The sequence below is a fragment of the Jatropha curcas genome, chromosome 10 (assembly GCF_041381405.1).
Source record: "Jatropha curcas cultivar XTBG-Jc1 chromosome 10, XTBG_Jcur_1.0, whole genome shotgun sequence".
Classification (NCBI taxonomy): Eukaryota; Viridiplantae; Streptophyta; class Magnoliopsida; order Malpighiales; family Euphorbiaceae; genus Jatropha; species Jatropha curcas.
This window is the reverse complement of record NC_143160.1, coordinates 26,092,771-26,164,859: the sequence shown is the minus strand read 5'-3', so window position 1 is coordinate 26,164,859 and position 72,089 is coordinate 26,092,771. Positions and strand designations below refer to the sequence as shown.

General features: G+C 38.1%; 2 protein-coding genes across 3 annotated transcripts; one reads left to right on the top strand and one right to left on the bottom strand.

Moving 5' to 3' along the window:
- Nucleotides 1-19,434: 19,434 nt before the first annotated feature.
- Nucleotides 19,435-37,551, bottom strand: LOC105646463 (Cation efflux family protein). 2 transcript variants are annotated; one of them, XM_012232320.4, is made up of 13 exons: nucleotides 36,995-37,551; nucleotides 36,854-36,908; nucleotides 35,974-36,106; nucleotides 35,799-35,854; nucleotides 35,456-35,570; nucleotides 35,253-35,310; nucleotides 35,038-35,156; nucleotides 32,813-32,932; nucleotides 29,432-29,533; nucleotides 29,280-29,352; nucleotides 28,832-28,899; nucleotides 20,010-20,070; nucleotides 19,435-19,933 (listed from the first exon to the last, which is right to left on the bottom strand). In XM_012232320.4, exons 1-13 carry the CDS (start codon nucleotides 37,320-37,322, stop codon nucleotides 19,809-19,811), a joined length of 1,413 nt encoding a protein of 470 aa, XP_012087710.1. In that variant the 5' UTR covers nucleotides 37,323-37,551; the 3' UTR covers nucleotides 19,435-19,808. The 2 variants fall into 2 exon arrangements, 1 of the variants encoding a protein (XP_012087710.1); XR_016322943.1 differs by lacking the exon at nucleotides 28,832-28,899 and having other exon boundaries at nucleotides 19,844-19,933.
- A 2,013-nt stretch (nucleotides 37,552-39,564) lies between these two features.
- LOC119371047 (uncharacterized) lies at nucleotides 39,565-65,686 on the top strand. The gene is made up of 7 exons (XM_089715472.1): nucleotides 39,565-39,822; nucleotides 39,925-40,116; nucleotides 52,927-53,100; nucleotides 54,197-54,370; nucleotides 54,441-54,533; nucleotides 64,210-65,176; nucleotides 65,464-65,686. The coding sequence occupies exons 1-7, from the start codon at nucleotides 39,565-39,567 to the stop codon at nucleotides 65,499-65,501; spliced, it is 1,896 nt and encodes a 631-aa protein (XP_089571598.1). The 3' UTR covers nucleotides 65,502-65,686.
- Nucleotides 65,687-72,089: the final 6,403 nt, after the last annotated feature.

Genomic DNA, 72,089 nt, shown 5'->3' with positions numbered 1-72,089 from the left:
TTATTTGCATGGAAAGTTTAGGACTTGTTTGCCTCCAAACATATAGCTTGGGTAGTAAGTTGTAGCCTTTGTATACTTGAGGTACCAATTAGAGAGTTTACACAGCCAAATCACTTCTTCTAGAGTCTACCCGTTCCTATCATTTTCACTTTCCTATTTTCACGTTTTTCATTTTCTTCTTACGTTTCCCTTCCATTTCCTTGCACTTTTCATGCAAGTTACGCAGTAAGTCCACTCCAAGTAAGTAGAATTCCTTGAAGTTATATGTTATTCACTCTTTAATTGAGTTATATTGGAGATGAGTTATGAGAATTCTTGTGTATAGGAGAAGAAAGTTCAAAGGTAGCAGAAAAGAGAAGCTAAAACAGAGCCCCAGCTTTGTGGCAAGACAGGTTTGATATCTCTTGTTATTTCCCATGTTCTTTGCATGAAACATTGTGTGGAGTGTTGCTCATGAGATCATATGTTGCTTATTGTGGAGTGAGAGGATTGAAAATGATGTGAAAACAGGGGATGGAATGAGTTTATGAACCAGAGTTTGCTGGAAATTTTACCAGCAACTTCATCTTGATTTTGACCCCAGTAAATGATGGAACTAGGAATTGTCATAGAAGAGTTATTTGTTCCTCTATGTGTTATCTTTACGTGGGCTTTTGAATCACTCAATTTGAAGTTGTATATTGAGAGTTATGGCCAAAAGAACACAGACTGCACAATCTGGAAACACGTCGCGGGCCCGCGCGGTCTGGAAAGCAAGTCGCGCTCGCGACTTTCACATGCGCGGTCGCGACTTTGGCCAAAAACTCTCTGACTCTCAAATGGCACATCTCGCGCTCGCGACTTTCACATGCGCGGTCGCGACTTCGGCCAGAAGCTCTCTGACTCTCAGTTTGCGCATTTCGCGCTCGCGACTTGTGCTGCGCGGTCGCGACTTGAGCCAGAAACCTCTCTGACTCTCGATTGCACTTCTCGCGCTCATGAGGTTTGAAGACGCGCTCGCGACTTCTCCCTGGGAAGCATCTCGCGCTCGCGACTTTTCCCTGCGCGCTCGCGACTTGTGTTTTCATGCATTTTGGACTTCATTTTCTATACAATTACATTCCTTTGCTCAACATGCATGCATCCAATCATTGTAAAACAAAAATATAATATAAGAACATGGATTAAAACAACATGTAAGCATTTATATGGTGTGAAATCAAATCAATATGATGAACTATGACGTTGTGAAACCATTTATGTGCTATTGTGTTACATTGTTGACATGCTAATCTTAAGCTCCATTGAGGTTAGGTAGAAACCATGTAGATAAGGCTATGTCGCGACATAGAATAGCAGATCTGCGCCCCATACAGTTTGGAACTCCGGCTACAGGCCGTTGAGTGGATATGATTAAACCGTGCGGTGCAAATCCGGTTAGGGGCACCAAAACGGACAATATTGGCATAGGCGAATCCGGTTCGGGGCCTATAGCATACAGTTTCATCCAGTTTCATACAGTTTATCTTATCACTTCGGTTTCACTATAACCTTATGGAGCCATACAGATATTTTAACTTGCTATTGCATGAATCAGACAGTAAAATAAACAGTAAGAAAGATCATCAAGGTGAAATGAAAGTCGTATGTTATGTGTGATTATATGTACTTACATAATTCTTTCTGCATATATGTGTGCTTAATTATGTCTTTCTATATTGAGATATCCACTGAGCTGTAATAGCTCAGTGAGTTACCTGTTTAACTCGCAGGTTTTGAGACTGGTCTATAGAGCGACAGCGTATAACTGCAGCAGTTCATCTATAGAAGACACGGTCTTCAGGGTAGCTCCCTATTTTGATATGTATCTTTTATTATTCTTTCATGGCATGTACAGGGCACACAGTTGGGCCCATCTCATTTTGAACACTTGTATAATGTATATAAATATTCAGTACACTAGTAATGTAAACGACATCGGTATATATATATAAATATTCAGTATTATGATATCAGCATGTCTAATCATACAGTCAACCAGTGTTGTAGCATCTCGACTCGGTTCATTCGGGTTAACGGGTGGACCGGGAAGGGGTGTTACAAATTTTGGTATCAGAGCCCTCGGTTTAATTTCCCCGGGCTTGAATGCATAAGTCAGTATATGTACATGCCATGACTACCCTGATGAACTAAGCAGTTGTTATTATTTTAGGAGGATGTCTCAGGAAGGTGAAAGTGAGTCACACGCCTCCAGAACAGTGGAGGGTGAGGCTCCAGCAGCACCAGGTCAAGCTAGAACAGTGGAGGGTGAGGCTTCAAGAGCACTAGGTCAAGAGGTGCTGTTAAAACAACTTGCAGATACTTTTCGACAGATTGCAGGGGTGATGCCTCAAGCACCAGTAGTGGTGGAGAGAGAGAGAAAACCCCCATTGGAGAAGCTTAGAAAATATGGTGCAAAGGAATTCAAAGCGAGCAAAGATGATAGTCCCGAAGTAGCTGAGTATTGGCTAGATGGGACATCGAGAGTCCTAGAACAATTGCAGTGTACAGCCGAAGACAAGTTGATTTGTGCCACTTCATTGCTGATAGAGGAGGCATATACATGGTGGACCACTGTGCAACAGAGAGTAACAGCAGATCAGCGTACTTGGCAATTCTTCTTGGATGAATTCAAGAAGAAGTTCATTACCGAGGCTTACCTAGATGCGAGAAGGAAAGAATTCTTATACCTGCGACAGAACAGAATGTCTGTAGCTGAATACGAAAGAGAATTTACTAGACTCAGCAGGTATGGTAAGCAGATAGTGGCTACAGAAGCCGAAAGGTGTAAGAAGTTTCAAGAAGGCTTGAATGATGAGATTCAGATGGGAGTGGTAGCTTCCAGATTCAGAGAATTCTCAGCCTTGGTAGAGGCAGCTCAAGAGATAGAGCGAATACAGGCCAATCAGCGTTCTAGACGCCAGCGGTCTCAGCAGAGAAGAGACCAGACTCAGAGTGCACCCAGTACACATCAGCCGGAGAGCAAGAAATTCAGAGGTGCAAGTAGTTCATCTGGTTCTAGGCCTCCTTTTAGTCAAGGCTTAGTCAGGGGCACTAATATGCCAGCAGCATCAGTGGTGGCTAGTTCTACCAGTGGGAGTCGAGGTTCAGGCAGAGGTTCTGGTAGAGGCACTGGTACAGGTGCAGAGTCAGCCGGTTATACTTCGTCACCTTGTGAGCATTGTGGCAGACGACATGGTGGAGATTGTTGGTTGGTGACTGGTAAATGTTGGACATGCGGAGCCTCAGACCATCAGAAGAAGGATTGTCCTAAAAGGGCAAGAGTTCCTACACCGTTCATAGCAGGCCGAGGTCGAGGCGAAACCTCCGAAGTGCAGAGACAGCAGTCAGAGACTATGGACAGGCCTGAGACCAGGGGTCCAGCCAGGGTTTATGCCATGCGAGCCAGAGAAGATGAGGAAGCTCCAGATGTCATAGTTGGTGAGTTTTCTTTATGTGATCATGGAGTTTATGCTTTAATTGATCCTGGCTCATCTCATTCATACATTAGTGTGCCTACACCCTGGGTTAAAGGGTTAGCGGTTGCACATGTGGGTCAGGGTATGTTGGTTACCAATCCATTAGGAGATGTAGTAACAACTCATACAGTGATCAAAGACTGTCCAATTGTTATTCATGGAAAGGAATTTCCAGGAGATCTTATGGAGTTGCCATTTAGAGAATTTGATGTTATTTTGGGTATGGATTGGCTATCTAGACATAATGCTCTAGTTGATTGTGCAAAGAAAAGGGTGACATTATATACACCAGCAGGGGAAGAGATTACAGTAGTTGGGAAGCGGCGAGATTTTTTGAGTAATGTGATATCAACCATAACAGCAAAGAGATTAATTCAGAAGGGTTGTGAAGCATACTTGGTATGTGCATTACACGCAGAGAAAGAAAAGTCGAAAGTGGAAGACATACCAACAGTGTGTGATTATCCAGATATATTTCCAGATGAGTTACCAGGGTTACCACCAAGGAGGGAAGTGGAGTTTACCATAGATGTCTATCCTGGAGCAGCACCAGTATCTATTGCACCTTACAGAATGGCACCAGCAGAGTTAAAAGAGTTAAAGATTCAGCTGCAGGAGTTATTGGATAAAGGCTTTATCAGACCCAGTGTAGCACCTTGGGGAGCACCAGTGTTATTCGTCAAGAAGAAAGATGGATCACTCAGACTGTGCATTGATTATAGACAGCTGAATAAACTGACAATCAAGAATAAGTATCCATTGCCTCGAATCGACGATTTGTTTGATCAGTTAAAAGGTGCAGGTATGTTTTCTAAGATCGACCTCAGGTCGGGATATCATCAGTTGCGTATAAAGGAAGAAGATATCGCTAAGACTGCATTCAGGACCCGATATGGTCACTTTGAATTTTTAGTAATGTCATTCGGTCTCACAAATGCACCGGCGGTTTTCATGGATCTCATGAACCGCGTATGTCATTCATACCTGGATCAGTTTGTGGTGGTGTTTATAGATGACATTTTGGTCTACTCCAGAGACAGGGCAGAACATGATAAGCATTTACGGATTGTACTTCAGACATTGAGAGATAAACAGCTGTATGCTAAGCTCAGTAAGTGTGAGTTTTGGCTAGAAGAAGTTTCTTTCTTAGGACATGTGGTGTCATCGGAGGGTATCAGAGTGGATCCTAAGAAGATTGAAGCTATTGTTGATTGGAGACCACCCAGAAATGTCACAGAAGTTCGAAGTTTTCTGGGTTTAGCCGGTTATTACAGAAGGTTTGTAAAAGGATTCTCCATCATTGCATCACCTTTAACAAGACTATTGAAAAAAGAGGTTGTATTTCAATGGGATGCTAGATGTCAGCAGAGTTTTGACACTTTGAAGAGAAAGTTGACTGAAGCACTAGTGTTAACTCAGCCAGTGTCAGGTAAAGACTTTGAGATTTACAGTGATGCCTCTCATACTGGGTTGGGATGTGTACTCATGCAAGATAAGAAAGTGGTCGCCTATGTCTCCAGACAATTGAAACCACATGAGTTGAATTATCCAACCCATGATTTAGAACTGGCAGCCATTGTTCTAGCATTCAAAGTATGGCGGCATTATCTGTATGGTGAAAAGTGTTACATTTACACAGATCATCAGAGTTTAAAGTACTTACCAACACAGAAGGACTTGAATTCAAGACAACGGAAGTGGATGCAGATTCTGGCTAATTATGATTATGTCATTAATTATCATCCGGGCAAGGCTAATGTGGTAGCAGATGCCCTTAGCCGGAAATCCTTGTATGCTTTGAGCTTAATGAGAATTAGTATGGAGTTACAACAGCAAGGAGCTATTCTCGCACAGATGCAAGTACAACCATCTTGGCTTCAGGAAGTTGCAGAAGCACAGAAGAAAGATGCACAAATAGCCCTATGGGTTAAACAAGTCCAGGCAGATCATGGTGGAAAATTTAGATTGGATAGCAATGGAGTTTTGTTTTATGCAGATAGAATTGTTGTACCACAGACAGGGGAGGTCAGACAAAAGATTCTGCATGAAGCTCATAACAGTCCATATACAATGCATCCAGGTAGCACCAAGATGTATCAAGATTTGAAGAAAGGCTACTGGTGGCCAGGCATGAAGAGAGACATCGGAGATGTTGTAACAAGATGTTTAACATGTCAACAAGTAAAAGCAGAACATCAACTGCCATCCGGGTTACTTCATCCCATAATAGTGCCAACATGGAAATGGGATCAGATCACGATGGACTTTGTTACTGGCTTACCTCAGACACAGCGGAAGCATGATGCAGTATGGGTAATTGTGGACAGATTAACCAAGTCTGCTCATTTCCTACCAGTTAAGACGGACTATTCTCTGGACAAGTTAGCAGAAATTTATGTTAGTGAGATAGTTCGACTACATGGAGTTCCATCATCCATTATCTCTGATCGTGATCCAAGGTTTACATCGAAGTTCTGGGGTAAACTTCAAGAGGCATTAGGAACGAAACTGCATTTCAGCACTGCATTTCATCTGCAGACAGATGGGCAATCAGAGAGAGTGATTCAAATCCTGGAAGACATGTTGAGATCATGTGTTATTGAATTTGAAGGCAGTTGGGACAAATATGTATCTCTCATGGAGTTTGCCTACAACAACAGCTATCAAGCGAGCATCAAGATGGCACCCTATGAAGCATTGTATGGTAGAAGATGCAGAACACCTGTATGTTGGACAGAACTTAGTGAGAAGAAGATTTTGGGTCCAGATTTGGTGAGAGACACAGAAGAGAAAGTAGAAATCATCAGAAGACGGCTGAAGGAAGCAAGTGATCGACAAAAATCCTATGCGGATTTAAAGAGAAAAGACATTGAGTATTCAGTTGGGGATAAAGTATTTTTGAAGGTTTCACCATGGAAGAAGATCCTAAGGTTTGGACAAAAGGGTAAGCTAAGTCCTAGGTTCATTGGTCCATACGAGATTGTTGAACGCGTAGGACCATTAGCCTATCGCCTAGCATTACCTCCAACCTTAGATCGAATCCATAATGTATTTCATGTATCCATGTTGAGAAGATACAGATCAGACCCCTCACATGTGTTATCAGCAGACGAGATTGAAATTCAGCCGGATCTCACGTATGAAGAAGAACCAGTTCAGATCCTAGCCAAAGAAACTAAAGAATTGCGGAACAAGAAAATAGCATTGGTGAAAGTTCTTTGGAGGAATCATAAGACAGAAGAAGCAACTTGGGAATCAGAAGAAACCATGCGACAACAATATCCGCATTTGTTTACAACAGGTAAACTTCGGGACGAAGTTTTTATTTAGAAGGGGAGAACTGTAACATCCTCTTGAGTTGAGTCGGGTTGAACCAAACCTGGTTGGGGTAGAATGGATGATAAGTGGACTTATTTGCATGGAAAGTTTAGGACTTGTTTGCCTCCAAACATATAGCTTGGGTAGTAAGTTGTAGCCTTTGTATACTTGAGGTACCAATTAGAGAGTTTACACAGCCAAATCACTTCTTCTAGAGTCTACCCGTTCCTATCATTTTCACTTTCCTATTTTCACGTTTTTCATTTTCTTCTTACGTTTCCCTTCCATTTCCTTGCACTTTTCATGCAAGTTACGCAGTAAGTCCACTCCAAGTAAGTAGAATTCCTTGAAGTTATATGTTATTCACTCTTTAATTGAGTTATATTGGAGATGAGTTATGAGAATTCTTGTGTATAGGAGAAGAAAGTTCAAAGGTAGCAGAAAAGAGAAGCTAAAACAGAGCCCCAGCTTTGTGGCAAGACAGGTTTGATATCTCTTGTTATTTCCCATGTTCTTTGCATGAAACATTGTGTGGAGTGTTGCTCATGAGATCATATGTTGCTTATTGTGGAGTGAGAGGATTGAAAATGATGTGAAAACAGGGGATGGAATGAGTTTATGAACCAGAGTTTGCTGGAAATTTTACCAGCAACTTCATCTTGATTTTGACCCCAGTAAATGATGGAACTAGGAATTGTCATAGAAGAGTTATTTGTTCCTCTATGTGTTATCTTTACGTGGGCTTTTGAATCACTCAATTTGAAGTTGTATATTGAGAGTTATGGCCAAAAGAACACAGACTGCACAATCTGGAAACACGTCGCGCGCCCGCGCGGTCTGGAAAGCAAGTCGCGCTCGTGACTTTCACATGCGCGGTCGCGACTTTGGCCAAAAACTCTCTGACTCTCAAATGGCACATCTCGTGCTCGCGACTTTCACATGCGCGGTCGCGACTTCGGCCAGAAGCTCTCTGACTCTCAGTTTGCGCATTTCGTGCTCGCGAACTCCACAAGCGCGCTCGCGACTTGTGCTGCGCGGTCGCGACTTGAGCCAGAAACCTCTCTGACTCTCGATTGCACTTCTCGCGCTCGCGAGGTTTGAAGACACGCTCGCGACTTCTCCCTGGGAAGCATCTCACGCTCGCGACTTTTCCCTGCGCGCTCGCGACTTGTGTTTTCATGCATTTTGGACTTCATTTTCTATACAATTACATTCCTTTGCTCAACATGCATGCATCCAATCATTGTAAAACAAAAATATAATATAAGAACATGGATTAAAACAACATGTAAGCATTTATATGGTGTGAAATCAAATCAATATGATGAACTATGACGTTGTGAAACCATTTATGTGCTATTGTGTTACATTGTTGACATGCTAATCTTAAGCTCCATTGAGGTTAGGTAGAAACCATGTAGATAAGGCTATGTCGCGACATAGAATAGCAGATCTGCGCCCCATACAGTTTGGAACTCCGGCTACAGGCCGTTGAGTGGATATGATTAAACCGTGCGGTGCAAATCCGGTTAGGGGCACCAAAACGGACAATATTGGCATAGGCGAATCCGGTTCGGGGCCTATAGCATACAGTTTCATCCAGTTTCATACAGTTTATCTTATCACTTCGGTTTCACTATAACCTTATGGAGCCATACAGATATTTTAACTTGCTATTGCATGAATCAGACAGTAAAATAAACAGTAAGAAAGATCATCAAGGTAAAATGAAAGTCGTATGTTATGTGTGATTATATGTACTTACATAATTCTTTCTGCATATATGTGTGCTTAATTATGTCTTTCTATATTGAGATATCCACTGAGCTGTAATAGCTCAGCGAGTTACCTGTTTAACTCGCAGGTTTTGAGACTGGTCTATAGAGCGACAGCGTACAACTGCAGCAGTTCATCTGTAGAAGACACGGTCTTCAGGGTAGCTCCCTATTTTGATATGTATCTTTTATTATTCTTTCATGGCATGTACAGGGCACACAGTTGGGCCCATCTCATTTTGAACACTTGTATAATGTATATAAATATTCAGTACACTAGTAATGTAAACGGCATCAGTATATATATATAAATATTCAGTATTATGATATCAGCATGTCTAATCATACAGTCAACCAGTGTTGTAGCATCTCGACTCGGTTCATTCGGGTTAACGGGTGGACTGGGAAGGGGTGTTACAACTTCCAGAGTGCATCTCTGAGTATAGACATGGGGCCCGCTATTTTCAACATCATGAAGAAAATGAACTTTTAAGAAGCAAAAGGACTGGGAAAGAACCAAGAATGTATCACAGAATTACCAAAAATTCACACCCAGAGGAACCACCTAAGCCTGGGTTTTGAACATGGAAGCACATCGAAGAAAACACTTTGCTGGTTAGACATGGATGGACGTTTCGCCCGTTCGAGTGAGCATTCCTCTCCATGTCCAATGATAGAGCCTTTTGAGCATAATGGGAAGATATACACAGGCCTACAGATTTTTTCAGATGTTATTGAAGTCCTTGCAATTGAGCCTAGAGGACGAGATCTTGAGAAGAAGGAAGAAGAGAAAGAACAAGAAGAAGAGGGGGTTGAAGGGTCGAAGGCAGCCGAGGAAGAGAATAAGAAGGAGGAGCAAGTTGTTAAACAAGGAGAAGAAGAAGGGAATAAAAGGGCAAGTACCGAAGAAGAAGTTGAGAACCCTGTGGATCAAGTGCTCAAAGCGATCTGAGCCTGCATTGAGGAAAGCTTTGAAGAAGCTGAAACCCCTTCTGATGTTGTGATTTTTATTAATGATGAATCTAAGTGTAATGAACTTTCCATGCTTTTTAACGAAATGAACTTCAATTTTTCTTACTTGTTTGATGTCTTTCTTGATGGTTCCATTCATCAAATAGATAAGCTCATACGCATATTTGACATTAACTCATCATGTATGCTTGAGTTTAATATTGACACAAAAGATAACCCACTGAATTTGTTAATTGTATCAAACCTAACGCCAAAATTAAACATAAAATTTCAAAGTCTACTCATGGACAAGAAAGAGGCCTTCGCATGGAGCTATAAGGACATGCCTAGAATAGATAGGTCTATAACTAAGCACACAATTCCACTGTATCCTAGGGCCAAGCCAATGAAATAGAAGAGGAGAAGATTAAGACTAGAATGGGTTGAGAAAATCAAAGAAGAAGTGACCAAGCAGATAGACGCATGATTTTTAAAAGTGGTTCACTATCCAGAGTGGCTAGAAAATATAGTCACAGTTCCTAAGAAGGAGGGGCGGGTCAGAATGTTTGTGGATTATAGAGATTTGAATAAAGCATCATCGAAAGATGATTTTATCCTTCCTCACTTCGATATCCTGATAGACAGTGAAGTAATGATGGGATGCTACTCCATTATGGATGGGCTTTCAGGATATAATCAGATTCTCATAGCACTACTAGACAAGGCCAAGACAACTTTTGTGATAAAGTTCGAAACTTTCTGCTATCGGGTGATGTTGTTTGGTTTAAGGAACGCAGGGGCCACATACCAAAGGATGGCTACTACATAATTTCATGACATGATCCATAAAGAGTTAGAGGTTCATATCGATGATATGATTGTCATGACTAAGACATTAGAGGAGCATCCATCGGCTCTAGAGCAGTTCATGGACAAATGATCAAATACAAGCTACGGCTAAACCCAAAGAAGTTTGTATTTAGGGTAACTTCAGGAAAGATGCTAGAATTCATAGTGAGTCCGAAAGGAATAGAGATTGATTCAGACAAAATCAAGGCAATCCAAGAGATGGAGCCACCTAAGATAGAGAAGCAAGTGAGAAGCTTTCTGGGAAAGATTCAATATATCAACTGGTTTATATGAAAGTTGTCTATTATATGTAATCCAATTTTCAGGCTGTTAAGAATAGATTAACCAATAAAGTGGAATGATCACTGCCAAATAACTTTCGATAAGATCAAGGAATATTTATCAAGTCCCCCAATTTTATTCCCACCAAAGCTAGGGAAATCACTAATTCTGTACTTGACAGTGGATGATACTGGGATTGGAGTCATGTTAGCACAAGCTGATGAAGCGGGTGTTGAAAAAGCAGCGTACTACTTGAGCAAAAAGCTTATTCCATTGAACAAAAGTATAACTTGATCGGAAAAAAACTTGTTTAGCAATGGTATGGGCAAACAGGAAACTTCGACACTACTTTTGGTCTTATAAGGTTATAGCAGTTTCAAGAATGGATCCGGTTAAGTATCTGTATGGAACACTAGCACTGGTGGGAAAACTGGCAAGATGGTTAATCATATTATCAAAATTTGATATTGAGTATGCCATGAAGAAAACCGTCAAAGGGCGAGAGTTGCAGATTTTCCAGCACCAAATCAGTTGAAGATAATGAGCAATTGGAGATTGATTCCCCGATGAACATTTGAACTTAATAGAGAAGAAAGGATGGAAGCTCTACTTTGATGGTTCAGCTCATAGCAAAGGAGTCGGAGTAGGCGTCTTGTGAGAATCTCCACAAGAAGAAGTTATCCCAATGTTGACAAGATTACGATTTGCAGTTATGAATAACATGGCAGAATATGAGGCCTGTTTATTTGGGTTAGAAGCTCTAATTGCCGTTGAAATTGAAAAAGTTAAAGTCATTAGTGATTCAAAAATGGTAAATGAGCACGCAAACGGAAATTGGGGAGTCAAAGAAAACAGGTTGAAGCCCTATATTGACTAGCTGCACATTGTTACTCAAAACTTTAAGAGCGTAACCTTCATGCACATAAGCAGAATGAACAATCGAGTTTCAGATGCTTTAGCAAATTTAGCATCAACTTGGGAAGAGATATCAGCCATGCCTAAGAAGCCGTTTGTGATGTCTTCGGGTAGTATCCTATGCTATGAAGGAGAAAGGATTCTGGATATAGAGGAAAAGGATCGGTCATGGTTTTATGATGTCCTGCAGTGGATGATTAAGAGGGTTTATCCTGATTCAGCTACTAAAGATGACAGAAGAGCTCTACAACATTTGCATTATAGTTTGCAGTCTTGGACGGTTAGTTGTGCAAAAGAATATCAGGTGGGGTATTATTGAGATGTGTATCGAAGAAAGAAGCTGAACAGATTATGGAACAGATCCATGTAGGGGTTTGCGACACCCATATGAACGGAAAAGCACTACCTAAGAAGATTCTCAGACAAGGATTCTTTTGGTCGATAATGGAAAAGGATTGTATTTCTTTTGTGAAAGATGCTGCGAATGCCAAATTCACGAAGACTTAAGTCACATTCCACCTTCAGAACCACATCCTTCTATTTTGACATGGCCATTTGTAGCTTGTGGAATAGATATCATTGGTAAAATTTCACCACCTGCTTCTAATGGATATGAATTCATAATGGTGGCAGTGGACTATTTCTCAAGATGGGTCAAGGCAGAATCCTTGAAGGACAGTAGCGCCAAGCAAATGACTAAATTCATTGAAAAGAACATGATCTGTAGATATGGGATCCGCCGTCATATAGTGACAAATAATGGAGTTCAGTTCCAAGCAGAAGTGAGGGCACTATTGGAGAAGTATGGAATTAAGCATCATAAAATCTTCACCATATCGTCGACAAGCAAATGGGGCAATGAAAGCCGCAAACAAGAGCATCAAGAAAATACTGAGAAAAATGGCAGAAAATCCTCGAGATTGGGCAAGTAAGCTACAACATGATTTATGGGGCTATAGAACCATTGCCAAATCTGCAAATGGGGTAACTCCTTATTCCCTAGTCTACGAAATGGAAGTCGTGCCACCAACAGAAATAGAAGTGCAATCCTTGTGGATAATGATGGAATCTAAGATTCCAGAATGTCAATGGGCCGAGAATCACTATAAAAAATTATCACTCCTGGATGAAAAGAGACTTGATGCCTGATTCACGGATCAATTGTATAAAAGGAGAATAGCTAAGCACTTCAATAGAAGAGTTCATCCGGAACTACTTAGAGTAAGAGATTTGGTCCTAAAACAGATGCGGCCAAACATTCATGACCCAAGGGGGAAATTCAAGCCTAACTGGGAAGGTGCGTTTATGATCAAGAAAATATTTTCAAAAGGTGCAATGGAGCTATTAGACATAGAAGGCAATGAATTCACAGATCTGATCAATGTGGATAGACTGAAGAAATTTTATATATAAATCAAAACATTCATGCAAAGCCCAATCAATAAAATTCACCTTTTGTGTTCCTATTAACTTCAAAGCTCAAAGGTTGCTATGTTAAGTTTTTGTTAATGTGCAAATGATGTGAATCTACACTGGTGACATAGAATAGCGGGAAATATATCAAGCATTTTCAAGCAAAAGACATTTCATTCATAATAAGTGCATACATTCATATAATTGCACTGTCAATAATTGTCTAGTACATGTCATTATAAAGAAAGATATGAGCATCTAGATGCCAGGTCCTAATAGAAATCTAGTAGTCAATAAATCAGCCTACTCCGAATCAGCACTGACTTCATAATAGGCCTACAGCCATGAGCGGTACAACTCTAAAGAAGAGGTATCGGCCACATCAGAATTGGTTACAGTTGTACGACTATGCCAAGTGGAAGTAAAGCGAGACAAAAATCGCTGAGTAATAAGTCCACCCTCGAACCAAGTGTAATCAGGGACAGCCTGATGGTGACCATACAGCCTAACTACACAGCTGGGGAAATAAGCCACCGCCATAGTTAGTTCGCACAGGGGCACACAGAGCATGTAAGAAGAAACTGTGACTCACTCAATGTACCACCAGGGGCAAGTCCATCTGACGCCCTCAGCAGTGAGATCTTGAAAGATAGTAGTCCATTCATTGACGGTATCCCTGGTCAAGCGACAATGGCTCCGAAAATAGACTCTTGGTCTGTAATCAAACATTAGATGGTCCGATGGTGGGTCAATCACTTGAAGCTTCTCAAAAGCCCATAACTGCAAATGCATTCAAAAAAAAAAGAAAAAAAAAAAAGAGAAAAAGCTCATTAAATAAAAAACCCACAAGGGCGACTTAAGCAAAAGTTAGAGCAATATATAAAAAAGTAGCTCGTTAAGTCGAAAACCCGCAAAGGGCGGCTTAAGTAAAAGTTAGAGCAAATAAAAATAATAATAATATGAAGATGGATGAAAATGCATTTACGAGCGGTAGAAGCAGGCTCCACATTGGACCCAATACTGAGCTAGAGTCCCAAGCGTGATCCCCCAGCCAAATGAATGTCTCAGCTAGAATGAATGAAAACAACGTGCGTCACCAAGCCATTTGCTCAACTATAGACACCAACCGAAGGCTGCCATAGCCGTAATGCCTCTAAGTAATAAGTATTGGCTTAGAATGCAGAAGCAGACAAGTGGATCCCAGTACGGGCTAGTGCGGTCCATACTTAGTGCACGGTCTACAAGCGATCGTAGGGGCACGACATTAGCTTCGAAGTCATAAGTTGGAATCTCATAAGCCAAAAAACCAAATACAGGCAGAATCATCAAACCAAGGTCAATATCCAGCCGGGGCACCGCAAGAATCTCTTTAGTCATGTGTATCCTCTAAGAAATGATGTTGAACTCCTCAAATAATGGACAAATCTCAAAGTTGTTATGACAAAATAGGTTGTCCGAAGGATCGAAATGGTTAATCAACCATTGCAACAGTCCAGTTGGACCCAAATGTTCCGAGAGTAGCTCAGCCCGTTGAGTTCAAAAGGTAAAAGCAAATCCCAGTCTTCCTGGTTGAAACTGCAGAACAATGCTTCAAATGCAAGTGTGAAGGACCGATCTATGAAGAATGTTGAAGAAATAAAGAGTTTGGGGAAGTTGTTGAGTTGAAACTTTGTATGGAAAGGGAGAAATATGCTTCTAAAGCGTGTGGGAGTGTTATGGGCTTTTATAGCAATAATAAAAGGACAAGCTTGACAGCTGGCTGCCACTGCAGCACTAGTGGCACACACCACTACGTGTGACGCAGGGCACAGATGAAGTGGCGCATGTCATTAGGTAGCAGACAGTTGGAATATTCATTGTTTTGTTGCACTTTTGACTTTCAGATTTGACAAGCAGTGTAAACATCAGTTATAAAGCAAAAACGCACCCTAACCACTCAGAAACATGTAAAGAAGTTGGCATTTGCCTTCATATAAATGAAAATATCTGTTTCTTTATAAAAGACTATTCTCCAAACTAGGTCCTGAATACAAAAAAGGGAAAAGAGAAAGAAAATGGGCTAGGGCAGCCAGCTTAAGACTCATAGGAAGCCATCTCCTTCGAATCATTACTGTCGGACTCCTCGGTCTCTTCAACGATAACCAGCCTACGACCAGCTCGCTTGCCTCGCTACAACTCTGGGCCTCAGCCGCTGGAGGCGCATGCTAGTTCTCTGCATACGTTTATAAACATTAGTAATTGCATTTCATGCATACATGGCATATGCATTGTATAGTTTTCTCTGTTTTGCTCTTTTTAACACATACAGATACATGCTCGCCTGAGAGCCTCGCCACCGTTAACTTGAGGAGCGCTGCTTCGTACTGCTTGCACACTTCATTATAATCAGCAACATACATCTATAACATCAGCCAGAGGCAGCCAAAAAGCACACAAAATAATACAAAAATGTTGTCAAGAAAAGAGAAAATAAAGCTTATGTGGGTGTAGTCTGGAATTGTCCGATAAGGGCTCACAAGATGGGTCTCCACCATGCCCTATGTTGGTAGAGGTGGAGGTGGTGATGGTAGGCTGAATTAATGATAGGTAAGGGTTTTAAGCATTAAATGAGGTTAGGATAGTCATGTTCAAGCATTTGCCACTTTGGCATGATGAGGTGAATTAAATGTTAGGTCAAAAAAGTTTTTAGCTAGGCAAAAGTGGGTTACATAGAGTTCTAATATATTTCGATTGTCCACGTTATTAGGAGACACCGAATTAAATCGAGACACTCAATTAATAGTACTTTTCATTCAAACACCAAAAATAACATTATCACATCATTAATCATCAACTTTATCGTCATCATCATCACATAATATGAACACATTGGAGGAGACTCAACCATCCTCATAATATATATATATATATATATATATATATATATATATATATATATATATATATATATATATATATATATATATAGTAGAATACATAAATTCACCCTTGAACTCTCTTATTTTAATCTTGTGACACCGCCAACGTTTACTTTGATCCATTAAATATTTCAACTTATAAAACTGCATTTATTAAATACTTTAATTTTTTCAAAATTATTTAATTGAATATTTTAACTTGCAAATATAGATCAATTAATAACTTATTAAAAATTTAAAATTTATGAAAATTTATTGTTCCAAAAGTCATGATAACTATATATCAAGTTGACATTTTACAGATAAAAGCCAAAAATCCTAAAAATTATTAATATTAGTGTCGAAAAGTGTATTATATTATCAAAATTTATAAGTTCAAGTACATAATATGTCATCTGCATAATTAGGAGTGCCACAAGATTAAAATTGTAAAGTTTAGAGGTGAATTTATGTATTCAGCCAATATTTATTACATATCAATTAAGTTCTAGGTGATTACAAAACTGCTAAATTGTTTAACAGATATCAAAGAGAAATCGTATACGTAAAATAAAGAAGCCGCAGTTGAGGGAAACAAATGTTGGACTTCCAGTTGACATCCTCTTTCTGGAATATGAAAAAATTTAGTAAGGGTGTGCGCCATCTTCACTTCATCTTTTTTTTTTTTTTTTTTTCCCTCTTTTTTATTGATTAAAGTATTTGACGCGGTTGATGATTTTGGTATGCTATGCTTCATCGAGCAGTTAAAAAAGGCATGTGAGCCTGGAGGACCTAAAATCAATTTGGAATGTTAAGCCCATTTCTGAATCAAAATACTAACTAAAAATTCATTGAGTAGTGGAATATATAAATAATAAAAATCAAGTGGCTAAGCAAAGAGAATATATTTAAAGAATATTCTTTCGTCCTTAAAAAGATATTTCATCTTTCCTTTTAATTTGATTCAAAATATAGTCTACTTTTTTTTTTTTTTTTGCATTATAATTAATCATTAAATTGTTTATTATATCTTTGTTAAATTTTATCTTGTTTTTTATAACCTTCATTAATTTTTATTTATTATTCTAATATAATAATTGCTCATGTGTTATTTAAGATAGGCATAATAGAAAAATTATATAAATAAAATTATTCTTTAACCATAACAATTGCTATTTTTTTAATCTATATGAAAATAAAAAGTGAATTATCTTTTTGAGACGTAGGGAATAAATAAAAAGTGAAGAAAAGCTTACAAAATCTATCATCTCTAAGTTTATACTTCTCTTCATATTTAAAAAAAAAAAAAAAAAAGAATAAAAGGAAAATTATGAGTTAAAAATTAAGAGAAAACAAAAGTTTATCTTGAAGTTCTATCAAGCATCATAAAATTAGAGAGAAATTACGGATTTGATTTATTGAGATTTATCCAAAATAAATAAGAGGAATTTGAAATTTTTTTTTTTTTTGGGAGAGTTCAAAATAAGGAATCAAAATGGATGAAGAATCAAGAACAAGAGAGAAAAAGAGAGGAAATTGATATGAAGAGATAGAAAGAAGAGGAAAAAGAGCACGTCCTTTAGATAAAGTCATATTGGCATCAAAAAACAACTCCTCCACTCTCATTGAAGAGATTGAAATCACTCTTCATTTTTCAGCGTGACGAGGTGGAAGATTATTATTAGAAATTTTAAATTCAATGGAATAATAGTGCCCCGCAAACTTAGGGGTACAACAGAGTTAATTCTGTAAACTTGGTGAACAAATTTATGAATTAGGCTAAATCCATGTACCTTATGCAACATTCCCATAATTCTATCATATTGCCTTTTTGTCAGTTAAGTCCTTGGTCAATTACAGTTCAGTTATTTATTTTATTTATAGCATCAACTAAGATGACTTTGGAAACTATTAAATTCATTAGAAGAACTAAACTTGAGAAACTATTTAATTCAATTTAAAAAAAAAAAAAAAAAGATAGACTCGTGCAATTTTTTTTTTCTTTTGGAGGAAGATAGACTTGTATAATTGAATTTAATTTGGTATATTCTATTCCAGATGGAAGTTTCAATTTAAAATATGAAATTCAAAATAAAATGTATTTTTTAAAAATTTATATATGACTTATAACTTGTAAAATAAATGCCATCTTTCAATCCATTTTCTTAACTTTTTATTTCTAATTTTAATTATACTAGTATTTCTTTTAATGTGTGTTGCACATTATTTATACTCGTTGATAAATTAATATAAATAATTTTTAAGAAAACAACAATCCTACTTAATTTAAATATTAATATTTTTTTGAAATTTTTTATTTATTAAGAAACAAAGTTCTAGAATTTTAAAAAACAGAATTTTAACATAATAAGAATGGAATAAAAATTTTCGTTCCACATAATAGAATGGGAATGCATTGTTAGTCTTAAGATATTTTAAAACAGGATTAAAATAATGTCATTCCAATCCAATCTAACTGAATTATATCTCTAGATCAGGTATGGAAGCGATGTGGATAGTAATTAAAAATAATGTCATTCCAATCATGTCTTTCTTACCCACTCCACTCCGTTTAAAGATGATATAAATAATTATAAGTGAGTTTGTAACGGACACAGATAGTGAAATTGCTACCTGTTATGGATATAGATAGCGTATGAGTATAAGTCTTTAGATACCTATTACCCACTATATTAAATGGGTTTGACAGTGAGTACCCATAAATATCTTATCCATTATTAGTAAAAACTGTATTTTAAATAAATTCGAATTTAAGAGTTGCGGATATCCTACCAATATAAAAGTACTTTAAACGAATTTTGAACAGATACGAGTAATAAAAAAATTTAAACGGGTTTGAATATAGATACTTAAATGGATATTTAAATAAATTTAGAATGTTTAAATTTTGAACAGATACGAGTAATAAAAAAATTTAAACGGGTTTGAATATAGATACTTAAATGGATATTTAAATAAATTTAGAATGAATACGGATAGTAAAATTTTAAATGAATATGGATACGAATAGCTTAAAATTCGCGAGTATCTGCCTCGCTATCCCTACTCTAGATAAACTTATAAATTTTATCAAACTTGAAGGAATAATTTTCAGTTTTCCCTTGAAACTTTTCTATATTTTCAATCTCATCTAAAAATGAAATTAATCTCAAACCTAAAAAAGGGCGTAAGACTACTCATCAAAACAACCAAAATTAAAGGAAAAAAAAAAAAAAAAAAGAATTCTAATTATCTAAGTGCATGCAACTAGTAGAAGCTCCCAGACACATTTATTCATCATAAGCTCTTGTAAACCGAGGACACAATTAAAACTCTCGGGCAGGGGGAAAAATTCCTGCTTGAAATCAATTAGACTTAACAACCCTAGATGAGACCCCCAAATAAAGGAAAAATTTGCTTATGGTATACACAAATACCCCCTAACCAAAATGCTTGAGCTTCTAAACAGTGATCAGTTGGCAGAATCATATGGATTGCACCTCAAAAGAACAAAAATTAGAACTTTAAGTGACCTCATTGCAACAAATTAATTTTTAGTGATTGCAATAGAACTGAGGTCTAAGTTTAGTGACCACTGGTACAATTTATTTGTGCAATTTCTTACAAACAATTAGACCCATGAAAACTGAAGGCAGACAAACTTAGACCAATAAATTCCAATCCATTTGTTCGAAAGCATTGCACTTCCTTTCATAATCCTAATGTATCAAAGGTGGCAAATTCATAAAATATACCTTTTCAAGGATAGCTATCCATACTAGAGCAGATTTGGAATCTCATTATCAATATTTGCAGAGTAGGTTAACTCCGAGAATATATGCAAAAAGCCTGCCATCCGCCATTTCTTGTAGCACGCAAGACAGGTAAATGCTAATTCGTAAATAATGTAATCATGGTGTTGGTCCTGTTGGATTGTGAGCTTCTATATCAACATGCCGAATACCGGGAACAAGCTCTTGTATCTCCTTTTCAAGCCTATCGACTTCACTTCCTAAAGCAGTAACTACTTCCTCACCTGCAAGGGGAGCCCACTTATTTGAACAGATGCAACAGCTGAACGAAAAAATTAAATTTGCAAGAGTGAAATGTACCATAGTTTGACATCATCTTGAGCAATGCAGTGTCATCCTTCTCCTTGGCAGCTTCACGAAACTGCATAGAACCAATTCTAGTTACATATGCATAACGACATCCACCGGATTAGAAATTCATGTGGTTTTGCCTTTCATTTCAGACCTTCAACGAGCAGCCAATACCACACACATGTAAAAGCAAAGAACAACCTCGGAATATTATAGATGAAATATCTAGAAGGATAAAACATAAAAGAAAAACCTACTCACAAACTATAACTTGTTTTTGGATTGATTAAGAGATGGATGTTATATTAGCAGATGGTGACTTTTGGCGCTTTTACCCATTATAGTATGTATAATTTTTTGGATCTAGTTAATGGGGGAGCTATTTTCATTGAATGCTTCTAGGGTTCAAATATACAAATCTTATCTCATAAAAAACTATGAAAATAATAATTAAAATTGCCTATTAAAAATTATAAAATTTTTGTTCATATGGTTTTTTGAATTAATATTTAACTTACATGTCTAATACTAAATAATGTTAACTGCCAGCAAGGAAAAAATTATCATCTCCACATGATAAGAACTTATTATGTAAAAGTTGACAGATAGGCACTCACTGTTGATTAAAGCCATCAGAATCAAACAAACCCTAGAGCCCTTAGTTGTTAATTGGTTAATTAGCTAGAAGATATCGTCACTCTAAGAGCCCTATAATAATAAAGAGGAAAAAAAAAAAAAAAAACAGAAGCAATTAGATGTAATCAAATTCAGTCCTGAATAAACAGATCATTTTTCTCTATCTTTGTCTCATAGCACATGGTGAACATGTTTCCTCACCGCACAACACTCACTACAATACATCATAGCTTGTCAAATTGCATGCTATAAAATTCTCCCCTTGACGTAGTATGGGATTCGTCTCACACTTATATGCTTCATGCATCTTGCTTTAATCTAAAAATAGACATCCTCACTACTCATATTTTAGTAATAGAGTCCACATAATTTAAGTGTGCCTTGTTAGACTTAAATGGCTTCTAGGCTATACACACTTCAATTAGCATATATCCTCTTGGATGCAGTTTTTCAACACACATGACCGAAACAAAAAGATAAATGCATGAGACCAACCCTTTATGTTATCCAACAATCGTAGAGAACATTCTTATCATGCCAGATGTTTAAATACTAGAGACTATCCTTTAATACATATCATTTTCATTCAAAAATTTCCCATTTAATACCTCTTGAGACTCCATCACGTGCCTTCTCTAAATCTATACATACCATAAGGAAGAACTTTTCTTCTCTTAAAACTTCTCTATCGACCCTCTTATAAAAGATATTGCCTCGACAACCATCTTCTTGGCAGAAAACCTAAATAGGCTTCTGGAGGTATGTTGAAATCCTTGTAATTAATATTGATTTACTATCCTAGTTAGCTAGACTTTCCTAGTTAATTATTTTCCTATTCTAGAGAAATCCTTGTATATAAATTACCTAGTGTAGGGATTGTAGAAAACACACAATAGAAAGGAATACAAAATTTTGTCCTTCAATTTCTTCATGGTATCGAGTGATTGCCGTGAATTTTTCAGCAATGATTCTCGTTTGAGATTGGTTTGAGATACACACAGCACCGGCAGGAGTAAGAGTTGGTCATCACCGCCCACCTCAGAAGGAAGAGCGACCACCAATCGGCTCTCCGTCCAGACAACGTCACCGTCTGACCACGCACGTGTGCACACGCGCCGCCAGAAGTTTCTGGCTATTCTTCACGCGCCGGCATATGCAACTGTTTCCAGCAAGCTCCGTTGAGGTTTTTTGTTTCGGCAGCCTCGATTTGGTGTTGCGACTTTGACCTACTGGTCCTTGCTCCAATTTTGCCTTTTTGGAATTTTTCCCCTTTTTGGGCTTATTTCCACTACTACCGTCCATTTGTGTTTTTTTAATCTGCCAATACCAGCTATCAATATTTTTTATTCTGGTAGTATGGGTAACAGAAAGAAGATAGATATGGGTTTTCACTCAGAACGTCCTTCATTCAGAAAGTCCTTCACTTCAGATTAGTCCGGTGAAGTTAGATGGAACAAATTACCTAGCTTGGTCTCGATTCTATTTATTATTCATCGAAGCTAGAGGTTCGCAGTGATACCTTGATGGTGGAGCGACAAAACCAAATTCGAAAGATCCGGGCTTTAACAAGTGGAAACCTGAGAATTCCCTTATTATGTCTTGGCAAATAAATTCCATGCAGTCAACTATTTCCCAAGGATATTTGCTCCTTGATACAGCTAAGAAGATATGGGATGCCACTTCACAAACTTATTCACAAACTGGAAACTATGCTCAGAGATATGAATTGCGACAGAAAGTTCATGAGACAAAGCAGGGAGATCTGACTATCGCTCAGTATTTTGTTGAACTTAGTGGGTTGTGGCAGGAACTGGATTATTACCAGGATTTTCAAGCAAATTGTCCTACTGATGTAACTCAAGTTCAGAAGTTGATTGAAGTAGAACGTGTATATGATTTTCTGGCTGGCCTAAATAACGAGTATGATCAGATTCATGTTCAAGTTCTTGGACGAACCCTTGCCTATCTTTTGCAACAAGCATACTACTTTGTACAACGAGGAGACTAGGAGTGTCATGGTTCACAGGCCTATGGTTGATAAAGCAGGATTGATTGCTAATTCTACAAGAGAACAAATACAGCCTACGCAACTAAGGGGCATGGAGGGAAACGTGTTAATTCTTCTAGACCACAAACACATATATCTGATGGTGAAGCTTTATCTGAGGAACCGTCTACTGTTGGTAGCTTTTCTCATAAGGAAATTCAATCCTTAAAATGATTCTTGTCACAACTTGATTCTTCCTCAACTCAAACTATGGCTTCTGATTTTGTCAATTCAGGTAATGCTTTTCTTACTTTCCTTGCTAAAATTGCAAAACCCTCTTGGGTTATAGATTCAGGAGCAAACAAACATACAATGGGCTCTATAAAACATTTCCTCACATATTCTAAATATCAAGGCACTGACAAAATCAGTATTGCGGATGGCTCCTTAGTACCTATTGTTGGCACAGGTTCTATTGATTGTACTCTCAATATTAATCTCTCCTCTATTCTTCATGTTTCTAGATTTCCTGTTAATCTCTTATCTGTTAGCTTAATCACAAAAGCACTTAATTGCAAAGTAACCTTTTATCCTACTCATTCTATATTTCATGAGTTGAACATAGGGAGACCGATTGGTAAGGGTAGCTTGCGTGATGGACTGTATCTGTTGGATGACGTGTGTCGTTTTTTAAATTCGGGTACTGTTAAGGATTAGTTGTAAATAGAGTTCTATTAGGAGTTAGATTCCTAATTAGTTTATGATTTGTATTCCTAAATAGCTAGGTAGCATAGAAATTCCTTATATATAGACCTATGTAATTGATTGATGAGATACAAGAAATATAATTACAATATATTCTCTCAACATAGTATCAGAGCCTTCCATTCGAAAAAAAAAAAAAGAGAAATTTCCCGAAACTTCCCTTCCGAGAAGTCATTGCCACCTAGGAAGCCTTTCTAGGGTTAGTATTTTGTCCCACCACCGACCTCAGGATATTCTCCAGCCGCTGATCAGCGCCTCCCCAGAATCCGGTTGCCGGATTCCAAGTGAATGGCCCCCACGCGTCACCTCTTTCTTTTTGTTCTGGCTCATGCGTTGGCGCATGTCCAGTGGTCTTTTTCACTCTGGTTCCTCTCTTCGGCGTTGACTTGAAGCTGTGTTGCGAATCTGTTGCATCTGTGTTGGGCAGTCTTCTGCTACTGTTGTTGCTTTAATTTGCTGAGGAAACCTATCTTTTCCCTTGTTGTGACAATTGTTTTAGGTATTTTTCGGTCATTTTCTAGTGATTCCTTATTGCATTAGGGTTTGGTACTGCACCTTTGCTCTGCAGTTATGGGTATTCTGCTTTTGAACCTTCTCCTTTGTCGAGAGCAGTACAACCCCAGTGAGTTGCATTGTGTTCTTGGCCTTCAGTGGTGCGCTCCGTTTGCCAGATTTTCCTTTGCTGCATTTCTAAATATCTGCGCTACTGGGCTTCCTCTTTGAGACATTGATTATGGAAGCTTGAAACAGCCCTGTGAGTTGTTTTCTGGTTCAATGAGATTTGTTTCGACAACCTAAGTGTGTTGTCTTAATTCTGCTACTACTATTTGGTTTGGGATTCTATATTGCTATAATGAAGCGGGTACAGTTGCTGAATATGGTATTGTGCTTTGCTGAAAGTAGTAGTTTGTAACAAGTTGAGCATGATTAACATCTACGCTCCAACTTGAGGGGGAGTGTTAAGGATTAGTTGTAAATAGAGTTCTATTAAGAGTTAGATTCCTAATTAGTTTATGATTTGTATTCCTAAATAGCTAGGTAGCATAGAAATTCTTTATATATAGACCTATGTAATCGATTGATGAGATACAAAAAATACAATTACAATATATTCTCTCAACAGGTACCAATCAAGCTTTGTTAGGAACTTCTAGAAATCCTTCCGGTGAGGTTATTCAATGGCATTAGAGATTAGGACATCCTTCTTTATCTGTTTTAGGACGTTTATTTCCCACTTTGTTTACTAAGTGTGATTTTGATTTATTAGTATGTGATGCTTGTGAACTTGCCAAACACACTAGGCATTCTTATTCTCCAATTAATAATAAAAGTTTGGTACATTTTTCTACTATTCATTCTGATGTATGGGTGCTACTAAAACTATCTCCCTTTCTGGTCATAGATGGTCTGTGACCTTTATTGATTGTTGCACTAGATTGACTTGGGTTTATTTGATGAAAGCAAAAGATGAAGTTTTTTTGTGTTTTTAGAACTTCCATAAAATTATTTGTACTTAGTTTGATGTGCATGTTAAAATCCTAATTGATAATGGTACTGAATACATAAATGCAAATTTCGTACCTATTTAGATTCTAACGGTATCATACATCAAACTAGTCGTGTCAATACTAGTGCTCAAAATGAATAGCTGAAAGGAAAAATAGGCATTTACTGGAAGTAGCTAGGTGGTCTCTTATATTTTCTATGAATCTTCCTAAACCATATTGGGAGGATGCTATTTTGACTGCTGCTTACATTATTAATCATATGCCTCTTCGTACTTTAAACTTTAAAACTCCATTAGAGATTCTTGAAGGGAAAAACTCTTATCTTGTACCTCCTAAAGTTTTTGGCTATGTTTATTTTGTTCATCAGAACAATCTAGGCAAATTAGATCCTCGAGCTTTGAAGTGTGTGTTTGTTGGCCACTCTAATACTCAAAAGGGATACAAATGTTATTATCCTCCTTCGAGAAAATACTTTGTGAGCATGAATGTTACCTTTAGGGAATTTGAATCTTATTTTCCTTCCCAGTCACCTCTTCAAGGGGAGAAATGTCAGATGGAAGAGGTGATGGATAATTCTGTGGAGATTCCTTTCAAATGGGAGATTCCTACAGACATAGATAATAAGAAAGACCAACCAACAGAAACTCTAGGAAGATTGGATAGACTTGATTTGAAAACCTACACACAGCAGGGTAATACAAATACAACCATAGAGCATGAAACCTCTGCTCAACCGTCCTCTCCAAATTTAGGTCCTGAAAATACAGAAGAACAACAATCTGGTGAGTCTTCTTTAATCCCTGTTGATTCTGATCCTAATCCTGATTCTAATCCCTCTGATAATGACCTTGATATTCCTATTGCTCTTAGAAAATGAGTTAGAACATGCACTAAACACCCAATGTCCCATTTTATCTCCTATAATGCTCTGTCCTCCTCCTATAGAGCCTTTGTTTTGTCTGTTTCTATAAAATAGGATTGGCAAGAGGCATCACAAGACTCGAGATGGAGGGCTGCAATAGTTGAGGAGATGAAAGCTTTGGCAAAAAATGAGACATGCGATCTTGTAATTCTTCCACTAGGAAAAAAAGCCAGTTGGATGTAAATAGGTGTTCACAGTTAAACATAGGGCAAATGGTTCAATTGAGAGGTACAAGGTTAGATTGATAGCCAAAGGGTTCAGTCAGACCTATGGGGTTAATTACCAGAAGACGTTTGCCCCTGTAGCTAAAATGAACACTATCAGAATTTTATTGTCTTGTGCAGACTGGGAGTTACATCAATTTGATGTTAAAAATGCCTTTCTATATGGCGATTTAAAAGAAGAGGTGTATATGGATCTTCCTTCTAGATTTGCTGATGACAAGACTAGAGGGAAAGTTTGCAAGCTCAATAAGTCATTATTATGGGCTGAAGCAGTCACCAAGAGCATGGTTTGAAAGATTTAGCAAAGCCATGTTTTCTTTTGGGTACATTCAAAGCGATGTGGATCATACCTTGTTCATTAAACACCATACAGGTAAGACCACATTACTTATTGTTTATGTTGATGATATAGTGGTGACATGGAATAATGAAGAAGAAATGACTCACTTGAGAAATTTATTAGCTAGGGAGTTTAGGATTAAGGATTTGCGAAAGTTGAGATATTTTCTTGGAATAGAAGTTGCTAGATCTGAAAAAAGAATTTTTATCTCCCAAAGGAAGTACATTGTTGATCTCCTTAAGGAAACTGGTATGTTGGGATGTAAGCCTGCAGAATCACCTATTGAAGCTAATCATAAGCTTCAAGCTAGAGTGGGAAGTCCGGTTGATGTAGGCAGGTATCAGAGATTGATTGGGAAACTGATTTATTTTTCCCATACTAGACTAGATATTGCCTATATTATTAGTCTAGTGAGTCAGTACATACATGACCCTTGGGAGTCTCACTTAGAAAATGTGCATCAAATTTTGAGATATTTAAAATCAGCCCCAGGTAGAGGATTGTTATTTTCTAAACATGGCCATTTGAAAATAAAAGGCTACACAGATGCAAACTGGGTTGGTTCCCTTGATGACAGAAGATCAACCTCAGTATATTGTGTTTTTCTCGGTGGAAACTTGATCATATGGAGAAGCAAGAAACAAACTGTTGTTGCTAGGTCCAGTGCAGAAGCTGAGTATAGAGCTATGACACAAGGAATCTGTGAACTCCTATGGTTGCATAGAGTGATGAGAGAATTAAAGTTGTTCGAAGCAACAGATATATCCTTGTTTTGTGATAGTAAAGCAGCCATAAGTATAGTGAATAATCCAATCCAGCATGATTGAACTAAACACGTAGAGATTGATCGTCACTTTATAAAAGAGTAGATAGTTGAAGGTTCCATAAATTTCCTATGTGGCTTCAAAAGAACAACTGGCTGATGTTTTCACAAAGGGTTTGAGTAGCAAGTTGTTTCATCCTTTGGTTTGCAAGTTGGGCATGTGTAATATCTTTGCACCAACTTGAGGGGAAGTGTTGAAATCCTTGTAATTAATATTGATTTACTTTTCCAGTTAGCTAAACTTTCCCGGTTAATTATTTTCCTATTCTAGAGAAATTCTTGTATACAAATTACCTAGTGTAGGGATTGTAGATAACACACAATAGAAAGGAATACAAAACTCTATCCTTTAATTTCTTCAAGGTAATTGCCACATCTTTAGATATATTCAAAGCTTCGTTATGTGGCCTCATGAGCTTCAAAGTTCTAAAATTTGAGGAACATTGCACATATCCCTTACTTGTATTTATCTTTTTTTATTTTTGGTTTGTAGGATGGTATTCAAGTAAGACCTTTTCAACAATGGCGATTTCAAGTTTCAAACCATTGACCTTGCATGTAAAATTCGCTCAAGGAAGCAACCGCTTGGTATATCTCTTACCTTTAAAGATATGAATATAGGACTCCTCTAACTCATTGAGAATTTTCTTCAATATCGAAATCTTATTAAATAGAGTCAAAAAACACCATTCCTATCTCAATTGCAACTAAAATGAGAATCCCATCCAACCCACAAGTTGTGCCCTTTTTCATCTTCTTCAAAGCATCTTAAAATTCCTCCAACACAACAATGACATGCAACTCAATTCGACTGTGCAACATAATAATTACACTAGAATGTAGACTTGAAATGAGAAAAGTATTTTTGTAGCCTATTACTAGAGCAACAGAGGTTTTTAAAATTTTAGGACACAGACGATCTCACTACAACCATGTTATTAGGCTAGGGATTTGCTTTCATGTGAAAATTTACAAGGTATAATGATTAATGAGGTAAGGTTTTCACCTCAAAACTAAGCTTAAAAAGGAAAATTATTAACACATAAATTTTGGGGGAAAAAGATCAGACTGGAAATAATCTTTAATCCCTAGAAAAAATTAATAGAGAAATCAACAAGTAAACATGTAAGCGTCAAGTTTCAAGAAACTTACACAGGAACAACTCAATATGGGGCTATGTTACTCAGACTCAAGTACATGCTGGAAACGGATAGTGTTAGACTTGTAAACTTCCTCAATAGAAAATGTGGGAGATATGGCTCCAAATTACAAATTTAAATACGGCGTGCTTAAATACATTATGTAAACAAACTAAAAATAAAAGATAATAACTGTTGCGAAAGATAATTCTCTCTAAAAGATAAATGTCTCCAAAGATATTTTATGTTAGATAGTTGTATTGATTTAGAAGATAATATGTTAATAATTATGTTGGCTAAGCAGTCTCTTCTTGTCATGGTATCAGGTATGGCATGTCAAATTGGTGAGTCCAAGTAACATAGATAGGGGAAGGGTGGATTGCAAGATACTTCCTAATTTAGATGCAAAACAAGTCCATAAATTATATAATTAATAAAAAATTCACAAAAAGGTCATTTATAATGAAATGTTAGACTACAAATTAACCTGTCTCGCCCACTCTGCACGTCCTGTCCTATTCAGATAATTCTGCACGACCACCACTCCATTAAAATCTGTAGCATAAAAACAGCCACATAATATTGATTGATATTCCTACAATTCCCCATTTCTTATAAAAGAATATCTCGATGATGCTAAAAATTGAGCATTCATTACATGGTATTTCATATCATTCTCAAGCTATGACGGGGGCAGAATTTTCATTATAGTCGGTCATATACCTCCAACTTAGAAAAAACATAAAAATAGATTCATCATCACTGTAACATATAAAAACTCCTTCAACAGTCATTGTCTATATTGATAGCATATCTTATACTTCATTTAGCAACCCACAACTTTCAGTTTACATAGGAAAAATTGGTAAGTATGTACTGAAATATAGATCGACATGCAGAAGCAGGCAAAGGTTAGATAAGCTTGGGGAAATTACCTATTTCTGCTTTAAATCTAAAAAATCCAGGACCTATCACCTCACTTTTGCAATCATATAAAGCATCTACCACCTACAATCAAAGAGAAACATGCATCAAACATCCAAAAGAATCAGGAAAACAACAAAAAATGAGGCTAAAACTATTATACCGGGTCATTTTTTAAGAATTGAAGAACCTTCTCCACATCATGGTCATCCATTGCTCTACCAATCAAAGCATGCCGATTCCTCTGGATAAGAAATATAGCCACCTGCAGATAGTTCAATAACTACATGTTCACCTCAAAGTAATACAAAGAAAAATAGTCTTCAATTCTCATATTAATAACAAGTCATACTCTCCAACCATAAACTCAATTTTTTCCTCGGTTCTCAAATTACAAACAAAACCATCTGCCTCCCCCAAAACCAACCAGCATTTAAACAAATTGTCCCCTATTACAATTGACAAATATAAATAATGAACATCATCATTAAAATAAAACAAAACAAACCCACATCATATCCATCCTATTCCTCATGTTTTGCAACAATAGAACTCTGAATCTAGTATCTCAACAAGAATTATTTGAAGTAGAACAATGGCAGTTTGATGGAAGATGTAACTACATCAATGCTTACAATCGAGCTCGTTCTTCATTTAGATATCCATATAAAGGTCCATTTGGATAGTTAGTTATTTAAAATGATTGAGCATTTGTAATTCGACTCTAGCCTATATTTTATGATTTTACACTTGAAACTCAAATCAGAATTCTCATTAATTTCAAATGATTATATATCCAAACAGACCCTGTAGTAATTTCTTTTAACAGCCAATTTATAGAGTGAAGTGCTCTGAAGGAGCAATCATCCTTATTTAATTTTCAGCTTCACATTCTTGTTAGAATATCAAATTCAAGAAGAATTAAAAACTAAAACTAGATGGGGATATCCCACTGAAAGACCATACACAAAACTGAAGCAAAATGAAAATTGATCATCGAAATCCTCCAATACCTAATTATCAGTATGGTCAGTGTTTCCAACCCCACCAACCCCCCCCCCCCCCCCCAAAACCAAAAAAAATAAAATAAAATTCAATCATCTTTTTCCCCTTTCTTTGCCACCCTCTCCTCTATCTACACAACCCTCCTTTTCCTCTCTCCTTTCTCATCCTCTCGTGCCCAACCATTAGGGTTGGTGCAACCCTTACTTTACTGTAAGAAGTGGTCATTACAATCAATACAAATCTGTTTCTGTGTGATTTCCAATTCCTGTATGTAAAGGGGAAATATCATATTGGAAGGGCAAAAATCTGACATATTACATATTAGCCAATATTTGTACCCATGGTTTACAAAGCATGATCAAGAGGATAAAACCAAATTTGGTGTATGATGTTTGCAGATGAAATGTTTTAATAACAAACCAGAACTGATTGGAGCAATGGAGTAACATCCCAAAGTCTTAAGGGTTTCAAATTAAGTAGCATTAAAGCATAGTATATGCATTGTGATTTCAGCAATGAGAAGGGGAAATGATCGAAGTGGGATTAGGCCACAAAGCACACACTTCAACTACCTAAAGTAAAATAACATGTATTATACAAAGAGATGGGTGAAGGGAGAATGTCAACCATCAGATCAAAGGAAGATAAATGATGAGGGATACTGAGACAATATGTGACTATAAAATACAAGATAAGATGAAGGAAAAGTTTTTTAGGATAATCATCTAATCAACTATGCTGAATGACAATGATTATTGGATGTGGAAATAAACAAAATATTCACAAAATTAGCATGGCAAATCGGATGTTCTAACTGATGTTCAAAAAACAAAGATAGAAGGAATAAAGAATGAACTCATTCCAAGTGTTTCCTTCCCCAAAAGCAATCACACCAAAATCACCCCAATTTTCTGCCCAAGGGTTAGCCCAAGCCGGCGGGCCAAGTGGGGAAATCAGCTAGCCCAATAGGATGGCCAGCCAGCAAGGGAAGGTTGTTTGGTCGTGCTAGAAGCTTCTGCCAAAGTGGGGAGAGAATTGGCCAATAGAAGCCAGCAACATAGGTTAAGAGTTGCCATTTACTACTTGATTATTCTAGAACTCTCCACATTCAATTAGCTAGACTGTACATCTAGGATTATTCCAGAAGGCCATTTTTCACCATACATTTAGCATTATAATGGGTGGGTCTGTCTATAAATAGTGGGAAAACATCCCAGCACACATGTTAACTGAAGCCCATCACTTGTAAACACTTGAGCATACTTGTATATTCTCTTTTACTTTTCGACCCGCTTTTAATCAATACTCAATTCTTTGGCCACTGTTGCCCACTCATGTACCCATTTCTACGTAGTTTCTTCATTGTGTTTGTTACCCATCTAAGCCACTCAAGCAAGCTGCACAAAGAGATAGGTTGACCAGCCAACTCAATGGGGAGAGTTTGTTTGTGTCACATGGGAATCTGCCTACAAATTTAACAAGCCTGGGACACTAGGGAGGTGGAAGTGGCATATAGTGAGGAAAAATTGAGAGAAGGGGAATCGAAATAATTTAGAACTATTTATCAGAGACCAACAAATTATGGCCATCACATATTAGACTTTTAGCCTTTCAACACGATATTCCCTATCACAATACTAGAAATCAGAAATGACACTGAAATGGATTTCCATTTGTCATCAGTTGTAATAGTCATTTTCACACTACGACACAAGATTTGTAATGACTGTAATAACTTCGCAAAAACGTAATTACCCTGACAGAGGAGTAGGGTGGCTCAGATTTCCTGAATGAATTATCTCCTTTGAATATATTCGCTCACTATAAATTATTGAATTTATGAGATTACAATGATAGCTAAATTATTTAATATCATTCTAATCATTTTGCTCATTTAAAAAAAATAAAATAAAAATGGCAATTAGGGCTGAGCACATTTCAGTTAAACCAACTGAACCGAACCGAATCAATTCAGTTCAGTTTTTAACATGTTCGTCCAGTTTTTACTGAACCCAAAAGAAAAAAGTTAATAAATAAGCCAAATCCCCAGCAAAAGCAGTTAAAAACCAAACCAAACTGGTTTGGTGGGTTTGATTTAATTCTGTACACTATTGAGTTCACTTCAATTTTCATTTAAAAATATTATGGTTTATTCCTGGATGCTCACCCCTAAATAGCAATGGCCCATTCAATCCAATTCAGTGATTTTATTATAGGCATTTTATTTCACAACAATTTAAAGCCCCTAGCAAATGCACTGATGCAGAAGGTTGAACATATCAAAGTTGTTGGATATAAGAAATGGTATGTGAGGACAACTAATCAGAAAAGATTTAACAGCTCTATAGTTCCAGAAAGAGAAATTTCTAAAAAAGCAACCCTGAACCAATTGGAATGGAGAACACAAATCCACATAACTGACCTTAACTATTTTGAGATTAAGGTTAATTGAACTTTTCTTTTTTCAGAAAAATAATACAATAGTCTTTTACGATAAATTTCAAAGTGAAATTAATGACAAGTAAAATAGATCGCTTACCATCCCAAGTAAGTTACCAACAATAATTGAACCTATAGGATCATAAATTGCATTCCCTGTGGTATTCACTGCAACCAAAGATGCAGCAGCAATAGCAAGTCCAGTTACTGCAGCGCCATCCTGTAAATTTGAGATCATTTACAAAGAGATAATTGAAGACCATATACATGGCATTATTAACAAACAGATGTCCACAGCTAGACATAATTGCAGTGATCATCATGAAGAAGAAAAATCGATAATTCCAACTGAGGACATAAATGTGCATATAAGCATGGAAACTTAAACAACAAATGTCTTCCTTTCCCATGTCAACAGTCCTAATGTTTCCAAAATAAAATATTGTATAATATACAAGTTTAAGGAGAGAAATTCATTAGGCCAAAAAAAATCTCATTTATGTCATCAATTTATCCAGAGTCCAAAATGCTGCCAGTGATCCATATCCTTAAGGTGAAAAATATTGAAAAAATAAAATAAAAATTCTACATAAGAAAATATTTTTCAACTGCTGCCATCACACTGAACTACAGAGCTACAGTTTTAGAAAATCAAGCTAATAGCGAAAACAATACATATATTTAGTTATAAAAAATTCAACTGTCTTTATCTCAATCTAGTTGGGGAACCATATAGATTATTTCCTTCGTTCTAATTGGTTTAGGGCTTCATTTGTAGAAAAGCCCTATAATGATATACTCTTTCCAATCACTTACCCTATGTCATCATAGGTTCATCTCTCATCTCTTTAACTTCTATTACTTGGACTGGAAATGGTCCACCTATCACTTGGACTAGTGCATCTGCAGGTCTACAATAATAAAGCATTTTAAATGGGTTCCAGTGCCATATTCACACGTTCCATAATATCCATACATCCATATCAATGACATGTTTATTCTTATGCATGTTTATTCACCGCCTGACCATAAAAACTTCATCTAGTTCACTTATTACAGCCACTTTTTATATATTTGTACCATAAAAACTGAAAAAAAAAATCTCATGGGCCTTTGAAAAAAAAATCCAATCTCAAACACAGTAACATACTCGAACAGAATAAAAGGACATAAATAAACTTAACTTAAAACGAATGCTAACATAACTAACAGCACTATATTACAGTAACAAGAATCGTAACTTTCATTTAGGTTTATTTTTAAACTCTAGCTCCTGCATCAATGTTGCAGTATATGAACCATAAAATACATAGCATACACTGCAAAAACTATTATAACTGCATCATCTTCAAAAGAATCTGACATTCAAATGAGAAAATCAAGAATAGAGCAAGGTACGGACAAGATGATCAACTCAAGTGAGAAAGAATTAACGAAAATGGTCCAGAATTCCTGACAAAGCTGAGCATTTCTTATTCACAGAAGTTCTAAAGCTTGGAAAATCTTGCCTCGTAAAACAAATGATCACACAGGTACTAGTTTACAGTATCATGTTATAACTAACATGTTAAAGAACCCTGACCGTACAATCCAATGACCAGAAAAATTGAAGCTAACATTTCTATTTGGGGACTGAAATAAACTAGACATATAGCAATTAGTTGGAGATGAAAGCCCAAGGCTCATAAACAATTCGCTTTCTATAAAACCAAGGTCACCGGCAAGGTAATAAATTTGTTTTGCCTAGAAGTTTGTAAATCATGATGAATCGAGCAAAACAAATAATCTTATAAGGAGACACCTCAACCATGTTGACTTTGATATGATATAGTGATTAGTCAAACAACTAAGGGTATCATGTGACAAATGCTTGGAAAATCCACAGTGAATTGAAAAATTTGAAGGCAATTGTCAATTTTTAGCCTTTGCAATCATAAAAGCAAAACAACCAAATAGATGATTCTAATGTTCTGAAGATTATCTTTAGTAGCCACTCAGAAGTTTAAAACATTTGCTAATACAAGACTTACAAGTAACCAAAAAATGAGTGTAGAATGGAAACATATGATATCATTTCAAGAAAATATCTTGCACTGCAATCCCTTTCAGCTTTTCATTTTTTTTTTTTTTTTCTCTTATAAAGGAAAGTTAAATGCAATGTTTGTCTTAGTCAAGAGTTAACTTTTAGATGAAGTTGATATTTCAGTCTCTTTCCTAATATAGATCAAGCTGCATCCCTTGATCATTAATCAGCCATATTAAGATTACTGAATAACAATTATCATTAGATTCACAAACTAAGGAGAAAGGGGCTCAACGAATTACCTCAGTCATGACTGCAACAGATGTCGGATCATGACCACGCCAAACATAATCTCTCACCTTCATACCCTCTGCTGCTGCACCTTTCTTCACAGCTTGTATAGCAACAACAAGAGAAGCACCTGCAATAAGAGCAAAAGAAAAGTTGACATGAAATTACATCACAAGCTTCAGAGCACTTCAAAAGACTTAATGAACAAGAGATGTATGAGTTGTACCTTCAATGATAAATGAACCACCAATCACCAAAGCTGCATATTGAATGTTTGCAGGAGGCTGAAAAAAACATGCTAGTCAATAAACCTTGATCCATTTAACAAGGCAACAGATAAGAACCATGAAAAGGAAAGGAATAAAAAGTGGGCATGGCATTAGGAATTCTATAACAAAACTTTCCCTTGAATTGACTAGGTTAACTTACATGTGAGGTCCACAAGTTCTGAACTCCATGAACAATTGTAGCTCCAGAACCAAGACAAAATATACCAACAGCAGAAATCAAGGACCATACAAACCTTTCTTTGGAATAGCCATAGCTGTGTGATATAAACAAAATGATTTCCACATATCAACAAATTGTAAACAGTAATAATGTAGAAGTATGTTGCTATTCCAATTTCTATATGTGAATAAATGACTGAAAGTATGTTAATATCTCTTGTTTTTATCCTTACACCTCATTCCTTTAAAGAAACAAATCAGGAGAGAAGAAAAATGGGAATGCAATGAAGATATCATAATAATGGAAAATGTAGGTAACTCACGGATGAAGAGCATCTGGTGCACGCCTGGAACTACTCAAACCATAAGCAAGGAGAGCCTACAATGTCAACATAAATTAGTTTATCTGCATTCAATAATCAGTAGATCAAGTTACAACTTATATTATGAACAAGAGATTAATTCAAACATGGTGACCAATAGCATTAGCGTAGGTACCTGGTTTGCAAAATCTGCAGCTGAATGCACAACTTCAGCCAACATTACATGACTGGAGCTCGCTAACCAGACCCCAAACTTAAGAGAGAAGACAAGGAAGTTACACCACAATGCAGTTCTGACAGCTCTTTGACTGCAAAAATAACTAAGAATTAATTGGTGAAAAAAATTGCAGTAGGCATAAGCATCAAAGAGAAACAATTTCCAACATAAAGCCCAGTACAAGAAGAAGAACAAAGTTTGTATAATGCTCAACTTAAAAGAGCAGAAGCATGTGTATGCTGACAAGTAAACTTATGCCTCCCAAAATTTATGATGGCTTTTCAAGCTTTTGTTTGAACACACGGACAAATCAAAGTTGCAAGTATATTAATACCCACAGTAGCTTTGTGATCCAGCATAAGCCTACAAATATATTCACTACATCTACATCACAATTTTTCTTAAACATCAAAGCTGCAGATCATAAGTATGCATGTAGAGGTCTCTTCCACAACCTTCCCATACTCGAGCACTTAAAATAAAATCAGGAACTATTGCATTGGAATTGGAAACATCATAACCAAGCTCTCTTTCACCAGTCTAGAAACTGAATTACATCAAGAAAGCATCGTATCTCATTATTTTTATAGAGTTTCTTCCATTTTCTTTCTCATATTTAAAAGACAAGCTATCTTTGGTTAAAAAAAAAAAACACATGTTTTACAATTTTGCAAAAATATACCTGAATATAGATTTATAATTCTTAATCCTAGAAAAAATTACTTCACAATATGAAAATGACTTGAAATGTAACAACCCCTTTTTTCTCAAACAGCCCAGGAATAACTAGGTGCAGAAAAAGAAGAAAGAAAATTAAAAATAGAGTAAAATATGGAACCTGTGTTGATCATTGATTTCAATCTTCTGTACTTGTTTAGCTCTTCTGAAAAAACCTGCATTAATATCAGAGTGAAAGACCCGCACTTAATATAAAGAAAGAAACAAACAAACAAACCCATTTCAGTTCCAAGAAACTTACTACGACGAGTTATGTAGTGATGATGACCCTGATGATCCAAAGCAACCAAACCCAATAGTAGAAATCGTTTAGAAGAATTAGAAGTTAAAAACCCCCGAGATTGAGTAAAGGAACCAAAGAGATATTTAGAGCTCAAATTTTGTTTAATAAAATTGGGGTCTAAGCTAGTGTTAGTGTTGTTAGTATTGGAAATGGAATTGGTTTGGGTTATTAAAAAGATCAAATCCTTGTTCCATAAAATTGGAGAAGATGAAGAAGGTTTCAAAATGGAGGAAGTTTGATTCTGGGAATGGTAGAGGCGAGACAGAAAACGATATGACGTTTGCATTAAATTAAGGTAAGGATCTCCAATGGCTCTATTTTCCCTTCAAAACTTGTCAGTTGCAGTTGCTTTATTTTGCTGTAGCGATTTCAGGGTTTCCATTTTAGAGAGGGAGAAAGAGAAAGAGAGTACATAGTAGTACATACTAAACAGTTGCTGTGGGTGGGAGGAGGGTATATGCCGTTCCTTTCATTTTCCACTCTCTGTAACCTGGAGATGGTGTGTATATTACTTCAATTTGAAAATAAGAATATTTTTTGAAATCTTAAAATTTCATTCTTAACTATTCAATTGAAAATCCAATTTAAAATTCTATAATTTCTCAACTACAAATATAACTCTAACCTCTTTCATTATATTTTTTTAAATATGTAAATTTTTAAATTTTTTTTAAAAATATGTAAATCTTTAAATTTAATCAAAAATAGTCCTTTTTTTTTTTGGAAACTATAGTTACCATATTATAAATAATAAAATAACATAATTAAATTACAATCAATCAACTAATAAATTAATATGTCTTTAAGCTAAAATTTTAAATTCAATTGGTGAAAATAACTTCACTTGACTATATATATTAATGTGCGTTGCATATTATTATTACTTATTTAATATTCGATATTTATCTTCATCTATTTTTATATAAAATTAAGTATTTATTATAATTTTTCTCCTATACTGCGTGCATTTTAAGAGTATTGATTTCATTTTAAGATTTAAATAAATATAATGATTGATTTATTTTGCACTTTATAAATAGATAGTTACTTGTAATTTGTGACACCTAACATCTAATTTAAAAAAAAAAAAACAATGTGTTCATTTCTCCTTTTAAAATAATACTTTAAATACGTGTTTGTTCATATAGTTATACTCACCTTCATATTCATAATTTTTTTAGATACAATTTTCTATTAATTTAATTTATTTGATATAATATTAAATGTAATGAGTTAATTGCAATTTTGGTGTATGAATTATTTAAAATTTTTCTATTTTGGTATATGAATAGAACAAATTTATTATTTAATATTTAAATCTTAATAATTTTACACTTAAGTGAAGTCAGCTACATGGATAGTCTCAAATCGTTGTTCGACGGTTAGGCCCACTTTTTCATTTTTTAATAATTTTGCTTAAAAAATATATGCTTACACACATATCTAAGTAAATAACTCATTTTAAAAATAAATTTGACATCAAGTTCATTTATATGAATTATGTATTCCAAGTACAATGAGTAAAAAAAAAAAGTGAAGAATTTCACATAATTAATTAATGCTTGCCACAAAAATAACAAAAATAGTTTATTTGAATTTATATTAATTTTCTTTAGGACTCCAATATTTTGGAGAGAATCTGTAGCGAAGATTTAAAAAAAAAAAAAAAAAATCAGTCGTTGTTTTCTTTCACATTGTGTGAGCATCATAATAAAGTTTGTAATATTTATATTTAGTTTTTTAATATAATGTTTCTAATTGAGTTAAAATATTTATTCTCCTTTTTTTAATATTAAAATTCCTAATTAATTTCAAATATTTATCATTGCGTTAATATTTTGCCTTTCTTATTTTACAAAATATTTGTATGTGAAATTTTTGTTCAAGTTAAAATTTATTTTTTTAGTGTTTAATTCTATTATAATAAAAGAAATTATTGCTTAATTCAATTGATAACAAATAACGATGCATTTAAAATAATAAAATCTTATATAAAATTAACCTTAAGCAATTTTAGTTTTTCTTATAAAGTCTTTCCTTTTTCATAGTTTCTAGGTTCCTTTAATGTCCAATGGATCATAGCTAAAGATAATAATTGCAATTCTTTAATATTTTGGTTGGTTGACAATTAATGCAAGTTATTTGATTTTCAGATGGTTGATAATGGACATTCATGCAGATAAACTAATATATATTTGAATATACATTGAAAAATATGGTTAGAAAATATATAAAAAGAAAAAAAAAAGTATTATTAACATCTGTTTTATGTTTATTGTAACTGTTGTAGTTCTTGTCGCATTGATGTATATTGATTTCACCCTCAATGGGAAGTCGATGAAGGTTGATATTGGAGCAACGTATAACTTCTTGAGTTGTCCAACGGTGCCAAAATTCAAGCTGCAGGTGAAGAAGGATGCAGGGAAGTTGAAGGTTGTGAATTATGAGGCAGTGAAGACGGGAGTTGCTACTAATGTCCCAGGCCGAGTAGGGTCTTGTGAAGGAAAATAAATGTTACTGTGGCTCCAATGGACAACTTCAACATTGTTTCGAGGTTGGATTTCTTGAATGTTATGAAAAACATGCCAATTCCTACTGCAAATTGTCTCCTATTGATGGGGGAGCAACCGTGTGTTGTTCTAGCAATGGTTAGTCCCATTAATGAAAAGTGGCTATCGGCGCTCCAGTTCAAGAAGTGGATAAAGAGGGATGAACCCTCCTATGTAGTAGTTCTTATCCAAAAAGAGGAAGCAGAGCCCTTTGACTACCTAGAGTTCATCAAAGAGGTAATGTTAGAATATTGGGATATTATGTCGGAGTAGCTGCCAAAAGTCTTACCTCCACGTTGGGATGTAGATCACCAAATTGAATTTTTACTTGGGGCAAAGCTTCCTGCTCGAATTTCCTATACGATGGTGCCACCGGAATTGGCAGAATTGAGGAAACAATTGGATGAGCTCTTAGAGGCAGGATTTATCAAACCCTCTAAAGTTCCTTTTAGGGCCCCAATATTGTTCCGGAAAAAGATAGATGGTAGCCTGAGACTCTACACTGATTATCGAGCTTTGAATAAAGTCACGGTAATAAGTATTGCATTTCACTTGTAGTAGATTTATTTTATCCGTTGGGACAAGCTCGGTACTTCACCAAGTTAGATCTTTGGTCTGGGTATCACCAAGTTCGTATTGTACCACGTGTGACTCGGTATTTTATAAGTATTTACATTAATTTGTGGTGGTGTACTTGGATGACGTTGTGGTATACAATAATAGCCTAGAAGAGGACAAAGCCCATTTGCAACTGGTCTTTAACAAGCTCAGAGAAAATAAACTGTTCCTAAAAAAAGTATGCCTTCAGTCAACAACACATTAAGTTCTTGGGCATGCATTGAATAGGGTCACGTTCGAATGGATGAAGCAAAATTTGAGGCTATCAAAGAGTGGTAAATGTCATCTTGTGTGATAGAATTGCGATTTTTCTTAGGATTGATCAATTATTACATGCGTTTTGTATAGGGATACTCCAACAAGACTTGTTGTTGATGGAGTTATTGAAGAAAGGACAGACTTGGGTATTGTAACGTCCCATATTTCTATGTCTTAAATAGTAAGTTGTGACATCCTTCTGAATCGAGTCGTTGCTTAGGGTCGAGTCGGGCTGACCCAAAACCCGGTTCGAGCCATTAGAGTCTAGAGTGGGGTAGAATGGGATGTAACTGAAATAATGAAAAGAAATGGACTTACCTGAAGGAAGCAAAAAGATCAAAGTATAAGGATTAGGACTTACTTGCACTAAAAGATAAAGCTTAGGTATTAAGTTGTAACCGATTGACAATTGAGGTACCATTTGGTAATTTTCACATAAAAATCATTGATATTTTGGAGATGTACCCGAGACTTCCATTTCATTTTCTCTTCTTCATCTTTATCTTCATCTTCTTCCTCTACTTTCCTCTTCCACCTTCCTTTCTCCAACACTTTTAATGGTAGTGAAGATTTTAATGGTAGTTAAGCCTTAACTTCAACTTCTATTCTATCCAAGTAAGTAAACCTTCTTGAATTTCATAATTGAATCCTTTGATGATATTTTTAGATGATTCATAAGAATTATTATGTATAGGAGAGGTGAGCCAAAGGTAGAAGGAAGCTAAAAAGAAGAGCTCAAGCTTTTTGGAGTGAAGGTGTGCTATCTCTTTTAGTTTAATTAATTTCCTTGCATGAGAATTTGTGTGGTGTGTTGATAATGAGAAGATATGTTGCTTAATGTTGAGTGAGAGGACTGGAAATGGTGAGAAAGCATGGAATGAAATGAATAAATGAAGTAGATATTGAGTTCATGCGGAAACAGGTTTTGCTGGAAAAGTAACCAGTAAATTCACCATGATTTTGACCCTAGTTAATGATGGAATTAGGAAGTGGCATAGAAGAGTTATTTTTTCCTCTATGTGTTAACTTTCAATGGGTTTTTGAATCACTCAAATCGGAGTTATAGATTGAGAGATATGACCAAAAGAGTACAGACTTTGCAGGCTGAAAAACATGACGCGCGCTCGGGAATTTCATGTCGAGCTCGCGAATTGTGCATGAAAACTCTCTGACTCTCATTTTGTGCTTCTCGCAGTCGAGAATTTCATTGCACGCTCACGAATTTGGCCTGTAAACTCACTGACCCTCATATGTGCTTCTCGCGCTCGCGACTTTGTATGGCGCGCTCGCGACATGTGTTTTGATGCTCATTTGGACCTCTTTTTCTATGCAATTGTATTCCTTTGCTCAACTTGTATGTCTCCAATCATTTTAAAACAAAAAGACAACATAAGAACATGTATCAAAACAACATGCAAGCATGCAAATGATGTGAAACCAAGTAAACAATATGGTTTATGAAGTTATGAAGACTTTAATACGCTTTTGTTTTATACTATTGACATACCGATATTATGCTCCATTGAGGTTAGGTAGAAACCATGTAGATAAGGCTATGTCGCGACATAGGATAGCAGATCTGCGCCCCATATAGTTTGGTACTCCAGCTACAGGCCGTTGAGTGAATATGATTATATAATGGCCATAGCAGCCCAGTCATACAGTATTCATCCAGTTTCATACAGTTCTTCTTATCACTTTGGTTTCACTATAGCCTTATGGAGCTATACAGTTATATTGACTACAAATTGCATAATCATACAGTATAATGAGCAGCAAGTACGATAATGAAAGTATCATGATATGTGTGCTTACATTCCATATGTGACTACATGTTTATTTATACATATGTATGTGCTTACTTGTTTCTTTATTCATTGCGCTATTCACTGAGTTTGAATAAAAGTTACAGAATTCATACAGCATAAGGAACATCAGGTACATCATGAAAGTATAATGTTATGTGTGCTTACTAGTTTATTTATTTAGTTCTTATGGAGCCATACAGTTATGCAATTTTATGATTTATACCTTATATGATGTGACTAAAAAGTGCATAAGTCATACAGCATAATGAACAGCAAGTAAGACAATGAAAATATAATGTTATGTGTTCCTACATGTTTATTTATTTAATTCAGACAGCATAATGAACAGCAGGTAAGATCATGATAGTATCATGATATGTGTGATTAAAGGTTCATGTAAAGGAGTTATGAGATAATTAGAACTCAATTAGTTATGTTATGAATTAGAAGTTTATTCTTTGCTATAAAGATATATTTATGTTGAAATTTACTGATTTTAAGATTATCAATGCTTTTATGAACTTTGTATTTTACGTAAGTTGCCATCGCACTTTGTTAAGTATGTGAATTATAAACACCACTGAGTTTTATACTCAGCGCGTCGATTTTTATCACGCGTAGGTTGAAGATCGTGGTTGCTACTTGAAGACTTGAGGAATACTATCAAAGCAGAAGTGACCAATTTGGGAGTAGTAGATTGAGAGTTATATAATTAAGAATTATAGCATGTACAATTATTACATTTGTTCGAGCTTATGTGATTGGATGTGATTGACAATATAAGTGAAGCATGTAATTATTTTACTGTAAGTAGTTGAAGATAAGAATAATACTTATGAAATGATTGAATATGAAATATTTTACTATAGTTGGTATGATTAGGTCATGAAGACTTGATATATATGATGAATGCAATAAATTGCTGGATATTAAATGCTATTGAGGATTTATACAATTATGAAAAGATATATAAAGTGTTATTGTGTTCTAATGATTATTTGGAGATGTTGGAAGTTTAGAGTTTAATTGGGAGTGTTTTATATTCATATTTAGCATACAGTATGAGATCAGCATGACAGGACATAAGTTCAACTAGATTGTAGCGTCTCGGTTTGGTTCATTCGGGTTAACGGGTGGACCGGAAAGGGATGTTACAGGTATAGTCACCGAATTGCCAAAAAGTTTTTGAGAACCTCAAAGAGGCAATAATAGTAGAACCTGTGTTGGCTCTTTTGAATATGTTGTAACCTTTCGAAGTGCAAACATATGCCTCCGACTTTGCCTTGGGCGGAGTGTTGATGCAAGAAGGCCATTCGGTAGCTTTTCAAAGCCGAAAGTTGACTGACATTGAGTGGCTTTATGCAGCTATGAGAATGAACTATTGGCAATATTGGACTACTTGAAAGAAAGAAAGCATTACCTCTTGGGGTCCAAGTTTGTGATGAAGACATATAACTTAGCTGCTAGCCATTTTCTTAACCAACCTAAGCTCGAGTTGAATTTGATTTCTCCTTTAAGCACAAACCAGGCTCAACCAACAGTGTAATAGATGCATTGAGCAAAAAAGCTGAACTCATGTCATTGAAGAGGATCGCCCATTTATCTGGGTGCTAAGTAGATACATCTCTTAAAGTCAAAATTCGAGCACAGTTGAACAAAGACCCCCAAGCAGCTACAATCTTGAACATGGCAAAGGCAGGAAAAATGAGATAGTTCTTAATAGAAGATGGTTTGTTGATGACAAAAAAAAAAAAAAAAAAACAGTTTATGTTCCAAAAGCAAGTAATCTTTGGAAACTACTCTTTCATGAATGTCATGACACTTTATGGGCAGGTCTCCTAGGGTGGCATAGAACTCTAACACTCATCTAACAAGGGTATTATTGGCCACAAATGGAGGAGGATGTGCGGGAATATATGAAGACTTGCTTAAATTGCCAACAAAACAAGGTAGAAAGGCAGTAACCTGCTGGGCTCCTAGAACCGCTACAAGTACCAAGCAGACCATGGAAAAGCGTCTCTCTACACTCATCAGCGGCTTGCCCAAAGTCAGAGAATTTGACATTATCTGGTCATCATTGATCGATTTTTCAAGTATGACACTTTTATTCCCATGGTAAAACATACTCGACGAAAGACAAGGCACATGCATTTTTTCGATGTGTGGTCGAATATTAGGGTGTTCATAAGAGTATCAATAGTGATAGGGATAGTAGGTTTACGAGATCATTTTGTGCGGAGTTGTTCAAGATGCTCGACTCATAATTGAACTTGTCCACTAGCTTTCATCCCATACTGATGGCCAAACGGAACGGTTCAATAGCCTTCTTGAGGAGTACATGTCAGATTACAGCCTTCTACTTGTCATTTCTCGAGCAGCAGCTTTGTAAAATTCTCTTTCCTCGGAGCTCGTTATTCGTGCTTGCCAAAAGGGTTATCTTTAATATACTTCTGCATATTTTTTGAACAAGCTAGATTCTTCAGATATCTTGCAAAATCATTCTTAGGATCTGCAAGTATTTGGTTTTCTTATTACTTAAACCATACGAGCAATATACTAATAAAATACAAAACAATGCTTCTTACCTAGATAGTCATCAGTCTTTCTTGGATCATAGGACTTTAGTATGATCGATGTGTATTCCTGTATAGACAAGGAGAAGTTAAAAAGAGTTATCATTAGGCCAAAATAAACCAAAATCATTAGCACAATGAAAATTAACATGGTGTACTTACTGGATTAAGGTATGATTTGTACTCAAAATCATCAATCAATACTGTTCTTGATACAACATATTTGTTCTTAAATCCATTCCAAACTTTATTTAAATCTTTAAACATTATAGACTTGTTATGATTGCCCAAGACTGTCTTACTTATATCTGTGCATTTTTTTTAACTGTACAGAATAGAACAAAACCAAATAAAATGTTACCAATAAATTCTACCAAGAGAAAGACTTTTGAGGTTAAAGAGGAACGCACCCAGTAATGTAACATCCCTTCCCGGTCCACCCGTTAACCCGAATGAACCGAATCGAGACGCTACAAACTGGTTGACTTTATGTCTTGTCATGCTGATATCATAATGGATACTGACTATAATATCATGCTGATGTTGTTTACCATAATAATGTAATTTATATTTACAAGACATGATACTAGTGTCAAAATGAAATGGGCCCAACTGTGTGCCCTGTACATGCCATAAAAAAGGTAGACAAAAGATACACATCCAAATGAGTAGCTACCCTGAAGACTGAGTCTTCTACAGATGAACTGCAGCAGTTGCAAGCTGACTCTCTACGGTCCAAACTCAAAACCTGCGAGTTAAACAGGTAACTCGCTGAGCAAATAAAGCTCAGTGGATATCTCAACATAAAAAGAAACAATTAAGCACATACATGTGTAGATAGAACCATGTAGGCACATAAGGCACATATAAGCACACAAAGCATGATACTTTCATTTTACCTTGATGATCCTTCTTACTGTTTATAATACTGTATGATTCATGCAATGTTATGTCAAGATATCTGTATGGCTCCATAAGGTTATAGTGAAACCAAAGTGATAAGAAAAACTGTATGAAACTGGATGAATACTGTATGCTTGGCTGCTATGGCCCGTATATAATCATATCCACTCAACGGCCTGTAGCCGGAGTATCAAACTGTATGGGGTGCAGATCTGCTATCCTATGTCGCGACATAGTCTTATCTACATGGTTTCTACCTAACCTCAATGGAGCATAATGTTGGTATGTCAATAGTGTAACACAACAGCATACTAAGAGTTCATAACTTCATAAATCATAATGTTTATTTGATTTCACATCATTTGCATGCTTGCATGTTGTTTTAATACATGTTCTCATGTTGTATTTTGGTGTTAAAATGATTGGAGGCATATAAGTTGAGCAAAGGAATCCAATTGCATAGAAAATAAAGTCCAAAAGTGCATGAAATCACAAGTCGCGAGCGCGCCTTGGAAAGTCGCGAGCGCGAGATGCAAAAATGAGAGTCAGTGAGTTATCGGGCACAAGTCGCGAGCGCGCACTTGAAAGTCGCGAGCGCGTAGAGTGCAAAATGAGAGACAGTGAGTTCCCAGGCCAAATTCGCGAGCGCGCGATGAAAGTCGCGAGTGCTTACAGGCCAAGGGCCAAGTCGCGAGCGCGCAGTGCAAAGTCGCGAGCGTGAGATGCAAAAATGAGAGTCAGTGAGTCTCAGGCACAAGTCGCGAGCTCGTCATGCAATTCGCGCGCGCGCGTCGCGTTTTCCAGCCTGCACAGTCTGTACTCTTTTGATCATATCTCTCAATATACAACTCCGATTTGGATGATTCAAAAACCCATGTAAAGCTAACACATAGAGGAACAAATAACTCTTCTATAACACTTCCTAATTCCATCATTAAATGGGGTCAAAATCAAGATGAAGTTACTGGTAAAATTTCCAGCAAACCCTGTTTCAACATAAACTCAATATTTACTTCATTTATTCACTTCCTCCCCTGTTTTCTCACCATTACCAGTCCTCCCACTCAACATGAAGCAATAGATTGTCTCATTATCAACACACCTCACAAATTCTCATGCAAAGAAAATGGTAAATAAAAGAGATATCAAACCTTTACTCCAAAAAGCCTGAGCTTTTCTTTAGCTTCTTTTTTCTACAATCTTTGAACTCCCTTCTCCTATACACATCAAAATTCTTATAACTTATCTACAATATAGCTCAATTAGAGGTTGAATAACATAAAGCTTCAAGATATTCTACTTACTTGGAGAAAATTGAGGTTGCCTTAAACTACCATGAAAATGGATGGAGAAAGGAAGGAGATGAAGAAGATGAAGATAAAGATGAAAATGGGAAAGTGAAAATGATTATTACGGGTAGGCCATCAATATATCAATGAATTTTTATGTGAAACTTCCTAAATGGTACCTCAATTGTCAACAGGTTACTACTAAAGACCCAAGCTTGGTCTTTTAATGCAAATAAATCCTCACCCATATGCTTTGATCTATTTCTCTCAATCAAGTAAGTCCACTTATAACCCTGTTCTACCCCAACCGGGTTTGGTTTGGCCCGACTAAACTCGACTCTATGAAAGACTCGACTCAGTAGGATGTCACAGTTCTCTCCTCCTAAAAAAAAAAACTTCGTCCCGAAGTTTACCTGTTGTGAACAATTGCGGATACTGTTGTCGCATGGTGTCTTCAGATTCCCAAGTTGCTTCTTCTGTCTTATGATTCCTCCAAAGAACTTTTACCAATGCTATTTTCTTGTTCCGTAATTCTTTAATTTCTCTGGCTAAGATCTGAACTGGTTCTTCTTCATAAGTGAGATCCGGCTGAATTTCAATCTCTTCTGCTGATAACGCGTGCGATGGGTCTGATCGATATCTCCTTAACATTGATACGTGAAAGACATTATGAATTCAATCTAAGGTTGAAGGTAACGCTAGGCGATAGGCTAATGGTCCTACACGTTCAACAATCTCGTATGGACCAATGAACCTAGGGCTAAGCTTACCCTTTCATCCAAACCTTAGGATCTTTTTCCATGGTGAAACTTTCAGAAATACCTTATCACCGACCGAGTACTCCATATCCTTTCTCTTTAAATCAGCATAAGACTTCTGTCGATCACTTGCTTCTTTCAGCCGTTTTCTGATGATTTCCACTTTCTCTTCTGTTTCTCTAACCAAATCTGGACCCAAAATCTTCTTTTCACTCAGTTCTGTCCAACACACAGGTGTCCTACATGGTCTACCATACAATGCTTCATATGGTGCCATCTTAATGCTTGATTGGTAGCTGTTGTTGTAGGCAAACTCCATGAGAGGTACATATTTGTCCCAACTGCCTTCAAATTCTATGACACATGATCTCATCATGTCTTCTAGAATTTGAATGACTCTCTCTGATTGACCATCTGTTTGAGGATGAAATGCAGTGCTGAAATGCAATTTCGTTCCTAATGCTTCCTGCAGTTTACCCCAAAATTTCGATGTAAACCTTGGATCACGATCAGATATAATGGATGATGGAACTCCATGTAGTCGAACTATTTCGCTAACATAAATGTCTGCTAACTTGTCCAGAGAATAGTCCATCCGAACTGGTAGAAAGTGTGCGGACTTAGTTAATCTGTCCACGATCACCCATACTGCATCATGCTTCCGCTGCGTCTGAGGTAATCCAGTAACAAAATCCATCGTGATCTGATCCCACTTCCATGTTGGCACTGTTATTGGATGAAGTAACCCAGCTGGCAGTTGATGTTCTGCTTTTACTTGTTGACATGTTAAACATCTTGTTACAACATTTCCGATATCTTTCTTCATGCCCGGCCACCAATAGCCTTTCTTCAAATCTTGATACATCTTGGTACTACCTGGATGCATTGTATATGGACTGTTATGAGCTTCATGCAGAATCTTTTGTCTAAGCTCCCCTATCTGTGGTACAACAACTCTGTCCTCATAGAATAAGACTCCACTGTTATCCAATCTGAATTTCCCACCATGATCTTCCTGTACTTGTTTCACCCATAGTGCTGTTTGTGCATCTTTCTTCTGTGCTTCTGCAACTTCCTGAACCCAAGATGGCTGTACTTGCATCTGTGCTAGAATAACTCCCTGCTGTTGCAACTCCATGCTAATTCTCATTGCTCTCAAAGCAAACAATGATTTCCGGCTAAGGGCATCAGCTACCACATTAGCTTTGCCCGGATGGTAATTAATGACATAATCATAATTAGCCAGAATCTGCATCCACTTCCGTTGTCTTGAATTCAAATCTTTATGTGTCGGTAAATACTTTAAACTCTGATGATCTGTGTAAATGTGACACTTTTCACCGTACAGATAATGCCGCCATACTTTGAATGCTAGAACAATGGCTGCCAATTCTAAATCATGGGTTGGATAATTCAATTCATGTGGCTTCAATTGTCTGGAGACATAAGCTACCACTTTTCTGTCTTGCATGAGTACACATCCTAACCCAATATGAGAGGCATCACTGTAAATCTCAAAGTCTTTACCTGACACTGGCTGAGTCAACACTGGTGCTTCAGTCAACTTTTTCTTCAAGGTGTCAAACCTCTGCTGACATCTATTATCTCATTGAAATACGACTGCTTTCTTCAATAATCTTGTTAAAGGTGATGCAATGATAGAGAATCCCTTGACGAACCTTCTGTAATAACCGGCTAAACCCAGAAAACTTCGAACTTCTGTGACATTTCTGCGTGGTCTCCAATCAACAATAGCTTCAATCTTATGAGGATCCACTCTGATACCCTCCGATGACACCACATGTCCTAAGAAAGAAACTTCTTCCAGCCAAAACTCACACTTACTGAGCTTGGCATACAACTGTTTATCCCTCAGTGTCTGAAGTACAATCCGCAAATGTTTATCATGTTCGACCCTGTTTCTGGAGTAGACCAAAATGTCATCTATAAACACCACCACAAACTGATCCAGATATGAATGAAACACGCGGTTCATGAGATCCATGAAAACCGCTGGTGCATTTGTGAGACCGAATGGCATGACTAAAAATTCATAGTGACCATATCGGGTCCTGAATGCAGTCTTAGCGATATCTTCTTCCTTTATCCGCAACTGATGGTATCCCGACCTAAGGTCGATCTTAGAAAACATACCTGCACCTTTTAACTGATCAAACAAATCATCGATTCGAGGCAATGGATACTTATTCTTGATTGTCAGTTTGTTCAGTTGTCTGTAGTCAATGCACAATCTGAATGATCCATCTTTCTTCTTTACAAATAATACCGGTGCTCCCTGTGAACCCCTTTCCCCAAAAGCATAGGCATGTGATGCATATGACAAGAGAAAGAAATGCACGTGAGTGTGTGAGTTGCCACCTTGTTTAATTATTTCAGGGTAAACTAGGAAAAAACCCTAAATGACTCCAATTTTAATTAACCTAGTTACTAGATTAATTATCCCAATGTGTAAGGCATGGTATGCAAACCCGAGATGGATCCCGAGACTATGTCATGCTGATGAACTAACCGAAAGGATGAATGCTTTGCAAGGTAAATGATGTAATTGGACGAAATGAAATGTTTAAGTGATTTCGATGATTTCGACTTGCCACCCGGGGTGAAATCCCGAACATGTCTACGTACTTCCGTTTGAATGGAAGATCAAAGTCAACGTAGTTCGATAGGCCTTCTTTGAAGGGCTTTGAAGGTGTATGCTTAATGCATGAGTGTGTGTATGCTTCGTGCATTTTTGTTTAGGCATTTTGCCAAAAGATCGATTAATTCGATTAGGCGTTCGTCGCCAAAATGTTGATTTTAATGGCTTTTAGCCAAAATGATTCATTTAAGCGATTTGTCGCTAAAATTGTCGATTTTGAGGCATTCGTGCTAAAATGGTTCATTTAACCGATTTGTCGCTTAAAAGATTGATTTTAAGGCCTTTGGCCAAAATGTATCGATTTAGGCAATCTGTTTGCCAAAAGTGTTGATTGGGCGATTGTCGTCAAAATGATTGATTTTAAGGCCTTTGGCCAAAAAGTGTTGATTTAAGCAATTCGTTTGCTAAAATGTGTAATTTAGGCGATTGTCGCCAAAATGGTTGATTTTAGGGCCTTTGGCCGAAATGAGTTGATTTAGGCAATTAATTTACCAAAATGTTCGATTTAAGCGATTTGTCGCTAAAATGGTTGATTTTAGGCCTTTGGCCGAAAATTGGTTGATTTAGGCAATTAATTTACCAAAATGTTCGATTTAAGCGATTTGTCGCTAAAATGGTTGATTTTAGGCCTTTGGCCGAAAATTGGTTCATTTTAAGGCATTTTGCCAAAAATGTCGATTTTACGGCTTTGAGCCGAGAATGGTTGATTTTAAAGGCATTTTGCCAAAAATGTCGATTTTACGCGATTTGTCGCTAAAATGGTTGATTTTAGGCCTTTGGCCGAAAATTGGTTGATTTAGGCAATTAATTTACCAAAATGTTCGATTTAAGCGATTTGTCGCTAAAATGGTTGATTTTAGGCCTTTGGCCGAAAATTGGTTTATTTTAAGGCATTTTGCCAAAAATGTCGATTTTACAGCTTTGAGCCGAGAATGGTTGATTTTAAAGGCATTTTGCCAAAAATGTCGATTTTACGCGATTTGTCGCTAAAATGGTTGATTTTAGGCATTTGGCCGAAAATTGGTTGATTTAGGCAATTAATTTACCAAAATGTTCGATTTAAGCGATTTGTCGCTAAAATGGTTGATTTTAGGCCTTTGGCCGAAAATTGGTTCATTTTAAGGCATTTTGCCAAAAATGTCGATTTTACGGCTTTGAGCCGAGAATGGTTGATTTTAAAGGCATTTTGCCAAAAATGTCGATTTTACGCGATTTGTCGCTAAAATGGTTGATTTTACGGTTTTTTACCGAAAATTGTTGATTTTAAGCGATTTGTCGCTGAAAATGATTAATCTTATTTATAAGCAATTTGTTTGCTTAAAAATCGATTAAATCATAGACAATTTGTTGTCGAATTGATTGACTAAATGTAGGCAATTTGTTGCCAAAACGTGATTGATTAAGGCTTTTAGCCACAATTATTGATTAATTGAACTCAAGCCAGATTTGTTTGAAATAAGGCAATTGAACCGTAGTTATTAATTAACTAGGCTCTTTTAGCCAATATTATCGGATTTAAGGCTTTAATGCCACGATCATTGACTAAGCGGGCATTTAAGCTTTAATCAAATTAATTAAGACAGTTTATTTGTCTAAAATAATGACGTGAATGCATTTATGCGATTATAGAATTGTTAGGAGTAGAAGAGAAATATGCATGAAGTGCTAAAATTAAATAGGCAGAGTTTCGTTTACGTACCTGATTTAACCGACGACCACTTCTTAATTCCAGATTAAATTCCTTGCTTGGGGAAAATTAATTTAGTTTTTGTTCGATTTTAGTGTCCAAATATCACAATAAAAACGTAATAAGAATTAAATAAAATGCAAAAAAAAAAAAAAGCGGTAGAGAAATCGCAAAGAGCGTGGGAGGGAGGAAGATCGTCCGTCAACACAGACAAGGGTGTCAAAATTGGACTGAAAATAGCCTATTTATAGGCATTTTCGGACCAAGGGCGGCAGGTGCCGCCGGGCTCGGCGGCAGGTGCCGTCGGGCTCGGCGGTAGGTGCCGCCAGGCTCGGCGGCAGGTGCCGCCGGGGCGGCCGGGCGGCAGGTGCCGCCGATGGCCGGCGGTAGGTGTCGCCGTGCTTGGTGGCTCCCTCGGGTCTTTCACTTCAGAGAGGTTTTTGGGAGTTTCGGGTCTCAGAAAAATATTCCGGGACCTGTTTCGCGATCCTCGCGACATTCCGGACGTTTTAAGTACCATATTGGCATACTTTCGGTGAACTTTCAAAATGGCCTTCGGTCCGGCCGGACTGTTTGCAGTCCGGGATAATTGGCTCTTTGAGCCTCAAAATTTGAGTATTCACAGTTGCCCCCCGCCGGCGATCATAAAAATGATTTATGGGAGTCGGTGGTTGTCTGAAACACAAATTTTGGAGGCGAAAATCGGACGCGTCTAAAAGACCCGCGCCTTAGCCATTTGCTTATAAATAGCTTGAAATTCTCATTTTCATTCATTCTCAACTCTTTAGATCAAGGAGCTTTCTTCAAATCCTCTCAACTTTCAAGGCTTTAAACCTCTCTCTATGGCTTCTTCGGATTTTAGTGATGACGATTTTCTGGAATCTGTAGAGGTTTCCGTCGAAGAAGCCAATCTTACGTTGGACGCCGATACTCACGCCTCTGTAACCGGCATCTTCGCCCAGGTAAGCTCCTCTTCGCTCATATTTTGCTTATAATTGTATTATCATTATTACCTTTTCGGGCCTTAGACCGCACTAGGAATTTTTTGGGCCTCCATGGCCGGGTAGTGAAATTTCGGGCTTCCGAGGCCGGATTGTGATTTTTCGGGCCTTCGTGTCCGAATTGCGATTTTTGGGCTTCCATGGCCGGATTGTGATGTTTGTGGGCCTCCGTGGCCGGTTTTTTTTTTTTTTTTTTTTTTTTTTTTTTTTTTTGTGATGAAACTAAGATATTGTCTTTAGTAAAGAATCGAAGAGCAACTCTTAGGTTGCTTTGCCATTTTCAGGACCCTTTTGTTAAAGTGGATGTAGGTGAGACCTCCATGTCCGAAATCCCGCTCGAGATACTTGATCCTAACCACCCCATTGGGGCGATTATCAGTCCGTCTCATTTAGGCTGCTTGAGACACCAGGATATGGGCTGGATCAGTCACAAGGAGTTACTGTGCGCTTTGGCCGAGAGATGGTGGGACACTACCAACACTTTCCATTTTTCTTGGGGCGAGTTGACGATGACTCCGGTAGATTTTTCAGTGATCTCCGGGATTCCGTTCGGCACTCGACCGATCGAATTATATGACGATTGGAGGACAGAGATTTCTCCTGACCGGATGGTGGAGCTGATCGGGATTAATTTACCTCGAGTTGTCGGGCCAAAATCCATTTCCCCGGCTTTGAGCGTCTCCAGACGCTGGCTATACCTCCAGGCTCCCAACACTTACGCCAGATTCAGGCGGGGAGAGCTTACGGCTACTCAGACAGCTAGGTTCACTTTATTGCTGCTGTTTGCTTCGACTTTCTGGTCCAATAGGAAGGAGCACTTTAATCCTTCCATCTTAAAAAGTTTAGAAAACCTAGCTCACCTCAAGGATTACGACTGGGCCGGCGCTATCCTGAGTCGCATGTATGATGACATGTGTGGTCTGAGTCGAAGCCATTGTAAACTCAGTGGGACTTACTACTTCTGGGAGGTAAGAACGTTCTTCCTTTCTCTTTTCATTTTAATTTTCATTTTCATTCATCATTTTTTCTTTGACTTTTTGTTTCTTCCTTTTTACAGACTTGGGCATACGAGTACTTTCCCTTCACTCGCCCAGAGCTAGTTAATGCTGATCTTGGATTGGGGTTGGTACCCTTGGCTTGGAGATGGTACCGGCCAAACCTTCATACTGTTCAGCACAAGAAATCCCTAAAGGATCTGAGAGCCTTTTTCGATACGTGTAGCCTGGCGCAGGTATGTGTTTAATTATTCTTGAATATGTTGAATAAAAAAGATTTATTAACATATTTGCATTTTTTTGCAGGTGGAGACAAGGGCAATGATGACCCGCCTGCAGAGCTGGATTCAAATTGACCCCCAATTCCAGCGGTCGGATGACTTGTCCCAGCGGAGAGTGGTCTTGTCGCACCCCGTCCTGAGACGATATTACTTAGGTGAGAGAGTAAACGTTCAAATAAGAGGCTGCCGCTCTATTCCTTATTCCCCTCCCGAAGACATGCGAGCGGGCAAGCATATGATGTTGACCGATGTTCATACTGAGGGTGTTCCGCATGTGGAGTTCACCCTAGAGGGAGACTATGACGAGTTCTGTAGAACTTTTCTCATGCAACCCATCGGATCCCGGCTTGATAGCTTTCAGAGATTGGTACCTTCTCAGCCACTCGGTACCCGTTCTTCTCGGGCTTCGGGTCCCTCGACTAGGACTCCAAGGAGGAGGCCCACGACTGATCCGACCTTTTCTACTCCGGTTGCGGGTCCTTCGCAGGCTGGGCCCAGCCGATCGGCCGGTCCTAGTCGATCGACTGGTCCTTCTAGGGCTCCCCGGGCTGTTTTGGAGGCTACCAGGCCGCTTCACCCAGATCTGGTCAATTTACGTCTTCCATACAGTATTCCTTATTATGTTCCTAATAGTCCTCCTTCCTTTCGAGAGGTCTCCCTGGAGAATATAGATCGCGCGACTCTTCCTTCTAAGGACATTAATGAGGTAAAACCTTACATATCTCTCACAAAAAGGATTCGTAAGAGATTTGATGTTAACTTACATTTTTCTTTGTATGGTTTCCAGGTTCCTGACGGATTGGTCAATCAGATGATGGAACTGGTTCTCGGGATGCAGCAAGAACTGATTACAGCCTAGACTTAGATGGCCTATGACGATCAGAGGAGGAGGAGGCCCCGTCGCTGAAGCCATGGTTGCCGGATATGTATTTTTTTTTTTTTTGCATTTCTGTACTAAACTTTTACTGTACTTCTGTGTCGAATTTTGACTGTACCTCTGTACTGAATGTCATCTGTACCTGCAACTAGTTAGTACTGAAATCATGTATGCATGTTTGAAATGAAAATGGGGTTTCACCATTTCGGATGTACCTTTTTTTTTTTTTTTTATTTATTCATCCCCTCCCCCTTTTTTTTTTGTATGGCCCCCACCGTCGGCGGCTGCTGCCGCTGACGTTTTGGCGGCTGCTGCCGCCCTCATTCGGTGGCAATTTGGCGGTAGCTGCCGCCATCATTCGGCGCATTCTTCTATAAAAACAAGTTTCTTTGCTTGGCTCTTCACTCATCTCTTCTTTTCTCTCTTTCTCTTCTTAACTTCAAAGAATGAATCCCTTTTTTACTCACAGCATGCACAGCTGGATTAAGAGTCTCTCCAAAGTCGAAAAGATCAACTTGGGGAGGTACGGTCTCTCTCCTATCGTTACGCTCAGGGGGGTGGTGATCGACTGGAACTTTTTATGGGCCTGCATCAGACTTTGGGATCCTGAGGCCCATGTTTTCCGGTTCGGAGCCATGATGGAGGAGATGTGTTCTCTTTTTGAGGAGTTCTGTGCTATCATAGGGTGCGACCCCAATGCCCCTTTGGTCAGGCATGAAGTCAAGATCGGGTACGTTCGATCGTTTGAAAGCCTGTTTCAGTTCAGCCGATCTCAAGCTATGGCTATGATTGTTGGTGATCAGAAAGCAGTTCTGCTGCCCCTGATTGATGAGTTCTCAGGGGTCTGTTCAGATGATCCAGACCGGATGAGGCTAAGAATGCGGGCCTTGGTTTTTTGTTTATTGGCTGGCTTCTTGTTCAACAAGGATCCGGGCTTCGGGGATCTGCGGCTTTGTCCCATGGTTCGGCAGATGGAGGATATGGGTTGCATAGGTGGTATTGTGCTGGCAGAAACCATCAGGAGTCTCGACAGAGCCGCTTTAGGCTTTGAGGATTGGACGGTTTCTCCTATTATTCTTCAGGTATTTCTTCTTTTTCTATATTATATATATATTTTCTTTTTCTTTTGCTCTGTCTCTTTGTAATAGAAAGGATCCGTTACTCAGGTTTGGTTGAAGGACCATCTCCGAGTGGTTGCCACTCCTACTTTGCTGCCTTATAACCCTGTCCAGTATCGCATGCGGAGGATCTTGATCACACATCCGTCTGTTGATGCCTGGACCTCATGGCTGATTGAGTTGGGTCCGAATGAAGTGCTGTGGTTCGTACCTTGGTATGGCATTACCCGCTTTATCCAGGTCAGCTTTCACCATACTCAGGTTTACCTTTTAGGCCTTACCCATTGTACTTGGTACTGTGCTTCACGCGTTATGAGGCAGATGGGAATAGATCACACTGTACCGATCATGGATGACTCTTTATCTGATTCCACCATCACTCCGGGAGTTACCCGTGCTGTCCTTAGAGCTTGGGTTAGAGATCATCAGATGGTTAGGCCTTTACCTAATCCTGCTGGTATTCAGACTTCTCCCGAGTATCGGGCCTGGTTCGCGAATGCTGTCTGGCCGGTTGAAAAGCTGAGGAGGAACGCACTGCTGAGTGCACTTGAGGGTTGGACTCAGGCTGACTCTGGTGAGGGGGTTAGGATTGATGAGGAGATTGTGTTGACTCCTTGGACAGGCGAGGCTGGAGAGAGTTCAACAGCTAGGGATGACTCGGAGGACGTTGCCCCACGGAGGCGACGGGCCACCTAGACTCTGATAGGCTTTATTCTTTGGTTTTGGATGTATTTTGTTTCATGGATTTTATTTTTATTTTTATTTTTTTTTGGCTTTCTGCTTGTACTATTTGGCTTTATTTTTTTATTGGAGTGTTGTCTGACTTTTAAGCTTTCCAAGCACGTTCCAACTTTATTGCTTTAAGCTCTAATTTTTGCCTAAGCCGCCCTTTCGGGTTTTCAACTTAGCGAGCTACCCATTTTTGCCTAAGCCGCCCTTTCGGGTTTTCGACTTAGCGGTTTTTTTTTTATTTTTTATTTTTTTTTTGTTTATTTTTTTTATTAGCAAAGAAGAAAGAACGATGAAATGATGATTTTTATTAATGTTTAGACCGTGCCCAATCAGGGCTGCCTACATATCTCCGATATATAATTTCTTTTTTTTTTTTTCGAAGAGAATCAGGTCTAATGTAGTTCGTTTTACATTATGCAATGCTTATACAAAATATCTCTTTAACTGATCTAAATTACATGGATTTGCAAATTCTAAACCATCCAAATCAGTCAAGATGACGGCTCCGCCGGACAATACTTTCTTCAACACATAGGGGCCAGCCCAATGAGGACGAAACTTCCCACGTGGATCTTGAATTGGCTGTCTAATTTCCTTCAGAACCAAACAACCTTCTTTGAGTTTTCGGTCTTTGACCTTCTTGTTAAAATGCCGTGCCATTCTTCTCTGGTAGACTTGAGTTTGGTGGATTGCTTGCAACCGCTTTTCATCCATACCCAAAAGTTGCAAATGATAATTCTTCGTCCAATCTGCCTCACTGATCTGACTTTCTTGGATAACCCTTGCCGACTGAACTTCCAGCTCAATAGGCAATACTGCTTCCATACCGTATACCAACGAATACGGAGTTGCTCCGGTGGGCGTTCTAATCGAAGTCCTATATCCCCATAAGGCATTCGGTAGCTGTTCATGCCAAGCTTTGTGCCTTTTAGCCGTCTTCTGCAGAATGACTTTTATAGCTTTATTCGCGGCTTCTACAGCTCCATTTGTTTGTGGACGATAGGGCGAGGACTTATGATGTTGAATTCTTGTTTCTTTCAACAAATTAGAAAATTCACTCTGAAAGTGAGACCCATTATCTGTGATGATCTCGAAAGGCGTTCCGTACCGACAAAGGATGTTAGTACGAACGAACTGTGCTGCCTTTTTGGCATTTAAAATCGAATAAGAGGCCGCCTCGATACACTTAGTGAAATAATCTACGGCAACCAGGATGAATTGATGACCGTTAGAAGCCTTCGGGTGGATTTTTCCAATCACGTCTATGCCCCAAGTTGCGAAGGGCCATGGAGAAACAATGGGATTCAAATTGACCGGAGGCTGCTTTTGCAACTTAGCGAAGATTTGACATTCATGGCACTTCTGCGCGTGCCTCACGCAATCTGCAGTCATAGTTGACCAGTAATAACCTAGGTTTGCGATTTTGCGAGCCAAGGCTATCCCGTGCATATGCGGGCCAGATTCCCCATTATGTAAGGAACCCATGATGGCTTGAGCTTCTCCCTCATCCACGCACCTTAGGTGCAGGCCATTCGAACTCCTCTTATACAGAACTCCCCCAGTAAGGAAGTATCCGGATGTTAACTGCCTCAATGTTTGTTGATCAGTCTTGGTGGATCCCTCCGGGTAAGCTTCATTCTGAAGGTAATTCTGTATATCCCAGTACCAGGGCTTGTCATCCACCAAATTCATGACATGTGCTGGCTGTTTCTGTAGCCGAACAGTGAGAGGTCGAATGACTTGGTCTCCTCCCATGTTGACCATGGAGGCCAGAGTAGTCAGAGCATCAGCAAACTGATTCTTGGCTCGTGGTAAGTAGTGGAAGGATAGATCTTCAAATTGCTGGGCCAATTCGTCCAAACGTTGTAGGTAAGGAACCAAACGCTCTTCTTTAATTTTCCATTTTCTCAAGGCTTGAGAGACTATCAAATTGGAATCCCCGAAAACCTTGAGGACTTTTATTTCTTTTTCCAAGGCTGCTTCTAACCCCTTTATGCAAGCTTCATACTCGGCTTCATTGTTGGTGCAGTTGAAATCTAACTTGACTGCGATTGGAACATATTCTCCACAGGGAGTTTTAAATACAACTCCAATCCCATTTCCATGGTAATTTGAAGCTCCATCGAAGTACATTTCCCAGACTTCACTTTCTAAGCTCAACAAGTCTTCATCAGGAAATTCTACCTCCGGCATTTGGTCTTCGACTGGTAATTCTGCTAATTGATCGGCTAAGGCTCCGCCTTTCACCACCTTCCGTTGCACAAACTTCAAATCATAAGCCGCGAGTACTGACACCCATTTAGCCATCTTACAGTCAAGAACCGGCCTCTCCATAAGGAATTTCAAGGGGTTCGACTCAGAAATAACGCTTGTGGTGTAAGATGAGAGGTAGTGTTGTAGCTTCGTACAGGCCCATACTAGAGCCAAACACAGTTTTTCTATCTTGTTGTATTTCAACTCGTAGTCTAGCATCCTTTTGCTGAGGTAATATACGGCATTTTCTACCCTTGTATCTTCTGCTTGTTGAGCTAGCATTGCACCCATCGCTTCTTCTGTCACCGATAAGTACAGCAGCAAAGGCTTTCCTAGCCTTGGTGGCTGTAAAACTGGTGGGGATAATAGATACTGTTTGACTTGGTCGAAAGCTCTCTGACAATCCTCATTCCATTTGACGGCCACTCCTTTTCTGAGCAATTTGAAAATTGGTCCACAAGTATCGGCCAATTGGTTGATGAATCGGCTGATGTACTGTAGCCTTCCTAAGAAACCCCGAACTTCTTTTTCCGTCCTTGGTGCTGGCATTCCCAAAATGGCTTTGGCTTTTGAAGGGTCAATCTCTATGCCCTTCTGGCTGACCATATGTCCTAGAAATACACCGGATGTAGCTCCAAATAGGCATTTTGCCGGGTTGAGCTTCAAATTGTACTTTCGAAGTCTAAGGAAGAACTTCTCAAGTGCGGTTGCATGTTCGTCAGCTGTTTTTGACTTAATAACCATATCGTCGACATACACTTCTACTTCTTTATGAATCATGTCATGGAAGATGGTCGTTGCCATTCTTTGATAGGTTGCCCCGGCATTTTTGAGTCCAAAAGGCATGACCCTGTAGCAGTAGGTTCCCCATTCTGTGATGAATGCCGTCTTCTCTTTGTCTGGTAAATGCATCATTATTTGGTTGTATCCAACAACAAGATCGGTCAAGGAGACCATCTCATGTCCTGCCATTCGGTCCACCAACAAGTCAATATGTGGTAGGGGGAAGTCGTCCTTTGGACATGCTTTATTCAAATCCCGGTAATCCACACACATTCTGACTTTGCCATCTTTCTTTGGCACTGGCACGATGTTTGCTAACCATGTCGGGTAGGCGATGGGTTCTATGAATTGATTTTCCAACTGCTTGGCCACTTCCTCCTTGATTTTCAAGGACCATTCGGTCTTCAGCCTTCTTAGCTTCTGCTTCACTGGCTTAGCCTCGGGATATACTGGAATCTTGTGCACCACTATTGCTGGGTCAATTCCCGTGATGTCACTTGCCTTCCACATGAAACAATCGGCAAACTTCCTCAAACATTCACTGACCTGTCCCTTGTTCACACAGTCAAATGCAATGTATGTATGTTCATTTTCTTCTTTGCCAATTATTATTTTTTCCTTTTCATTTTTTATTTCATTTATATGATTATTTTTGCTTGGAAATGCTTGGAAAGATAGACACGCGGGGTAGTCAATAATTTGCAAGCCTTTATTGATCATGACAGAATCGTCTTCAAAGATTACATCAAATTTGAAATCTGGATTTTCGAAATTCGACACAGATAGCTCAGAACTAGGACTGGACTCTGACTCGGTTTCAGACTCGGGGTCAGACTCAACACAGGACTTGATTACATATTTTGACTCTAGGTTTGACTCGGGAGGGGGTTTATCAGCAGCGCGCTCCTCCTCGGCGTACCAATTGGTGAGAGGGCCTTCATTCGGCTTGATCAGGCTCAACAGATCTTGGTCCCCATCATTTCCTGTAATGACTGCAACCTCGTCAAAGAGACTCTGCAGCATGAAGTCTTCTACTTCTAGCTCGGGTATTGCCTCAGACTTGTTACCCCAGACATTAGAAAATATTTCTAACCCAGGTAGCATTTTCTTGACGGTCGGGCAATAAAATGGTTCTTGGAAACCATGATAAGGAACTGTCTCTCCAGATTTGTGGAAGTGACTATTCAAAGTTGAAAAGTGTAATGGCATCTATATGCTTTTCTTCTTTCCTCTTCTAGTCTTCTCAGCACGGTCTTCTTCAGTAGGCTCATAACCCAAACCAAAAGTCCCTTCATTCACTGGACTCTCCCAAGCTTGTAATGTGGGGTACGTCTTACCGGACCTTGCCATATTCATTCCCGGCAAATAGGACATCTTCAGCATTAAAGGAACTATGCAGTTTATTTGCACCGTTCCGAAATCAAAGAGAATTCAGGAGTTCGTAGTCTTTCCTTTTATGAACTGCACCGTGTCATATTGAAATCCCGAGAGGGGAAAATAGGCGCTTTCAGGATTGACTTCAAAGAGGGGCTGGCCCTTGGGTTTCTTGAGTTGACTGTAATCATCTCCTTGAACCGTTATAATCTTACCCTCGTAAGGGAATTTGACCTTTTGGTGCAAAGAGGAAGGTACTGCTTTGGTGTGGTGTATCCATGGCCGCCCTAACAGCAGGTTGAAACTGGTGGGCACATCAATGACTTGGAACGGTACCTCCATTATGGCTGGCCCAATCACTAATTTTAGTGTAACAACCCCCAATACTTCTCTCTGGGTGCTGTCATATGCTTTCACTATCTGGTCGGACGGAATGAAATCTGTTTCTTCCAATCCCAGGCAGCTGGCCACCTTTAGTGGGCAAACGTTCAGTGCTGACCCATTATCAATGAGAACCATGGGCACAGTTTTGTCTCTGGTTTGAACAGTGATGTAAAGGGCATCGTTGTGACTGTCTCCCTCCTTGGGTAAGTCATCCTCAGAAAATCTGATGCTTTGCACCTTTGATGATTGGGTGAGGGTGGATACCAACACTTCAGGGCTGACTTCCACCGATGTTTGAAGTCGACTCAAAGCCTTGCAAAGAGCTTGGCGATGAGGAAAGGATGATGCTAGAAGTTCCCAAATCGAAACCCTAGCTTGTGTCTTTTTCAACTGCGAGAGCACTGGGTCTTCCTTTGGTTCATCAGTCCTTTGGTAAAGGTTATGCGAGACTTTGTCCAAGACTAATGGTTCATATTGTCTCCCGCTCCTGGTTATAGCGTCGAGTTCCTCAGTTAGGTCATTCAGGTCTAGGACACAGATTTCGTTCATTCCTAGGAATAGGTTGAAAGGATCGATCAATTCCTGGTCAGAACTAATAGCATTTACCCCGTGATTTGGTAAGGGATTAGTGCTAATGTTTGGTTTACTTCTCGAAATAATTGAACCATTATCTACCAAGTCCTGGATGCGGTTCTTAAGCGTCCAGCACGCTTCAGTCTTATGCCCATGTGCTTGGTGGTACTCACAGTATTCATTGACTTTAAAATTCCTTGGTAAGGGGTTGGGTGATGGTCTTGCCTCCAAAGGTTTGATGTAGTTTGCTTTGACAGCTTCTCGGAATACCAAAAGGATTGGCATGCCGAGATCAGTATATGTTCTTCTTGATTGACTGCCGTTTCTCATGTTTCCCATGTTTCCCACACGTAAAGGATTCGTGGGGGGTGATGCTTGCCACTTCGTGGACTTTTCCGGGCTGGCTAGGTTTTTTGTATCTCGAGGCTCCTGAATCTTCTTTCAGTTGTCCCATTTGAAGTAAATCCTCTACCTTCGTAGCAGTGGCAATGAGCGACTGAAACGTTGGTAGGTATTGTGTTTGAAGCTGAGACTGGTAGATAGGCAGTAAATTCTTGATTATTATGTCAACTTGTTCCTGTTCAGAGGGTCGGTTGATCATTTGTGAAGCTTTGGCCCTCCACCTCGTAAGGAACGAGGAAAAGGGCTCATTGTTTTTCTGTTTGGTGGTTTCTAGTTCTCTTCGGGTAACATCCACCTCCATGTTATAGCGATACTGTGAATTAAATGCATTACAGATATCTTCCCAAGTTTTCATTTTAGATCGGTCCAAACTGACAAACCATCTCAGAGCAGCGCCGGTGAGTGACTGTTGGAACAACTGAGCAAGGAGCTCGCTGTTCAATCCAAACGGGTTAAGGGCACCCACATACATTTTCAAGTGAGTTTTTGGACAAGTAGTTCCATCGAATTTGTCCATGTTGGGCATTTTGAATTTGGTTGGCAGTCTTGCTTCGGGGAACAGAGACAAGGAGTCCATGTCCACCACTTCTTTGTGTGTCTTGAGGGCGGTAATAGACTGTTAGTATAATGTTAGTATACTATTGTAATTAATTGACTATACTATTGTAAGATAGCTGTAAATAACCATCAATTAGGGAGCTAATTAAGGCTGTAAATGTCAACCATAATTAGGAGACAATGGGCATCAATTAGGAGACATATTAGGCATCAATTAGGGAGCCAATTAAGGCTGTAATTGCCAGCCATAACTAGGAGACAATGGGCATCAATTAGGGCTGTAATTTAGGAATTTATTCCCAAAATTTGTGGATACTTCAGTCTATTTAAACCCAATCAGCTTGTGGGAATAGACAAGCAAATTTCTATCAAAATTCCATTGAAATACAGCAAGTTTGTCATGGTATCAGAGCCTAATTAGGCAATTTTAGAGCTGTTCTTTTATGAGTTTCAGCTTTGTTTTTTGAAGAACAAAGTGCAGATTCTGCTGTCTTTAATTCTGCAGTTTCTGTTTCTGCTTTCTTTGTTTAGTTCATATCTTTGATGAACTCTCGGTCATAGAAATTCTGAATTTCTATTTGGAGGCTCTCTTCATTTGGAAGAGATTGTGGTGGACATTTTTCTGCAACTTTCTGGCTGTAGGATTTTCATCTTGGTGGGTCTGTTGCTTCTTCTAGTATACCTGTCCCTGGTTGTGTTATTCCTAATTTTGCATTTTTGGTCTCCTTGTGCTATTTGAGATGGCCACATCAAACACAGTTGAGAGTTTTCATGTTCGTTTCACCGGAAAAAATTATTCTTCATGGGAATTTCAGTTCCAGCTCTTTGTTACAGGAAAAGAACTATTGGGCCATATAGATGGAAGTGATCCAGCTCCTAAAGATGCTAAGGAGTTGCTTCATTGGAAAGTTAGAGATGCAAGAGTAATGACATGGATTCTGGGGTCAGTTGACCCTCTTATTGCTTCTAATTTGAGGTCTTCTAAAACTGCAAAAGCCATGTGGGATTACTTGAAAAAGGTCTATAATCAAGACAATGCTGCAAGACGTTTTCAATTGGAGAGCGATATTGCTAATTATTCCCAAGGAAATCTCTCCATTCAGGAATATTATTCTGGTTTTCAGAATTTATGGGCTGAGTTTACTGACACTATTTATTCTAAAGTGCCTGCAGAATCTCTCCCTGTACTTCAAGAAATTCATGAGCAAAGCAAAAGAGATCAATTCTTAATGAAGTTGAGGTCTGAATTTGAGACACTTCGCTCAAATTTAATGAGTCGTGTTCCTTCACCTTCTTTAGATATTTGTTTTGGCGAATTACTTCGCGAAGAACAACGTTTTCTCATTCAGGACTCTCTCCAACAAGAAAATACTGTCAAGGTTGCTTTTGCTGCCCAAGGAAGAGGAAAGGGTCAGGACATGAGTAGAATTCAATGTTATAACTGCAAAAATTATGGCCACATTGCTGCCAATTGTGGAAAGAAGTTCTGTAATTATTGCAAACAGTCAGGACATGTCATAAAGGAGTGTCCGACACGGCCTCAAAATCGAAAATCAAATGTTGTCCCAATTGCACCAAATAATCTCACTCATTTTGCTGCTCCAACAGTTTCTACAACTCCCTCTTCAGCTGCTGAACTTGTGATTCTTACTCCAGAAATGGTGCAACAAATGATTATTTCAGCCTTCTCCGCCTTAGGACTACAAGGTAATGATACCTCCTCCTCCTCTCAACTTTGGCTTGTTGATTCTGCTGCCTCAAATCATATGACAAACACATCTAGCATGCTTACCAATGTTCGCAAATATCATGGTTCAACTGAAATTCAAATTGCAAATGGTAGTACAATACCTATTACTGAGATTGGAGATCTTAGACCATGTTTCAACAATGTTTTTATATCTCCAAAGCTCTCAACTAAGCTTCTTTCGGTTGGTCAGTTAGTAGATAACAATTATGATGTGCATTTCTCTCGTAATGGTTGTCTTGTGCAGGATCAGGCATCGGGGACAGTAATCGCGAAGGGGCCTAAAGTTGGGAGACTCTTTCCATTACTATTTTCCGGTCCTCGTATCTCTTCATTTTGTACTACAGTTATTAGCAAAAGTGAACTATGGCATAGACGTTTAGGTCATCCTAATCCTGTTATTTTGTCTCATTTATCAAATTCTGGTTTCTTGGGCAATAAAGAATTCCTTGCTAAGGTTCCTTTTGATTGTTCCACCTGTAGACTTGGTAAAAGCAAAACTCTTCCTTTTCCTTCTAATGGTAGTCGTGCTGTCCAATGTTTTGATATAATTCATAGTGATGTCTGGGGCATTACGCCCGTTATTTCTCATGCTCAATACAAATACTTTGTGACATTTATTGATGATTACAGTAGATATACATGGGTATACTTTCTTCATTCTAAATCTGATGTATATTCTGTTTTCAAGACCTTTTTAGCCTATGTTGAGACTCAGTTTTCTACTTGTATTAAAGTATTACGATCTGATTCTGGAGGAGAATATATGTCTCATGAATTTCAGAATTTTCTTCGTGAAAAAGGGATTGTCTCACAACGTTCTTGTCCTTATACACCACAACAAAATGGAGTTGCTGAACGTAAAAATCGTCATCTTTTGGATGTAACCCGAACTTTGTTAATTGGATCTTCAGTTCCATCTAAGTTTTGGGTTGAAGCCTTATCTACTGCAACTTATCTAATTAATAGAATGCCTTCTCAGGTATTAAGTCTTGACTCCCCATATTTTCGTCTATATAATCAATATCCTAATTATCATGATTTACACACATTTGGTTGTGTTTGTTTTGTTCATCTACCTTCTCATGAACGTCATAAACTTTCAGCTCAATCTGTTAAATGTGCATTTATGGGTTATAATTCTTCTCAAAAGGGTTTTGTTTACTATGATTCCACTTCTAACAAATTTCGTGTTTCTCGAAATGTTATTTTCTTTGAGCATCAATATTTCTTTCCTAATCTTGCTAAGTCTTCTTCTACTTCTCCCATTCTTCCAACTTTTGAGGATTTACCAATTGTTCCTAATCGGTTTAAGCCTGGATTTGTGTATGGAAGACGTCAACCAACGGTGCCTCTTCCCGAGACTGATCCCTCATCTATGTCTGATTCTCCTGAATCTACTCTGCGTCGCTCTACCAGAGTATCCCGACCTCCAAGACGGTATGGTTTTTCTGATAATCCTGCTGGATATTCTGCCACTTTATCTGATATTTCTATTTCATCTTGTTATTCACAAGCCTCCAAGAATGAATGTTGGCAAAAAGCCATGCAGGACGAACTTCAAGCTCTTCACGACAATCATACATGGGAAATTCTTCCTTGCCCTCCAAATGTTAAGCCCATTGGATGTAAATGGGTTTATTCAGTCAAGCTTCGTTCTGATGGCACTTTGGATCGATATAAAGCTCGATTGGTTGCTCTTGGCAATAAGCAAAAGTACGGAGTAGACTATGAGGAGACCTTTGCTCCAGTTGCAAAGATGACTACCGTCCGTACTATTCTTGCAGTTGCTGCTTCTCAGGGTTGGCCTCTTCATCAAATGGATGTCAAAAATGCTTTTCTTCATGGTGATCTTAAAGAAGATATTTATATGACACTTCCACTGGGTATGACTTCCTCATCTTCAACACATGTGTGTAAGTTAAAAAGATCTCTGTATGGACTCAAACAAGCTCCACGTGCCTGGTTTGACAAGTTTCGATCTACCTTACTTCAGTTTTCGTTTGTGCAAAGTAAATATGACTCCTCTTTGTTTCTTCACAAGAGTTCTGCTGGTTTTGTTCTACTCCTTGTTTATGTAGATGACATTATTATCACTGGCACTAACACATCAACGATCCTCAGTCTTCAACAATCTCTTCAAACTTCTTTTAATATGAAGGATCTTGGTCCACTTACATATTTCTTAGGGCTGGAAGTTCACTATGATTGTTCTGGGATATTTTTGCATCAACACAAATATACTACAGATTTGATTACTTTAGCAGGCCTTCAAGATTCATCCCCAGTTGATACTCCTTTGGAATTAAACGTCAAGTATCATAGTCAAAACGGAGATCTTCTTCCTGATCCATCTCTTTATCGGCAATTAGTTGGCAGTTTGAATTATCTGACTATTACACGGCCTGATATTTCTTTTGCAGTTCAGCAGGTCAGTCAATTCATGAGTACTCCGCGTCACTTACATCTGGTAGCAGTTCGTCGAATCCTTCGCTATCTTCTTGGCACATCTTCTCGAGGTTTATTCTTTCCTACTGGCTCTCCCGTACGCCTTGTTGCTTACAGTGATGCTGATTGGGCCGGTTGTCCAGACACTCGACGCTCTATAACTGGTTGGTGTATGTTTCTTGGTGATTCTTTGATATCTTGGAAAAGTAAGAAACAAGACCGTGTTTCAAAATCTTCTACTGAGTCTGAATATCGGGCTATGTCCGCTGCTTGTTCCGAGATTGTTTGGTTACGTGGGTTACTTGCTGAAATTGGCTTTCCTCAGCCTCATTCTACTCCTCTACATGCTGATAACACTAGTACCATCCAAATTGCTACCAATCCAGTTTTTCATGAACGTACCAAACATATCGAAGTCGACTGTCATTCTATTCGAGAGGCAGTAGATACCGATGTCATTTCTCTTCCACATGTCTCCACTGCTCTTCAAATTGCTGATGTCTTCACAAAATCTATGACACGACAACGTCATCAATTTCTCGTTGGCAAATTGATGCTTCTTGATCGCCCAGCATCAATTTGAGGGGGGATGTTAGTATAATGTTAGTATACTATTGTAATTAATTGACTATACTATTGTAAGATAGCTGTAAATAACCATCAATTAGGGAGCTAATTAAGGCTGTAAATGTCAACCATAATTAGGAGACAATGGGCATCAATTAGGAGACATATTAGGCATCAATTAGGGAGCCAATTAAGGCTGTAATTGCCAGCCATAACTAGGAGACAATGGGCATCAATTAGGGCTGTAATTTAGGAATTTATTCCCAAAATTTGTGGATACTTCAGTCTATTTAAACCCAATCAGCTTGTGGGAATAGACAAGCAAATTTCTATCAAAATTCCATTGAAATACAGCAAGTTTGTCTTAGACCTTTCTAAGAGTTCTAGCTTTTCTCTCATTTTCTGAGCTTCTAGCTCAGAGGCAGTTTTGGAAGGCATGTCATCCAAGTTAAGGATAGGGTTTGAGGATGCAGATGCAGCACCAGGTCCTTGATTGGAGGCAGCATGATCATTTCCCCCAACCGGAGCCCCATTTGCATTACCACCACCTAGTTCGGCTAACAGGACAATTCTTTGGGCAGCCAATGCCTCATTCATTTTAGCCTCCATTCTGGCTTCCATTTGTTCTATGAGGCTTTTGATGTCATTAAGGGATGCCATAGGTGCAGTGGGAGTTGGTGAGGTCGGTGATAGCACAGTAGGTGTGATTGGCACTAATGTCGGCACTTGAACAGGGGGTACCTGTAAGTATAAGGGTAGTTGTATTAGGGTACAGTAGGCGGTGTTGTGTATCAGGGTAACTGATATGAGGTAGATCGTCCCTTTGTCCAACTGTGCATGACTAACAGAATATCTTATGTGTTCTCCATGCGTTTACCCCAATACTTATGATATGTCGTGAATGCACACAACAACACATCGTAATCTGTTTTAATGAGATGCTTCACATTATCGGGCGCATACTGTCCTAAAGGATAGGGTCTATAGGCTATGACACAAATAGAGAACCGGCTTATTAAGGGACCCTTGAACCTTGAGCATGGATATACCTAACCATATGTGAAATAAAGAGTTTCGCGTGGATCCAACGGTACGCATACTCATGGGCCACCCCCAAAAGGATTAGGGACGGTTTGCGGTAACAGGGAGGACGCTTTGGCTGTCCGTCGACATAATCAAAGAGACCTGCCGATCAGCGCTACTTGCTATCCAGACTCAGAAGTTTGAACAGAAAGAGAAGAAATTCATTTGAAGTTCATTTTTTATGCAATGGAGAAAAAGATTCTCAACCGTGCAAATAAATCAACAAGTTTTAATGTCTTAATCACATTAATTAAGTCCGGATTTCCATATCAAGTATTCTTAAGGAAAGAACACTTGATTCATATTAGGGCACCCTGCAAAACAAAGCATAATAAAATAATACCTTAAAGAAAGGCCGGTTAGTTTTCACAACAATTGTAGTCCACTTTATGCAAAATGATTACATAATTAATTTTCCCCAGTGAAGTCGCCAAACTGTGAACCCCTTTCCCCAAAAGCATAGGCATGTGATGCATATGACAAGAGAAAGAAATGCACGTGAGTGTGTGAGTCGCCACCTTGTTTAATTATTTCAGGGTAAACTAGGAAAAAACCCTAAATGACTCCAATTTTAATTAACCTAGTTACTAGATTAATTATCCCAATGTGTAAGGCATGGTATGCAAACCCGAGATGGATCCCGAGACTATGTCATGCTGATGAACTAACCGAAAGGATGAATGCTTTGCAAGGTAAATGATGTAATTGGACCAAATGAAATGTTTAAGTGATTTCGATGATTTCGACTTGCCACCCGGGGTGAAATCCCGAACATGCCTACGTACTTCCGTTTGAATGGAAGATCAAAGTCAACGTAGTTCGATAGGCCTTCTTTGAAGGGCTTTGAAGGTGTATGCTTAATGCATGAGTGTGTGTATGCTTCGTGCATTTTTGTTGAGGCATTTTGCCAAAAGATCGATTAATTCGATTAGGCGTTCGTCGCCAAAATGTTGATTTTAATGGCTTTTAGCCAAAATGATTCATTTAAGCGATTTGTCGCCAAAATTGTCGATTTTGAGGCATTTGTGCTAAAATGGTTCATTTAAGCGATTTGTCGCTTAAAAGATTGATTTTAAGGCCTTTGGCCAAAATATATCGATTTAGGCAATCTGTTTGCCAAAAGTGTTGATTGGGCGATTGTCGCCAAAATGATTGATTTTAAGGCCTTTGGCCAAAAAATGTTGATTTAAGCAATTCGTTTGCTAAAATGTGTAATTTAGGCGATTGTCGCCAAAATGGTTGATTTTAGGGCCTTTGGCCGAAATGAGTTGATTTAGGCAATTAATTTACCAAAATGTTCGATTTAAGCGATTTGTCGCTAAAATGGTTGATTTTAGGCCTTTGGCCGAAAATTGGTTGATTTAGGCAATTAATTTACCAAAATGTTCGATTTAAGCGATTTGTCGCTAAAATGGTTGATTTTAGGCCTTTGGCCGAAAATTGGTTCATTTTAAGGCATTTTGCCAAAAATGTCGATTTTACGGCTTTGAGCCAAGAATGGTTGATTTTAAAGGCATTTTGCCAAAAATGTCGATTTTACGCGATTTGTCGCTAAAATGGTTGATTTTAGGCCTTTGGCCGAAAATTGGTTGATTTAGGCAATTAATTTACCAAAATGTTCGATTTAAGCGATTTGTCGCTAAAATGGTTGATTTTAGGCCTTTGGCCGAAAATTGGTTTATTTTAAGGCATTTTGCCAAAAATGTCGATTTTACGGCTTTGAGCCGAGAATGGTTGATTTTAAAGGCATTTTGCCAAAAATGTCGATTTTACGCGATTTGTCGCTAAAATGGTTGATTTTAGGCCTTTGGCCGAAAATTGGTTGATTTAGGCAATTAATTTACCAAAATGTTCGATTTAAGCGATTTGTCGCTAAAATGGTTGATTTTAGGCCTTTGGCCGAAAATTGGTTTATTTTAAGGCATTTTGCCAAAAATGTCGATTTTACGGCTTTGAGCCGAGAATGGTTGATTTTAAAGGCATTTTGCCAAAAATGTCGATTTTACGCGATTTGTCGCTAAAATGGTTGATTTTACGGTTTTTTACCGAAAATTGTTGATTTTAAGCGATTTGTCGCTGAAAATGATTAATCTTATTTATAAGCAATTTGTTTGCTTAAAAATCGATTAAATCATAGACAATTTGTTGTCGAATTGATTGACTAAATGTAGGCAATTTGTTGCCAAAACGTGATCGATTAAGGCTTTTAGCCACAATTATTGATTAATTGAACTCAAGCCAGATTTGTTCGAAATAAGGCAATTGAACCGTAGTTATTAATTAACTAGGCTCTTTTAGCCAATATTATCGGATTTAAGGCTTTAATGCCACGATCATTGACTAAGCGGGCATTTAAGCTTTAATCAAATTAATTAAGACAGTTTATTTGTCTAAAATAATGACGTGAATGCATTTATGCGATTATAGAATTGTTAGGAGTAGAAGAGAAATATGCATGAAGTGCTAAAATTAAATAGGCAGAGTTTCGTTTACATACCTGATTTAACCGACGACCACTTCTTAATTCCAGATTAAATTCCTTGCTTGGGGAAAATTAATTTAGTTTTTGTTCGATTTTAGTGTCCAAATATCATAATAAAAACGCAATAAGAATTAAATAAAATGCAAAAAAAAAAAAGCGGTAGAGAAATCGCAAAGAATGTGGGAGGGAGGAAGATCGTCCGTCAACACAGACAAGGGTGTCAAAATTGGACTGAAAATGGCCTATTTATAGGCATTTTCGGACCAAGGGCGGCAGGTGCCGCTGGGGCGGCA

Excerpts from the sequence above, each read along its gene's own strand:
- LOC105646463 (XM_012232320.4), bottom strand. The coding sequence starts at position 37,322 with ATGCAAACGTCATATCGTTTTCTGTCTCGCCTCTACCATTCCCAGAAT. Across the intron at positions 35,311-35,455 it reads AGAACTTGTGGACCTCACAT|CCTCCTGCAAACATTCAATA; the intron begins GTAAGTTAACCT and ends TGTTTTTTTCAG. Across the intron at positions 20,071-28,831 it reads GTGCAGAGTGGGCGAGACAG|TTTCGTGAAGCTGCCAAGGA; the intron begins GTTAATTTGTAG and ends GGTTCTATGCAG.
- LOC119371047 (XM_089715472.1), top strand. The coding sequence starts at position 39,565 with ATGGACAACTTCAACATTGTTTCGAGGTTGGATTTCTTGAATGTTATG. Across the intron at positions 40,117-52,926 it reads GAGCTTTGAATAAAGTCACG|ATCAAGGAGCTTTCTTCAAA; the intron begins GTAATAAGTATT and ends TCAACTCTTTAG. Across the intron at positions 53,101-54,196 it reads TAACCGGCATCTTCGCCCAG|ACTTGGGCATACGAGTACTT; the intron begins GTAAGCTCCTCT and ends TCCTTTTTACAG.